A 56414-nucleotide genomic window follows, 5' to 3' on the forward strand; every position below is an offset into this window, starting at 1 on the left:
AAGACCTGATTGTCTAACGGGGGACTTTTTCCCTCCTATTGCTATTTTGGGCTGTGAAACAACCATTTTCTTACTTGTGTGTCACACGTTTGTACAAATTTAGCTTGTGGGGTTTGGCTGCTCTGCGGGTGATTTTCTCAGCAACGTCCGCTTCCGTTTTGAACCTCAGCAACCCTCCCTGAAGAAGCCATTCACCCTGGAAACTGCTCAGGGTGGGCATCAATTTAGATGGGGGACGTGGGAGGGTGACTTTATCTTTCTTGGCATGGAGGAGACCTGAGCGAGTGGAGCCAGGGGGCAAAGTGGGGAGGAGGCCGTGGCACACACCAGCAGCCACGGTTGGGAGGGGGGTCTCTGAGACCTTCAGTGAAATGGGGGCCCTGGTGTCGTTTTGTAGCCAGGCGAAGCCTGCTTTTGGACTTACACAATGGCAGGAAGTTATGCTACTATTTTTCAGCAGTTGTACCATCAGAGGATGACAACACTTTAGTGCTGCACAGTGTAGAGGTTCTGAAACTATTTGGGGGACCGCCCATCCCCAATTACATCTGCCCACCCACCAGGTCCAGCAAAGAGGGCGTGTTGCAGGTCCCGTCGGCTAGAGAGCTATGCTTGGCAGGTCCTAGGCAGCGGGTCTTTTCTGCTGTGGCCCCCACTTTATGGAACGTTCTTCCCCCCGAAGTGAGGCTGGCTTCATCCCTTCTCACTTTCTGGACGCCCCTCAAGACCTGGTTGTGCCGTCAGGCCTGGGGTCCCCGGGAGACTGGTGAAATATCGAGATGGCTCTGGTGTAATTAACACCTGCTCTTTGCCTAACATTTAACGTTCTTTATTTTTCTCTTTGGCTTATGCCTTTTATGACCTTAGAGGGTTTTTTTTTAATAATAATAACAATGTTAATAATTGTTTGTATATATTTATCATTTTTAGCTTTGTGGTTCCTGCCCCAAGTCACTTGTTTGTGAGATGAACATGAGGAATCAATCAATCAACCAGCTGAGCCTTTCAGGCTCTCTCGATGAACCTTTGGCGTTCTGCAGCGGGGTGTGCTCCCGGAGAGGTTTCTTTCGACGTGAGACAAGCTGCGTATCCCAAAGCCGACTGCAAATGTCTTCCTCTGGCACCTCGCTAGAGCTCCTTCGATCTGGGGCACCGTCCCGGGCTCCGGTGTGCTCAAAGCGTCCCCTTTCCGCCTGGACCCAGCTGGGAACTGCAACGCAGGGATTCGGGATGGGCTGATCCTCCCGCCGCCTGGCCCTGCCCTTTTCCTGGATCCTCCCTTCCGTCCCCCCTCCCGGTTTTCTGCAGGCGCAGAGAATGCCCGGCCCTGGTCCGGTTGGGGCTTGTCCGCTCGCTCTCTTCCTCCTCTGCCAAGTCTCCAAATGCCCGGATGCCCCCCTCTGGTTCCTCAGGGAGCCCTTTTGGCAACTGGGACTTCAGCCCTGGTTCTGCCAAGAGATGCGGGGGCTGAGTTCTGCCTCCGGTTTTAGCTCCCCTGCCTGGGCGGGGCACCGGGGCTTGTCTGGCAGGCCTCAGCCTGGCTGGCATCCTGCACCCAGCAAAGAAGAGCCCCAGCCCACAGTTCTGCCTCCGGGTGAGGTGGCCTTTTCTAAAAATAAGACAACCCAGAGGCTGCGGAATAAGCAAGGTTTCGTTTTCTTCCTCTGCTCCTTGAAAAGGGAGCCGAGGCTTTTGACCCTCTTGCCCGCTGCCGCCCGCCGGCCCCCCTCTCGCTTTTCATCTGCCGGCGTTTGCTGGCTGCACGGCCTCCGTGTCAGATCTCCGAGCCAAACCAGCTTTCAACCCTCTCGGTGTCTGAGGGGGCCTAATGGAGATCTAATGGACTGAAAGCCGAGGGCATAAATAAACCAGGGGAAAGGCTCCGCTGGTGGCTGAAAGGAAAGCCTGCTTGTCCTCGGTGAATGCCGGCGCCTAGGAGTGATCTCCGAAAGGGGATTTGAAGAGTCAGGAGAAAGACTCAGCCGGCCAACCTCTGCCGGGGAGGAACGATGCGCTTTTAACTTTTGAGAGTTTTCCAGGCCAGGAATGTTAACTTTAGGGCACTTTGCTGGCTGAAGGATTAAGGGGTTAGGGTTAGGGTACAGCAGGGGGTGGGGGGAGAGGCAGGGCCTTCCCCTTCCTGATGTCTACCCCACATAAGAAAAGCCACGCCAAAACACGGAACCCGCGGCGGAAGGTGCATCTTCACACTTGGCTCCGTTTGCAGCCAAGGAATGCACCGGAATCTGGTCGGTTTTTGTGAAGACAAGGATGACTCCCAAATGTGCCGTTCCCAAGAGAGCAGGTGAAGAATTCCAGATGTGGGTTCCCACTTTGGAGTTGGGTGGCCGCTGCTCCCCCAGACCATGGCCAGGGCTTGGGGGAGATACCTGTTCAGAGGCCTCTTTGGCACTAAGCAAAGATCTCTTCATTTGCCAAGGCCTTTTCCATTTCTTAAATGGATTTTTTCCATTTCTGTATTTCAGTCCCATAATTTCTCATCTGGCTTCAGTGACAGGTTGCTGTTGGCACTGCCTTTTGTCTTCTAGCCCAGCCTTCTCTAACCAAGTATGTTCAAGACGCTTGAGGATGGTGACTCCCCACAGGAATCCAGGAACGGTGCCCCTCACGCCTCAGCAGGGCAGTGGGTTGGGAAAATATGCTCTGTTAGAATTGGACCCTTTTTCAGAGTCCATCCACACATCCCACTTACCGTGTGCCCAGAAGTCACTTGTGGAAAACATTCCCTTGCAACACAGACTCCATCTTGTTGCCAGTTTGCTCCTGAAACAGCCCCAAATCACCTTTCGGTATTCCAGTGTGGGAGTGGTGTTTTCCCTCTTATCCCAGTCCAAGATTCCCTTGTGGACAGTCCGGGGCACTTGACGGAAGCGCTTTGGAATAATGCAGTGAGCTGCTCATGTTCAGTGGGCCTGGCGGGCCTGCTGTGCAAATATGCCCTCCTGACCAGCTGCAGGGCCTGCACCCGTTCTGCAACCTTATTTTGGCGGTAAGGGAAAACAGACACCCAGTTTCCCATTAAAATACAGCAAATAAATTGGCTGATCTCGCCTGGATGGGGACGCTGCAGTCAGATCTGCTTAGTGTTTAGTTGGGACATCCCTGGGCTGGAAACCAGACTGAGAAATTTAAACTATCCTGGAGAGAAGGAGATGGCAAACCGCGTCCTCACGGCTGTGAAGGAATCTCCCGGGGGATGTCCATGAAGTCAGCAGGAGCTGAATGCAACTGGAAGGAGGCTTCAGGTGAAAACAGCTCCGGCTGAACGAAAAGCAAGTTAAAAAGAAAGTGGCAAAGCCAAGAACGAGGAATATGCTTCTCTGATGCTGCGAGATTTTAGTTTTTTAATTCTTCCTCTGAAGGATGCCCAGAGCAGGCCATATCATTCAGTAAGTGAGGCGTGCAAGCAAATGGAGTGCAAATAATCTCCATCTTGCAGCCAGATTAATGGGTTGAGCTCCAGAGCTGACAAGTGTCTGCAATTTATTTTGTTCTTGTACTCCTGGCTTAACTGTGTGCCAAGTAAACAATCAAGTAGATCAGCTCACCCAGTATTTTTACTTTCTTTTCGTGGGTAGCTGCTCTTAAAAAGTAAGAGGAAGGAAGAGGGCAAGAGATGGGATTTTAGGTAGCACAGGAGACTTTGTCTCTCGGGGTCTGCCGGGTGCTGGGCCCAAACATTGTTCTGCACAACTGGGTTGTGAGGCTGTAGCGGGGACGGGGGGCATAAGGGCTTGCCTAGGGGCATGGGAAGATGCTTTCCTTTGGGGCAGTTAGGATGCAGGGAAGGGAAGTAGACAGTGCAAAGTGCATCCGAGAAAATGGCCAGGGGACACCAAGGGTGGAGCTCTTCTGGAAGCAAGCTTTATTCTAAAACAGGCCAGGATTCCAGGGGAAAGAGAACGCTCAGCAGAACAGACACAAAAAGCGGGTTTAGCACAATGCCGGAAAGGGTGCCGTATCTGCAGATGCATCCGTGGGGCTGTGTGTGTTTGCCCAACGAAGTCAGCAGGGCAGCCATGGCTGTGCAATCAAAGCCCCCCCCTTTCCACGTGCCTCACGTGGCAGCATCTCGACCTTTTTGACACCCCCGGAGGACACCCTTGCGTATTCGGCCTCCGCCACTTTCCCTTGGCTTTGCTCTCCTCCTGCAATTACCGTGTCATTTTCCAAAGTGTGTCTTTTAAAAAATGTCCTAAAGGTAGCAGAGAGAATGCAGCGCTACCACTTCCTGCCCACAGGACTCTCGAAAAGCATCAGTTACCGAGAAGGAGGGAGGAAGAATATTTGTGACAATAAAGGAAGCACACCCTGGTTTCTAAAAGCAGACAAGCATGGCTGGTGAGTGGTGAACGAATGGCAGTTGTGAGTCTTGCTCTCAGAAAGAAAACACCAGGTGCTTGTTCATAAAGATGGAAGGAAAATGCAGGTAGGAACTGACAGCAAGAGGACTGTTCAAAGCAACTCTTTAGATCAAGGTGACTAAGTGAAGTCAAGCTGGTCTTCTCAATGGCTGCTGAAAATGCGCCCTCAACTGATGAGGGAGGGAGGGAGGAAACCTGAGATGAAGTCAAAGCCTTTTTAACAAATTAAGAATTAACAAATCATTCAGACAGATTCTTACATCTCGGTTGTTAAGATACTGTATTCAGTGTATGTTTTTTTCAGTTTAACATTAGAGAAGAACAGGTCTTGCTGAAGATGACCAACCTGGTTTCCACAAAGGGATGTCCTAGTTTATTGATTGTTAAGCCATGTGCCAATTGTGCCCATGAACATTCAAGGAGACGTTGGCAAGGCTTTCTGTAGAAAAGTAGCAATGACTGGGTGCTCCCAGAGAAAGAGGTAACACGTGGGGCCTTCCTAAAGAGGGGCAAGGGAAAGCAGCAAGATGCCCGCCCTTGGGGCAGACACCAAAGGTTTCAAGCTCGTAAAGAGACTCTGATGAGCTCCCAAAGAGTATCTCCCAAATGGGAGTTGGGCATCCACCAGTGGGGTCAAAAAAGTCCAGGTGGCGTCTGCAACTGCCCAAGCAAAGCCTTGCCCCTCGTTTACATGCGTTGTGCATGTGATGCACATTGGACAAGGATGAAGCTTTGATCTTGTGGTTGCAGCCATCATTGGTGGGTATAAGCAGTTGGTCCAGTTGAAGCAGTATCAACTGGGACACTTTGGGGCAAAAACCTACTTCCTTCATGGACACGCTGGGAATGCCTGAGCTGTCTGAGTGAGCAGAAAAGGAGTCAAGGGAGACACATAAATCCAGTGTTTGGCAGCTGTGGAAAGTGAGTCTCAATGAATAATTTTTTGGATGGCTGCATCTCTTCATGCAGAACATCAGCATGGAGCAGGAAAAGGTGCAGGAAAGGAGCAGGCCAGCTGAGAGAGGAGCCAGAGAAGTCCCCTTATGCAGAGCTTTTGAGTTAAAGAACAGACACATGAAGGAGAGAACCTGATCAAAGGGGTGTCAAGGGGGATCTTTCCATGACAGGCAGGAGGTACAAGAGAGGAGAAAGGAAGAGAATCTACCCGTAGTGCAGCGAAGTGTGGAATTGGGGGACAGAAGATGTAGTGACCACCATTTCCACACAGGACTGTAAAGGAGATCAGATAAATTCATGGTGGGTACAGCTCCTGGGGGATGGACCCAATTACACGGCGATGGGGCCATCATTGGAAGATCTGAAGGACGAGGTTAGAGATAGATCCTCCTGGAGAAAATCTATCTACGTGGTTGCTAGTAGTCAACACCAACTTGATGGCATATAATCAATCAATCAATCAATCAATCAATGGCTCCCAGTCACCAGAGTGGCTCCCCCCCCCCCAAGATCAGAGGAACAAGAGCAGGAGACAAGACCTCTGTCCTGCTTGGGGGGCTCCTGTGAAATGCAGGCTTTTGGTCTCTTCCCTTGTAACCCCCTAAAACCTCTGCTGTAAATAAATGTTTTTATATTCAGTTTGCCCCTTGATACTGTGGTCACCCCACAGAAAACAGTATTCCTAGCTGGGTTCATGCCGGGGGCTAAAGCCCTCCTCAGGTGGGTCACGTAGCCTGGGCTGTGCCCCCGGGGCTGGTTCCCTGCAGTGAAGGGCCAAGGGCAACGAGAGAACCCGCCTTGGGGGAGGCTGCTCCTTTGGGTGTCCTGGAAGTGGGCGATGTCTGATAAGAAGCAAAATCAGCTTGTTGGCCAAGTGGTTGGGGGGAGTGGCGCTTAAAAGTGTTGAGAAGATAAAACAGGTTTCTGCCAAGCAGCAAGAAATGACTTGAAGAACCCGAAGGCGGAATTGAGTCATTGCTAGAAACCAGCGTTGGAGGAACATGTGATGTCTGAAAACTTCCTTGGGCTTGGTATCCTTTTTCCCTGACAAGGGCACTGAGTTCTCCTAACTCCCACCAATTCCTTCGTGCACCCCCTGCCCCAAATTCCCCACCTGCACACGGAAGGCTGGACAGTTAATTCTGCAAACGTTCTGTGAACTCGAGAGAAGGGGAGAGGCCGGAAACCCGAAGGGAAGCCAGCGAGGGGGGGCGGCAGGGAAGTGGCTGCGATTCCCGTCGGGCTTCTGGTCCTTTCGAAGCAGAGGAGCTTCCTCTGATGGATGCTGGCAGAGGAGTGTTTTAGCTTCTTCCTCTCTCAGGGAGACGGACAGGACAAGCCTTGGCTATGCACTTTGGTTTGCTTGCCAGGCCCTTTGACAGATGGCAGCTCTCTGTGGCTGCCAGCCAAGCAAGCAACATCTTCATAAAATTCTCTCCTCAGCTCCTCCACCGGCTGGCTGCTTGGGAGGGACCCGTGCGAGGGGAGGCTGGCAAAGGAGACGCCCGGCCCTTCTTCCTGTCCACTGACCTGAGCAGCTGGGGAGGCAAAGGGCTGCTTGACACCCCCTCCTCACCAAAGAGGCATCAGAGGATCCCCAAAGAGCTGAGGCTTCTTTTAAAAAGGCATCAACAATTCACCGACGTTAAAATCTGAATGAGAATAGTAAATGCTAAAATGGAATACTGCAAGGATTGTTCAGAACGACTGCAGCGTTTTGGGGTTGCCAGAGAGCTGAGACATTCTCAAAATGGAAAAAGAATTTAAAGAAGGGCTTCTGAGCCTCCCATCAGCAGCCGGGCGGCCACCGTGGAGGGAAGCCTCTGCGCCGTGCCTGTGCCTGGCTTTCGGATCTGGCTGTTCCAGTCCCCATTGCAAACCACTTTATTTTCACGCTTCCTCTTAGTTTCTGTTGCTGCTTTTCACCTTGTTGTATCCCACCCGCAGCCCAGGAAAATTGGGGCGAGTTAGAAATATTGTCAATGAATGAATGAATGAATGAATGAATGAATGAATGAATGAATGAATGAACGTTCACATTAAAAATCTGTAAGTGAAGGAAGGACAGCCATGAGGGGCTGTATGAAATATGTGTATCTGTTTGAGTCTAGAAGGAAAAAAGGAAGAAGTAAATAGAGGCGTTTTGTTAATCAATAATTTAAGAACACCTCAGAATACTTTAAAAGTCCCACTTTTTATCGCCAGTGGAAGAACCTGGGAGAAAAATCCACCCCCCCCCCCCGCACCCGGTTGCAACATGTGCTGCATGTCATTGTGCGAAAGAGAAATGTGCTTTATTTATTTATGTATTTATTTTTTACTACTATTACTACTACTACTACTTTTCAAGTGGAAAAGCTTCTATCAGGAGAGAGCAGCTGGCAGGGAGGCAGGCAGGCATCAGGGCCGATGGCTGACAGCTGCTGCCCCCTGGCGGCGGCTGGGTTTCTCCAAAGACTCACCGGTCCAGATTCCCCTGAGCAAAGCTCCGGGCAGCGCTGCAATTGCCCCGGGTCGGTCCCTCACCGGGCGGCAATCTGGAAGGGACTGTCGTGAGACGTCCTGAGGAAGGCCTCCCATCCAAGCAGGACTGATCCCGCTTAGGGTTGGGCGGGAGGGCAGGCGGGCTGTCCCGGGCACGAAGGTGCCCTGACCCTTGAGACCAGCATAAGAAAAGAGCTAGAGGACTCAGCCTAATCAGAATGAAGAGAGGCAAGCTGGGTTATGATGAAAAGAAAGCAGAAATGGAAGGATCTGACAGGGGCCCTTGGGGGACTAGACACCCCGGCACTGGAGGAAGTCCTGGATGACGAGGATGGAGCCGTAAAGTGGCAATTCTGCGCGTGCCAGGAAAAGGCCCAGGCGAAGTGCAAGCAGTGCACCGGGCTCTGGGCCAGTCCCTCTCGCAGCCCGAGGGAGGAGAGGAGGGTAAACGCTGCTAAGGAAGCTGCAGGGACAACAGGTTAAACTCAGTCCAGCCCGAACACAGCCTCTGGACTTTAAAGCAAGCTGGCTAAGGGTGTGGTGCAAAGCAAGCCAGCTCGCTTTATGACGAGGCCCCTCAATTATGTTGCAAAGAATTACCCCGCTAGCTCATATTCTAAAGTAGCTTTATTCTGTTTGCTAGAGCTTGACACAATCCTCCAAATATACACATCTGGTAGACACAGTGATGAGGTCAGACATCATGACTTCACCACCCCACTGATGGGTGGCACAATTGGCATCATTTGCACAACAGTCACACGACAGTGGCGATGTCACCGCCCCACCCCAGTGGGTGTGGGTGCCTCAAAACGGGTCTGCAAAAGTGCTTTTCAGGCCAAACAAAAAAAATAAACAAGCAAAAGTGGGAATTCCAGGTTCAGGTGACCCACCATGGTGGCCCTGGTGGTAACGAAGGACTTACTCTTTCCTTCCCACCCACGTGAGGCAGTGAAGAGGCAGAGAGGCAGATACCAGATGCTGAGGACAAAGCCTTCTCCTGGGGAAGACCAAGAGCTGGAGATCTTCCTCAGCAGGCGCCTCCTGCGAGTGGCTTGGTAAGTCTAATGCTGAGACACGCTGGAGGTCACCGTCTCCACTGAAGAGGCTCCTCCCAAGCTTCAGTTGGTGAGACCTCCCCAGGCAGTCTCAGACAACTGGTGGCCTTCGAGGGCTGACCCCTTCCCAGCTTCGGCCTGGTTCCGCCCAAGGGAGAGGGTTACGGCAAAGTGACCGTCCGGCTTGTGCCGCGTCCTGCCACAAAACGGCGTTTGCGCCTCAGCCCAGAGAATCGCTCGTTCAGCGTCACGCTGGTCTAAAGGAGAGAGACAAAATAGATGCCAAGCTGCATTTCTAGAAAGAAGCTAAGAGGAAGCTCTCCTGAACAGGAGCCAGATGTCCCTCTGGGGGAACACATGTAGGATCCCTCCCTGAATGGGAATTAGCATCGTCCGGTCTTCCCCATCCTTCCTCTGGGACTTCGACTCCCAGAATCCTCAGCAAACACAGCCATGCCGGGGGAGGTCCGGGGGGAGAACCCTGGTTCACATTCTCAAGACTGGACAATCTGTCATATCGTTCCTTCTTCACAAAGCTGCACGGCCTGGGCTTTAGAAATCCTGGGGGAGAGGGCAACACCGTGCGGTTCCGGGGGGGAAAAGGACGCCAGAAATCCCAGTGAGTGGCCTGGAACTCTGCAAGGCTGTTCCTTCCTTCTGCTGACGGTCACGTCACCCATCCCCATGAAGCATAACGCGTCAGGACTGCCAGCCCACAGCGATGGGACCAATCCCACCCCCTGCCTGGTTACACCCAGAAACACCTGATTTGGATGTTAATCTTAGCTGAAAAAATATTTAGGGGCATCTAACCCTCTCCTTTCATTGCAGGGTCCAGCTCCGCAGATGCCTTGAGGGGTCCCAAGGCCACATTCCTGGCCTGGGAGAATTCTCTACCTGGTTAGCCATAGCACGGAAGTTGAACTGGAGGGGCACTCCTCTCGGCTGGCGGTGGGGGTACGGGGCCCCGCTGTTTCTCCTTCTCGGGAAGGGGCGCATGGGTCCTGGCCTGTGAAACACCCCCCAAATGGAAAAACTCCAGGAGGGAAGCGGACGTAGCCCATGTCCCCCCCTGCTCCGGCCTGCCAAGAGGTCACCTAAATCTTTCTTGTAGGTCTGACACGGGTTTCCCAGCTACAACACACACAAAAGGCCTTTCTCGTACCATTTTTTTCAAAATGCCAGAAGCACATCTGGAAACCTTGCCAAAGCGGCGGGGGCATTTGCTTCCATGCCAGGGGCTGTGACCTTGAAGTCCTACATGTCAAGCGCAGCCCCTGGAAAAGGGAGACTGATCCCAGCTTCTGGCCAGGTCAAGCTGTTAACAGGCTACAGGGAAGTGAAAGCGCAGGCTGGCCCATCTTTCAAAAGCCAAGCCACCCGCCTGGCTCTCTTTCTCCCGCCAACACGCCGAGGGTTGCCCACTGGCGCCGAAGCAGAGGAACATTTTCAGAGGTCCAAAACCGCGGTCCGCACGCGTGGCAGAACACCTTTCGCATCACCCTCGCCTCCAAATGAAAATTCCCTCCTGCCGATCTCAGAGGCAAGGCTGCTGTAAAAGGGCAACCGGTCCAGGACCTCACAGTCCTGGTGCCCAGAAGTCCGAGTGCCCCAGGGGGAAAGTGATGCTGGGCCACTTACCCCGTGGAGTGGCCTGCCTGGGGGTTAGACACAGAGATGGTCAGGACGGCCCCAGAACTGGGCTGCGTTCGCCACCTGCCAGAACAGCAAAGCCAGTCGCTTTTCAGTTAAGACAATCCATGTTGTTCTCTCTTTTTTCCAGAAGAAAAAAGTATCTACCTTCCCTGGTATTTACCTTCTCATCCTTGAAAGTTTCCCCTCCATTCTCGACTTGATTTGCTGTTGGAAGAACAGGGACGACAGGCGTAAAAGTGAAAACAAAATGTTTACAGGACATCATTGGTTACCATCAAGGAGGCTAAAGCGGGAAGATGCCTTGGCCCCTTAGGAGTCAATGTTTTCCAGAACTTATATTCCTTTAAAAGAATTAGGCAAATGTATGGAAAAATACATTGATGAATGGGGCCTCCATGTTCAAAGGCAGTCTACCATGAAGCAGCAACTGTTGACGACAAAGAGCAGGCAATTGCCCCTGTTGTGCCACATTTCCACAACTGTCTGCATGTTCCCAGCCAAGGAGAAAAAAATTATTTAATACATAACTACAGGCAGACCACCATGTTTCAGCTCCTCATCTTTAAAATGGGTCGGCAATGATGATCGGCTTTTCAGGATTATTGCAAGGAGTAGAGGAAAAGGAAACAGGCCAGTGGAAAAATACTAAATGGGGGTAATTGTACACTGTTTAACTCATTATGGATTTTTAGGCTGACTGAAACCAGAGAGAGAGGCTAGTAAATTCTTCTTCATCTGGTGAAACTGCCACCCAGAGCAGAAAAGGAGGCAAAGGCGGGACTGGGGGGGTGGAGAGAGAAAACTGACCCCTTTGCTGAAGTTGAACTTGAATTGCCTCTGGAGGAAAGCTGGTCTTCGGTTTAATCGGAAGGGCCTGTTATTGGCAGAAAGAAGAGGGCCTCCAATTAACTCAGTGTTTCTCAACCTTGGGAACTTTAAGACGGGTGGACTTTGATTCCCAGAATTCCCCAGGCAGCATGGGGAATTCTGGGAGTTGAAGTCCACCCATCTTAAAGTTCCCAAGGTTGAGAAACACTGAGTTAATAAATATAGCTGTAGTTGCTGTTATTCGAGGTTGCAAAATGTCAGAGTTCCCAAGCTTTGCAGGTAAACCAACACCCTCCTTCGGTCTTCAACCGGGACCTCGAATTCACCCTCTCCCCGCCACCTCGCCTGGACGCTGAAGCCTCGTTGGAAAAGCCGACATGGACCCTCAGCACCGCGTTTAAACCCACCCACCTCCGAAACAGCGGAGACGTCCCTGCAGGTTTGAAGGCTTTGGCTCTCGCAGGCGCTTCTGGCTGAGAGTCCGCGGGGGCTCCGTCACTGGCCCTGCCCGGGGGGGCTTTCCCCGCCTTGTCCTGGAAAAGAGGCGCAGCAACTCACCACACCCGCTGGTCTGGTCTCTGCGGGGCGGGCTGCGTCCACCCAGAGCCCCTTGGAGGGGGGAAGAGGGCCCTGCTCCTACCTGCGGGCCAAAGGCTGCCCGATTGAGGGGGCTCCTGCCTTGCATCTGCCCAGCTGGACTTGGCCCTGGGCCACTCATCCTACTCCAGAACGGCTTCCTGGTCCATGGCGGCTTCCTGAATCCTCTGGGGAATCGGCTAGACCCTAAAGGAACGCCACCTTTTGATTTGGGTCCCTGCGGTCAATACCAATTCTCTGCCGCCAGCCCGGAGTTGTATTAATCCACAGGGCTTGGCCCCTGACCCCTCATCCCTCCCCTTTGGCAGAAATTGCTCCAGGCCCCCCAGGCTTTGTCCTCTTTTTAACACGAGGGGCTTCCATCTGCAGGCCAGTTTTTCAAATGAGATGGTTTTTCCCAATCGGAGACCTTCTAAGGGCATTAATATTTATTTATTTATTTATGAAATTTGTATGCCGCCTGTCTCCCCCAATGGGTGTCTCTAGGTGGCTCACAGTTAAAACCAAAACGCCATGAACAATTAAAAGTAAAACCTTATAGATAATTAAAATTAATTAATCAATTAAGAGTCAGACTGTAAAACAAACCCTGTACATAAATACTAAAACATTCAAGATGACGGGGGAGGGGGGGCAAAATCAATTACTCCACAAGCCGCTTCCAGTGATGCAAGCCCCCATCAGGCCCCCAGGCCTTCTGGCATGGCCAGGATTTCACGCTTTTCCTGAAGGCCGTGGGATTTTTATGAGATTTTTAAAATATTTACTTATATTATTTTCTATGATTTATAATTATATAATAATTTATAACAAATAATAATTTATATTATTTTATATGGTATAATATAATTTATATATATAAATTAAATTATATATAATTTATACCATTTTTATGATATTAATATGAGCAAAGCCAACCAGAGCGTCACTGAATCCAGTCTTCACATCCGCCAAGGGGGCCCCTTAAGCGAGCCTGGGCACAGTGGCATGCTCCTGGGGTGCTACCCAACACCCGCTCGGCTCCAGAGGGGGACACCCATTGCCAGCGATTCAGTAGGAGGTTTTCTGTTTTGCTAAAGCAAGGCGACCTGGACTGACATGAGGGCACCAGATTGGGGAGCCCCCCCGCCCCGCTCTCCGAAGGGCCCTCTTGGCTGGCCCTCTCCCTCGCCAGTCCCTTTGGCCCACCTGGCAGGGCTGGTGGGACCCAGCTCTGGAACCGCGGCCGCCCGCTCCTGGAGGCAGGGGGTCTGCTCTTCAGCGGCCGCCTCCACGGGTTGCCCCTCTTCGGCTGGGCTCGCCCCTTCTGGTTCCGCCTGATGATGTCATCTGCAGAGGGCACAGACGCAGCCCTTGCAGCCCTGGCAGCCCTGGCAGCCCGGCGCCGCGCTCTCCAGGGCAGGTCAAGGCAGCCCAGCCAACAGCCGGGCAAACGCCAGCCCGAGGGCGGCGGCAGCTGCCAGGGGCCACATACCGGACCGGCTGCGTGGAAGACACAACGCCGCCGGCTGCAGCGGGCAGGGCGCTCGCCGGAAGCACGACCGGACCCCCGGCACCCGCACCCACGAATTCCAGAGCTTCGGCGAAGGGGCCGGTGGCACTCCTCGCCCGCTTCAACCAGCAGCAGCGCGCGCCGTTAACCCTGCCCAGGCCACGCTCCGGGGGCGGGGCGGGGCGGGGCGGCTCTGCCACGGCCTCGTTGCCTGACCGCCCGAGCCAGCTGGGGCAGCCGCGGGGCGGGGGAGATCATTCCGGCCGGCTGGCTTCGCGCAGCCGGCAGACCCCGTGCCAGGGAAATGCTTGGCAGCGCCGTCATGCCCTAAAGAGAGGCGCTGGCAGGGCGCCGGCTCTATTTCTGGCCGTTGGCGCTGGAAGGCCGAGGGGGAGGAGGGGTCCGCGACACCCGTTTGCGGGGCGGGGGGCGAGACCGAAGCGCTGGACAGGCCGGGGGGTCTAGGAGGAGAAGAGGCGAAAGTGAAGGGGAGGGCAGCCGATGAGGGGTGGCGGTGACTGTTTTGGGGGCCTTCGGCCGGGGTCGACAGCGCGGGAAGGGGACGGAGTTTGGGGGTCCGAAGCGCTTAGAGAACGAACTTTCCTTGACCGCCCCCCGCGCTGGCGGCTACCGGGCGGCTGAAGGGCAGCCGGAGGGCTTCTCAGCTGCGGCTGCCCCCCGCCCTCCTTATCCCGTCCCCAAGCGAGCGGGGCAGTCGGCGCCCCCAAACGCAGCTCCGACCCTCCCCGGGCGCGGAAATCCTCACCCAGGGACAGATCGATCTCCTCGCGGGGGGCGCCGGCGCCCGGCTCTTGCTCCGCGGCGCCCGGCACCTCCATGGCTCTGGGGACGGTCGGGGAAGGAGGGCAGGCCCAGGCCGCCGTCGGGCATCCCAGCCCAGCCCAGCCCAGCCCAGCCCCCGCCCCGCGCGCCCCGCCCCCGTGGGTCGCCAGCGGCCGGGCGGCCGGGACTGCGCGCGGCTCGGGCCGCCCCATCCCGGGCCGGAGACGCCCCGCCGCCGCGGACAGAGGGGCCCTCCTCCGCCCGCCCCCGCAGCCCTTCTGAAGCCGCCCCGGAGAAGCAAGTGCCGCCCCCTCATTAACCTCCCTTTAGCGAAGGAAGCGGCCCCGAGAGCCCGGCCACGCCGCCTCCCCTCGGGGCGAGGGCTGGGCCGCTGAGCTTCTGGGTCTTGCCACTGAGAGTCCTCGGGGCTTCCTGCCAGTCGTCCCGAGGAGCAGAGCCCGGACGGACGGCGAAGCCGGGAAAAACCAGCAAGCCCCTCGCGGGGGGCGCGGGATTCACCCGCCGAGGCAGCAAGCGCAGCCGCTGCTGGAACTGGGGCTCCCCGTTGGAGGAGGAGCAGCAGCAGCAGCCCCCCCGTGGCCCCCCACCTCCTTCGCTTGGTCGCTCCCCCGCCCCAGGACGCAAAGCAAGCACTGCCCAGATCCAGAGAAAGACAAGACCACCTCTTTATTACTTGCGCCCTCCAAAGTGCCACCACCTCCCCCCAAGCAGGCAGAGAAGAAGTGCCTCTTTCCACCGTGCCCCCTCAGGACCCCCACCCTGCTGTGGGAGACCCGGTGCCACCCCGCGCCCTTGGCCTCTGAGCAAGAGCACTGGTGCTGCCAGCGCCCCGGCAGGGAGGGAGCCGGCTGCGCCTGGCCCTCAGGGCACCACCCGCATCTGGGTGTTGGGCTCCCCCAGCATGAAGAAAGGGAAGACCCGCTCGCCAAGGAAGACGGCGTAGGACCGGAGCGCCACGAGCTCCCGTGAATCCACCTCAAAGAAGCAGATGGTGCCGCCCTCGTAATCCAGGTAGAGGCGGAAGCGGCTGGTGCCCGCTTTGCGGTAGGCAGGCGGCAGGAGTTCAGGCACCAGAGCCCAGATGCCTTCCTGCACAGAAATCGCGAGCGGCCCCTTCCTCTCCACAGACTCCTTCATCACCCCCACGGCCCAGCCGTGGCCCCCCGAGGTCACCTCCACCTGCCAGCAGTGCCGCCCCGAAGTGAAGCCCTCCTCCGCCAGGATGCAGGGCATCATGTCGAAGGCCCGGGGGCTGCTGACCAGGCTGTTGAAGGTGGAGTCGTGGGTCACGATCTTTCTGGAGGCAGAGAGCAGCAGGCGGGGATAGGCCGTCACAGGATCCAGGCTCACGCTGGCTTGGGGAGGAGGAAAGAGAAACCCTTTCAGAAAGGGAAGGGGCGGCAGGCAAGCTGACCACCCCCCACTCCTCCACAGGCTAAATCCCAATCTCTGGCTTTACTCAGAACAGCTGGGGCTGCTAGGAGTTGTAGTTCAGGCATCCCTGGAGAGCCACAGGCCCCTGCCCCACAAGACTCAGTTAGGTCTTGGCCCACGGGGGCAACCCCGATTCCCCACCTGGAAGCCAGTGGGCTGGGCCCCCTCTCTACACCTGGGGGCTGCTGCAAGTGCAGCAAGGGGCAGCCATGCCAGGACTGCTCTGGCCCACCCCCAGGAATGACCCAGGAGCTCCGCAGAAGCAGCCAGGGCCAGCCAGCCCCCCCTCCTTGGAGGGCTGGTCGCAAGAGTTGGGAAGCCCCTCTGGGTCTCTTACAGCAAGGCCGCCTGTCGGGCAGGACTAAAAAGCTCGGAGGCACCAAGAGCTTCCTCTCACGAGCAGCATTGCTCCCCACTTTTTAGCTCCCTGCAAGGTGTCCCTGGAACTTCCAAGCTACCCACGAGCTCCCTGCTTTTTGGTCAAGGGACGTGCCTGCTCCCACTTGGCTGCAGGCTAGTCTCCCCAGCTGAACTAGTGGGGTGAAATCATGCCACCTGCCCTACCCCCCCCATGACCCAATCATGCAGAGCTCAGCCCAGCCAGAAAGGCAGGCTGTGCCAGGAGGGCTGCATTGGGCAGGGGCTGCAGAACAACTGCCATCAAGGGGGGGCACTCCCCTCTGCTTTTCAGCCCCTGAAACCCAGCCTGCCTCCCAGTTTGGAGAGCTGGGGAGGGACTTCTGAAGGGACTCCATTTAGGCAAGTGTTTCTCAACCTTGGCTGTTTGAAGATGGATGGACTTCAACTCCCAGAATTCCCCAGCCAGCCATGCTGGCTGGGGAATTCTGGGAGTTGAAGTCCACCCATCTTCAAACGGCCAAGGTTGAGAAACACTGATTTAGGCAATTAAATGGCAATCATTCCCCTTTCCCTTCTCCATCCCCTCTCTCATCCCTCCAAGGACTTACCTCTTTGCACATCCGACTCCACTGGCATAGCTCCTGGAGAGAAAAACGAGAGAAACAGTGGGAAGTTATTTTGAAAAAGGTAAGAAACAGAATTGTCCTTCCCTCTGGTTAGTACGGAGGAGAGAGGAAGACACTCTTTCCAACAGAAGTTTGCATCCTATTACTTGTAGCTAATAATCCGTCTGGCAGGATGGTGCCATCCTACCCAGAAGACCCCCTTTTTGCCTTTTTTTTCTTGCGCAGCTCAAAGGCACCACCCTCTGTCTGTCTGTCTGTCTGTCTGGCCAAAGGCTCTTCAACCTCATGGAGTAATTCTTTGGACTCCGACAAAAGAGTGGCCATCTTCACACACATGAAACACGTCCTACAAGTGTGCTTGGTCCTGTTCCTCTAGCCATTTGCCGCCTGGTTTATCACAATTCAAGCAATCATGGCTTATTTATCCAACAGGATAACTTAGCAAAACCCTTGGATCGGCTTCCTCTCCACAACCCACTTCCTCACGTGGCTTGTTTGATCCAAATGTTGGGGTTGCTTTTATAGCACTTGCCCCCAAACTGCTGGGGGCAGAGCAAAGCAACCCAAGTTGCCATTTGCCCAACATTAGAGCCAGCCCTTCAATAAACCCCACCGTCCTATTCACACCTGCTTTGCAGCCTGCTTCATCCCATTGCTTAGCAGGGTGTCCTGTGACCTTTTGGATAAGGACAGCTCTCCAAACTCCTCTACCTTTGGCCCATTCCAGGGCAAACCCTTACCTTTGCACCTCTTCAGTGTATTACATATAAAAAGGTTTCTGAGAGAGAGATCCCATATTTTCTCTTTGAAGGCAGGAAAGTTTCCTTCTGGAGGCTGAGTCATTACTTCTCGGTACCTAGAGACACCAGGCAGACAAAGGATTATCCACCTGCGAGACTCAGCAGGAAATCTTCAAGGTTTTATGAGCAGCAGGCAGGTTCTAGAGTAGTTTTTCTCAACCTTAGCAACTTTAAGATGTGTGGACTTCAGCTCCCAGAATTCCCCAGCCAGCATGGGAATTGAAGTCCAGCTATCTTAGAGTTAGTTAAAATAAAGCCTTTTTACCAAATGGCCACCTACAGCATGTGCAATATGCCGGTTACCTCATCACTCCCTGTGATGGAGCGATAGCGATGGCAGCCTGCTACCCACGTCCGCCCCAAGGACTAATTGGTTATCGATTTCACATACACACACAGTGTTTCAAAAAGCAGCCCAACTGAGCTCCAGCAGGAAATAAAGACCCTAAACTCGAATCAGGGATTAGCCATCATCAACAATTACTGGATGCAGCCCACATCCTTTTAACGTGCTTTGGTCCAACTCAATGAGTCCGTTTCCTCCTATTTAAGTTCAGTGCGTAGCATAGGCACCTAATATGGCAATGAAGGGAAAAGCGTTACGTACCTGGCCATGACCGCTTTGATATCCTGGAATGAAAGAAAGGAAGAGAAAGGTGTGGATTGTAAGACAAGCTTAGCAGCAAACACCAAAAGCAAGCATTAAAGGCTCAGTCCTGCCCTTCTCGTCCAGATACGTTGTTTAATTTAGACTTGAAATGGAATAGTCTCTCAATACAGAGGAGCAAAAAGGGTTGACAAAGTTGGAGGCCAGGCCCAGCTCTCTCCCTTTATCAACCCAGGCAGATAATTGCTCATTCCTGAACCTCCTTAATTTGGACCCCAGAAATGGGGCACTTTTTTCAGCACTTAAGGAGAAAGCATCTTACTAGGTGAACTTTCTAATGCAGGGGAGGCTTATGTTACTCAAATGCAGTGAGCAGAGATGCAGGAAAAGTCCATTTTCATTGGGAACCCCCCCCCCCACTGCTCTGCACCACCCTCCAGGGAAAAGCCAGTTGAGTCAAAAAGCTTTTGCATAGGGAATATGGCCAAATCTTCACTGCCTTCAAACACCTCCTCTTAGAAGTAGGCTGCATCTGTTGAACGACCACCCCTCCATTTCACTGCCAAGGCCACCTTCACATTTTGGACCGCTCCCACTTCCTGGAGGCTCCTGACCAGCCTACCTGTAGGAATTCATAAGCAGGTTCTTCTTCATTCTTTTTGGCCAGCTCCCTCTTTAATGCCCTCACTTCGTTGTACTTCCTGACCAGCTCAGACAGCTCTTGCTCGATGTCTTCGCTGATTGACCGGGCCAGGGTCAGCTGCTCCGTCTGCACTTTCTGCACTGTCTCGTACAGCTCCTTGTATTCTGAGACAAACCTCTGACTGCCATGTTCCATAATTTTCTAAGGGGGGGGAGAAAGGAAGAAGAGCACCAGGAACAAAAGCCAAGCTTTTGTAGAAGCCCAAGTCGGACCACCAAGTCAAACCATGAAATCACGTTCAGCTTGAGAACATGCTAACCAAGAATGCCAATGGGATTGCACAGGACTGTAATCTGCAGCACCTCCAATTCAGAAGGCATTCCTTGCTAGCACAGCTGGAAGAACCTCTACCTGGGCTTTCAAGACCCTGTTGGGTGAGTCAGTGGTCTTATTCCAATAAGGCAAGTCTCTTGAGATTATGAACAAACTGTGGATGTGTTGCACAGATTAGCCATTGGACCACAGTTGATGATTAAGGAAAAGGTCTGTTAGGAGATACCTGTAATTCATAGCAGTGCCAAATAATGTGCAGTCTTGGTATGTTGGGGAGATGAACCCCCCTCTCATCAAGACACATGATGCAACGATCATTGCTGCTTCCCCCATCTAATTCCTTCCAGATGAGTTGGGCTGTAAGATGCTGGCAGGGGGGTTCTACCTCCAAAACATCTGGAGGATGCCAGGCTAGGAAAAGACTGGGCTGGTGAGCCACACCCACATTACCTGGCTTTAAAACTTTACTCAGGAATGAAGCTTTGTCAATGCAAATATGTGGAAAAAGAACAGGCAGCAGGGCAGCCACGGTCCAGCAGAGGAAGCTAAGATACCGTCAACATCTGTTGCCTCAACTTCCCCAATGGAACTGAGCAGAGTACCAGAGCGCATTCACGTCCCCCTCAGCAGAGAGCCTTCCAATGTGATACACTCCCTCCCCCCCCAATTTAATTCATACACCGCTCATCTCACTGTATAGTGACTCTAGGCAGCTCACAAGTTAAAAAAAAAGTATAAAGCTGCATATCTAACTGTGCACCGTAGGAGGGAGAGAACTACAACTCTCTCCAGTACGAGCTCAAGCCTGACATTTTTGCTTTCAAGCTACTCATAGGATAGGATACATTTATTTATATTTCAAATTTGTCACTGCCCATCTCACCACAGAGCGACTCTCTTCCCCAAAGAGAAGCAGACCAAGGACCTTACCTCCAGGTTTTGTCTTTCTGTTAGCACATCTGAAAAGCTGGCTCGGACGTGTCCCTCCCGAAGCTTCAGAAGTTCCAAAAGCACATTGATTTCACGCTGGAAGAGAGAGGCCATTACTCTAAACAGAGACCACACGCTGTGTTTGATTGTGGAGGGACCCAGGTCAAGGGTCCTCCCAGCCCTGAATGTTTTGGGCAGCCTTGGCCAAGCTATGGTCAGAGGAAGGAAGTTGGTTGGTTGCAGCCTGAACTTCAGTTTGCAGACAAGCTAGTTCCTCAGCTAATGCCTGCACATAGGTACGAATTAACTTTCTTCTACACAGGGCAAAGTTCGGGGATATATGTTCATCCTATAAAGTTGCTGCTGCACTCTGAGCAAAAATTTGAGCTACTTCAGTGTAGCTGGAGCAGGACCACAGAACATCCCAAAGCATAACATAGTTTGCTTGTTTTTGACTTAATGGTTCCATGAACTCAACCCATGTGGCTTATTAAACTCACCATGGTTACGCAAATCATATCTTAATACGATATATGCTCCCAGACAGACTATCAGTTTTTGCTGGAGTCACAGGGGCAAGACAGGCCAACCGCTTGGCAACTCTGCCCAACAACCAGGTCAACCTCCCTCACCACCCGGTCTACCGCAAGTAGGAAGCCAGTCCCTTTGAGGGAGATTCCTTCACTTCACCTGAATCCAAGAGTAACCCATCCATACCTTGAAGTTATGGGCTGCCTCTTCCATAGAAGCAAACACGTGGCCCACGTGAGCCTGGGACTTCTCACACTCGAAGCAGAGGAGAACTTGGTCATCCTGGCAGAAAAGTTTCACAGGCTGCTGGTGAGCCTCACAAAGCCTTTTCTTCAGGACGCCTTTTTCCTGCAGCTGCTTGATAAGCCACGAGACGCTTTCCAGTTGCCCATTTGGCCTCAAGGCCACGCTAGCAAAACTCTGCTGGCACTGAGGACAACGAACATTGCTCTGAGCACCTGCCCAGCTCTTTTGGATGCAAGCGCTGCAGAAGTTATGGCTACAGCTTAGAGTCACCGGCTCACTGAACACATTCAGACATAAAGCGCATGTAACCGCTTCCAGAAGGTATTCTGAGATCTTCCCAACATCCATCGTAGTTTCACAAAACTCCCTCTCAGAAATACCTCAAGCTACTTTCTTATAGCTTTCCCCACGTAAATAGGACCCTTTCGTGCTTCTCTCTCTGCCAATGAGCTCCTAATTATTTGCTTAACCCCTTCCTGAATCTCTGCTGGTCCTGCTGGGAGAAGGGTTGCTCTGCGGCCTCATGCTTGTGTTCTCTGGGGACAGTTGAGTTTTCCTGAGCACCGTGTTACTCACGACAGGGAAGACACTCATCTCAGCCCCCCGGGCTTCTCCAGGACAGACGGTCTGTCTGTCTGGACTTCTGCGGCCGAGTCTCTCCAGAGTTCCTCGCAGCCTCTTTCGAGTTCTGCTTTTGGAGCTGGCCCTGCTCCTGGGCCTTTAACTGCAGCAAAGAAGCAGGGGAGGCGACTCGGCCGGAGGAGCGTAAGAGAAACGGCTCACCTGCTTCAGGTGCTGGGCCACACGCTCTTAACGGCACAGAGACGTGCAAGGAGGGAGAGCTGGAGCCGGTCCCTCCAATCTGCCGCCACCCGACATAATTCGCCCTACGGGATTCCTCAGCCGCTGCGGCCGTCGGGTTTTAGTCCCAGTTCAGTCTGGAGGGCCAAAAGTTGATTGGGGCCCCCGGAGCTGATCCAGTGAACTCCATTTCACTTAGCTTTTGATGGAGTTTCAAGCATATGTCCCAGTTCATGTATTTAAATAAAACTTTATTCTGTGTTTTATTTTGCTTTTTATGTTTTTCTCGTATTTACTGGCTGTTTTTAGCTTTGCTGTACACCGCCCAGGGTCACCCGGGGGGAGAAGGGCGGCTACGTAGACTGGTTTAATAAACAATACGCGGTCTGCCCTACGGATGATCTTCGCTCATTACACAACGGTGGCGGTTCAGCCTCCGGCTGCTCTGCGTGTGTCACCCGCGGTGGCCAAGCATCCGGCACCCGGACCTGCCCTGCAAAGGTCTGGAAAACCACGAGAGGGCGGCCGAGGGCGGATCGTCTCCCCCGCTGGGCTGCTCTCCGGGGCTGCCTGGATCCCGGCAGCCGCGCGGGTCTCCAGGGCGGGGACGCCGCAGCCGCTGCCCGGCGCTACCCAGGCCAGGTGCGACGCGGGCGCCTTTGCTCCGAGCGCCCTGGGCGGGGCCGAGAGGGCGGGGCGGGGCGGGGCGACCCCCCTGCGGGCAGCGCCGCCGCCCCCCGCCGGCTCACCTGCAGCACCGCCAGGGCCCCGCCTCGGCCGCGGGGAGGGGCCTGGCACGCGCCTGCGCGCGAGGCGCGGCCGCCGCCGCCGCCGCCGCCGCCGCGCCTGCGCAGAGCCGGCGCCGCGAGCATTGTGGCGGGGCGGCGGCGGCGATGGCGGCCGGGCAAGGCGGCGGTCCCACGGCCAGCAGCGGCGACGGCGGCGGGGGAGGCGGCAGCGGCAGCGGCGGCGGGGGGGCGGCGGGGGCGGCCCCGCGTCCTCCTCGTCGCTGCCGCCGCCCGGCCCCCGCCCGCCCCGCCCGCCGCCGCCGCCCCCCCCGCCGCCGCCGCCGCCCTGCGCCGAGCCCGGCCCGGCCTTCCTGGGCCCCGGCCTGGGGCTGCCGGCGCACCTGACGCTGCCCTACCCGGCCTGGGGCGCGGGCGGCAGCGGGGGGGGCGCGGGGCTCTCCACCGGCGGCGCCGCGGCCTCCGCCGCCGCCGCCGCCGCCGCCCCCTCGCCGGGCCGCAGCCTGGAGAAGACGCTGGAGGAGGCGGGCAGCTCCGGCCTGCTCTGCCTCAGCGGCAGGAAGCTGCGCGAGTTCTCGGCCGCCGCCGCCTACGACCTCAGCGACACCACGCAGGCCGGTGAGCGCGGGCCCATGGTGCGCGGCGCCCCGCGGCCCATCGCGCTCGGCCCGGCCCTCCTCGGCGCCGCCCGCCGCCTCGCCTGGCCCTGCTGCCCGGGCCCCCCCGCTCTCAGGAGGGTCGCGGCGGCACCCATCATCCCCAGTCCGACCCCTTAGGCCTTGTTTCGAGGTCCCATCATCCTCGCCTGCTGACTGAGGCTGTGCCCTCCAGCATCCCCAGTCTGACCCCTGCGCCCTGCTCGGCAGGCCCCTCACCCCCGGACTCCCCTTTCCTGCCCCCCGGAAGGGTCGCGCCAGGATCCATCATCAACTTGCTGCGTAACTCTGCTCTCTAGCCCGCATCATCCCCACCCCGACTCCTTAGGCCCTGCTCTCCAGGTCCCATCATCCCCTGCCTGACAGTCTGTTACTGCGTAGGCCGTGTCTCTGCTGTGACTGGGTTGGGGGTGTCTTGATGGCCCCTTGCTTTGCTTGGTTTGGTTGACCTCGGGTGCAGAATGGGGCCCCGCCGTGTGGGGAGAAGAGGGGCTGGTTAGGGATTGCTGCGGGACGGGAGCAAAGGGGGCAGGGGCTGCGGGGGGCACAAGGCAGGGGCTTGGCTTCATTTGCTGGGCAGTTAATAAGGTGCTTCTTGTAGGGTGATACAGAGAGGCTGAATGGAGGGCAGGGGTGGGATGGGGTGGCCTGGAAGGTGTGTGCTAGAACCGGTGGGGACAGGGGAAGAAGGAGGGGCAACCAGAGCAGAAGGGCTGGCTCAGCAGTGGGGAGAGTTTCACTGTGCTGCTGGGTGCAGATGAGGAGGGGGGTGGGGCGGGATTACGTGCCCGGGTTGTAGGGAGAAGATGGTAAAGATGCCAAGGGTGGGCTGTTGGCGTGGTCAGCAGCTGGAAGTGAAGTTCTTGGTGCAGTTTGGGATACAAAGGGGCATGGAGGCAGGTCTTGGCAGAAGAGCATGGGAACGGCAGGCTGGTGTCATTATAGCGGATAATAGCAGATTAGTCTGAAGACACGAGTAACTGCAGATGGAGGAAGCTGCCATCAATGGCAATTTCCTCTAATGTAGATGAATATTATGGCTGGATGTAGACTGGGGGCTGAAGATTGAAATGCAGCAATCGGTAAAGTGTGTCTTCGAGCTCAGGGAGGGAGGGTTGAGAAACAGTGTGCTACACAAATCTGCACTTTTAATATTCAAAAATATTATTTATTATACTGTTATATTATGCAAGCCTAGGTTTTAGCAAAATCGTAGCTTTATGTAAGTTGGATCAGGCTATCCTTCAGAAATGTAAATTATGTTAAATCTATCCTCTTGCTTTTCTGTTCTGTTCCTCGAAAGTGACTTTACAAGATTGAAAAAAAACTTAGTCGGTAGCTTTATCATTCTAAACGCAGGGGTGGAGCAGCTCTTCTGTCAGTGAGAGCTCAGTGCTGTGGCAGTTTCTGTTGAGTACTAATTTGCTGTTTAACATCAGAAAAATTTGCTCTGAAAACATCAGAATGTCAGATGAAAAATTAGATTATGGTTTGCATAGTTACTGGCAGGTTTGCTTACCTGTTATGAGCATAGACATCTTCAGCCTCAGCAATTGCAGCACCGGGCTGATCTGTTCTGGTCTTGTGAACTAAGTGAAGTTGGGCCTCCTTGACTCCCTGAAGTCCCCAGGAGTCAAGCTTGACCTGAAACCATGTATCATCCGGCCTTGCTTAACTTGAAGTCAAATTCATTCCTGAATTTCTTCTAACTGTAAATCTAAGACATAATTAATAATAAGCAGAGAAGCTTGGATGACAGGAGGCACATAGATGGATTTCCGTTCTGTTCCCAAGCTATGAAATGTGCTTCCTTGGTTTTGGTTCTTCAGTCTGTTTCGTTTCTAATCGAACCTATTTTCTAATTTCTAATTCTAACCTACTTTCAGAAAAAGTGCCAGTACACATCTTTGGCATGCTCATCTGAATTAATAATAACTTCATTACTAAAGTATGTATTTTTAAAGTTTACTTATTATTTCTGTTCACCACCTTGAGAGTTCTGTCAGATGGAAAGGTGGAATATAAATTTAATAATAATAAATGTTGAGAAGGGCTTACGTGGACCAGCTGTCCATGAAGAAGCCCTCAGAGAGCTCATCCAAGGCGTTCCTGAATGTATTTTTTTAAAATAAAATTTTAAACACGTTATCCAGCAGAATGCAAAAGCTTTAGCTGCCAGTTATTATGTGGGCAGAGTTATTGTCGAGGGAGGTTCCTGTTCTGTGTGTTCATTTGTTTAACAGGAATAGAATGTGGCTTCCTGAACGCTCCTTGTTTTAAAAGGAATTCTAATGCTGATAATTACAGAGAGGAGAAATTAAATGTTGCAGGTAGTGTCTCCTTAAGGCACAAAGAGGAAAACATAGCCACTGCCTGTGGTTAGAGATTTGCTGGAAAAACGTGGTGAAATAGAGTTGAATGATGTAGCTGCATGGTTTGGATATAAAACTTGGGAGGTTTTTCATTTGCTTTTTGTTGGGAGAAATGCCAGGCCCAAGTGCTGTGCCAGACGAATAGCATTCAGACAGATCTCTTCTCTGAGCCTTGTATGGCAGTTGCGAGGCTGAGAGTCTTCGTTCTTCTGTTGTGCAGATGTTGAAGTACTCTAGTTGAATGTGCATAAGCAATTGTTAAATCAATAATCATACATGTTGCCTTTGCCATCCAGACCAGGTACACCTTGATTTCTGTCCTTAGGAGTACTGCAGAGCAAAAGAGTCCCACCAAAAGATCCGTAGAAGGACCTCTAAAGAGAACATTAAAGAAATGCCTTGGGCTGTGGTTCCAGGCCATTGAGTCAGATTCTGAGTACTTCTTCCTGATTAGTAGCCTAGTGTTCGCATTTAGTGCTAACTATAATAACTTCTCGGCCATGGAAGAGTGGCCCCACTTACGGTATGCTGTAGTATTCAGGATGGGAATAACTGTGATTAGAGGACCTTTGTATAGAAGATGCTTTAGCTCAGTGTTTCTCAACCCTGGCAATTTTAAGGTGCGTAGAATTCAACTTCCAGAATTCCCCGGTCCCCATTGAAACTGGTGGTAGGCGCTTGATGTCACGGAAGATGCTGTGGATAACTGAAATTACAAATGTGATCTTTAAGGGGCATGCAGGCTTGTTGAGAACAACTGTTACAGCATCTCAGCTTAGACAACGTGCCTATCAACAACATTATATAGCCTTGGGGATATAAGGTAAGAGGCCATAGTCTGAAGCTAAGAGACTGAATTCCTGCAAAAGAGTGTCTCCTGTCTTCCACTGGGTAGGTAATCCAAAAAGATCGCATAGTTGATGCTGGCAAAAAGGTTGCAAGGTGCCCTGGAGATTTAAGAAGGTCACATTTCCCTTGACCCATTTCCAGAATATAAGTTCAGAGCGACAGATGCAATTTCCTAAATGATTCTGTTACGTAGACAGAGATCGGGTCATCTCTGCTTGCTGTCCTTCCACTGTATCAACCTTTTGCATAACCCTTCAGGCTATTTTACACATCACAGTAAGCCAAGATAGTGGCTTACGGTGATAGAGCCAAGATGCATTGGGACATGCTACCTCACCTTTTTACAATAAAGAAATAGAGAAGCTTCTCTTTAGGTGCCCTGCCCTAGTTTGCGCTGGGGTTCTTGGCCTACATGTGCCAAAAACAAATCCTGACTTGAACCTTCGCAACCAGGAAAGATCTATTCCTTCTTGTAAATGAATTAATACACACGTTCAGCTTCACAGCTGAGCAGTGTGAAAATGACAAGTCAACAGTGCAGCTTGTTAGGCTGCTGTTTTGATTGCAAGCAGTATATCCTTATTGAAGATCTTGCTGCTTTTGCCCATGGCAGATAACCAGGAAGGAAAGAAATTAATGCTGAAGATTCAATGGATTTTCTACAACATCTGTGATGAATATATGTATTAAAAAGTAGCAATGTCTTAAAGGCTAATAAATGCTTTATGGCATACGATTCCTGCAGTGCCACAAGACTCTTTGTTTTTTGCTACAGCAGACTAACAGAGCTTCTCTGGATATTGATTAAAAATGTTTCTCTTCCCTCCATCCCTCCCCCTTTGTGTTAACTGAAAGTGATAGAGTTCAGTTGAAACACAGGGAAAATCCAGTCTAAATTTACAGTTTCCTCAATCAGAAAGAGGCAACCTTGAACTTAATGCACAAAGCTGTAATTTAGCTGTTTAAGCTCCTTTCACACCCCAGAAGCTTTCCAGCATTATCTGCACTCAGAACAATTACACTTTATAATTAAAATGTCAGATTTTGGAAATGACATCTGCCTCTTCACCCATGGTGGACAAATTCAGCCTCTTGTACAGAGATAGGTGGGATATTTTTGTCTTCAAACTAATCTGCTGGGCTGTTAGCTGAAAGTTTACTTTTAAGTAGTATTTAAAAAAAATGATGAAATTGACCATCAGTGCTTGTCATTGGTGTTCCCCTGCCTCCACTCTAGGATCTGAACTGGAAGAAAATGCATTGGCGACTTTGGAAAGTGCAGAATTATACTTCCTTTCCCATGTCTTCCTGCAGGGAACAGGATTTCTCTGAGATTGTAACTCTCAGTTTGCCAGCATGTCAGTGCTAAGCCCGGCAAAGGAATGTGATAGCAGAGCTGTTATTAACATGAGATTTGGTCAAGGCTTTCTTGGAACAAAGGGAAGGGTTGAAAGATGGGATGGCTTCTCAGGAATGGAATTCCATCCGATCTGGGTAGCACCTTGAAAACGGGCACCTTTTATGACTTCAGTTGGCACACTTTAAAGGTGTAAACGTAGAATTAGGGTCTTAGAGCTGCACTGATGATCGGTGTGTGCAGGTTCTGATAGATGGGAGCAGTGTGGGCGGAAAGCTCTCTGTGCCATAGAGGTGAGCCAGGGCATGAAAATATGCATTTGAAAGAGAAATGGAGTGCACTTCTGGAAGGGGTTGGTTTGGTGACTTGAAGGACTGGCATCTGGCCAGTTGACTGCCAGTTAGCCTGTGGTGAAGAACATGCTCTCTTTGTAACTTCAGAGCTTGCTTCTTTTAATTTAACTACAATCTAGTGAGGGCAGCCCTGCAGCTAGTAGGGCAGCCAGTGGGAGATGCTCTGCTGTGCTGTTCAACCACAAACACTGAATTGTCATGGTAGGGGTCGCTGGCTGCTGAACAGAGTCTTGACTAGGCTCGGGGAGGAGGTACAACTGGTCGAACTCTCAGACTCATCCTGCCTAACCCTAAACTGTTGTGGCTGTTTCCCACTAGGTAGCTTTTATTCAGCTGCTTAACAAGATAATACAAGTGTCATTAATGCTAGGAGTTGTGTTGATCGGGACTTAGATTGCAGAAATTGCTGTGTGTTGAACGTCTGTTGTAATGCAAAGCAAGCAGAACTTCTTCTATTCCAGACTAAACCTTTCCTGATTAACCTCAGTAATGTGCATGTTACTTTTCAGAAGTAAGCCAGATCATTTTAAATAGAATCTACAAACAAATTTGCATGTGAAAGGTGCAATTTTATACACACTTTGTAGGAAGTAATCCAACTGAATTCAGTGTGACTTTCTCCTGAGTTTACATGCACATAGGATAAATTTGCAAAAAAAATTTTTTTTTCCATTAAACATATGCACTTAATTATATTATTGCTGCTGGTTTATTTCTTACTGCTCATCACTTCTCGAATACTAAGATTAAATGAATTTCCAATTCTAATCCTGGTGGCAAGTAGTTTTGGCACCATGCAAAGAAATAAATCTGAACTTAATTGTTTGAATGAAAACCCAATCAAGCTAATTAGGCTTGAGAATTGACAAAGAAGTATTCAGGTGTGCAGAAGCCGCAAGGCTGTCTCTGTAGTGAAAAATGCACAGTATTATGTGCTGAAGGTTTTTGTAGAGTTAATAGATCTGGAGCGCAAAGATCCAGATGATCATTTGAAAGCAGTAGCAAGATACACAAGGCATTTATTCTTGGCACCCTTTCATGTCTAGAATTTTGTACCCCTGATCTCTAGCTATAACTTTGGTGGCAATATGCAGAATTTCAAGGATTAAAAGAAGTTTTTTCCTATTCTGCTTCCAGGGATGCTCCATTACAGATTAGATCCTTGGGGTGCCTTCTTCAGCTGAGAAGATGACCAGATTAAGAACTTTAAGGAGTTTTAAGCAAGTGAATAGGGTTGGATGTAATCTCTCCATCCCTAGAATTTTTTTTTTCAAATGATACATGTTTGGAATTGCTCATTCATTTCTAGATTAGTAGCTGTTGCCAGTTAAATAAACAAACAAGCATTCTTTGTTCACCTGCAGTACTTTTGGGAATTGTGGGATGTCCAGCAGGAGAACCAAAGCTTCAGTCCCTGAAGAACTCTCAGTCGTCATTCAAACAAAGTGGGAGATGCTGATTGTCTTGTTTGTTCTGTACTTCTGCTTATCAGTCTCCGTGAACTAGGAAGTTCTTAGAGTAGAGTGTTTGACTAGACATGTGGACATTACTTAGCAACACTTTTTCTACAGCTAGGTTCCCCCTTCCCCAAATTTAATAGTTTTTCCTGGCCACTCAAGGGTACTCACAATAGTTGCATACAGTTGAATAGATACAACTCCCCCCCCCCAAGATGGAAGGAATTCAACAGAAGAAAGTAACATGTCCATGCAGCAATGTTTGGGTCCCGCAGGACCCTCTGCTAGGTCCCTGAAGGTGTCCTGTCTTCCACATGACAGACCATAATCGGAGAGATTATCCCAGTCTCTCTGGTGTGTGGAAGTTCTGTCTGCTGCTGGAAGTTCTCTTCTTGGTGTCATTTGAAGGCCTTATTCTACTTGGCATTTTAAAGTATTTAGATTTGAAGTTAATATATTCTAAAAATGGTTTTTGCCCGTTCTTAGAAATTATATATTCTAACTAGAGCAGCTAGAGTCAAGTACGGCCAATAAATCTTTCTCATAAAAATATCCTAAGGTTTAACATTTCTCAAATTTGATGGCATCTCAATAGGAGGATTTTTAAATGGTATTTTTTGTTGCATGGAGTTTTGTAAGTGATATTTCCAACACCATACAAGGCCCTGGTTCTTAATAAGTGAAACAGAAGAGTGTTCTGACGGCTTCCCTTTTTTCCTGGCCGAATGAAGAATTAGCAAAGGTCTGCAGACAAGGAAGGGGAAGCTGTGACTTTGGGAAGGATTAATCAGCCTTCTGTGCTTGCTGTTCATGTGGCAACAAAGAGCACAAAGGGATGAGGGCAAAGATACCCTGTTCAGTGTCTTGTATCTGCGTCATGTTTGCATTGATCTGGGCTTCTTTCCGCTGGTTCTTCTTTGCTTTTTACCTTTGTTTGGGAAAGCTTACTGAGTCACTAGGCTGATGGTGGAAATATTTGCGCATTGAAAAGAATCCGCATTGAGTTTCTCCAAAGACAATATGGCTATTTCACAGGCTTGTTTTATTGGACTAGATCGCTGGGAGAGGATGTTGTAGGGCAGCAGCAGCAGCAGCAGCAGCAGCAGATTTTCGTAATACCGTGCGCCATTCATGCACACTGTATTTAAAGGGTTGTGTAAAAATGGTGAGAGGTCCCTGCCTCAGCTGCAGGGGGACTGATGAGGTTAAGCAGAAATGGGGTGGCCAAATGAAGTGGTTGGGCTCCATTCAGTTTGAAGGAAGATTCAAGGGCTGAGATGGCCTTTGCTGGTCAGGAGGAATCGGCTTCTACTGGAGGAGAATGGATTGTTGGGGGAAAGCGCTGCAGTGAATTCTTTACTTCCTCTCTTAGAAGGGCAGGTCATGGTAAGCTTCCAGATGTGCCTGTATGTTGGGTTCTGCATTCTAGCAGAAAATAACCCCTTCCCAGCTTATAGCCTCGGATTCCAACTGTAGAATTGTTTTATAAAATCAGATTACTAGTTGGTTATCCACACATCCTCTTGATCTCATTCAGGAATAGGACACTTGATTGGTAATCAGAAGATGAGCCTTGGAAATGTATTCTCCTGCTTTCCTTTTTTAGATCTTTCCAAGAACAGATTTACTGAAATCCCTCCAGATGTGTGGCAGTTTGCACCGCTTGAGACATTGAACTTGTATCACAATTGCATCAAATCTATCCCTGAAGCCATTAAAAACCTACAGATGTTAACATATCTCAATATCAGGTAGGTCCATTTTTCTTCTCATCGTTTCACATCAGAGGGAGCCTTCTTGCTCAAGATGACTAGAAAAGCATTCGCCACTCCATGCTGTGTACAGCTCAGAGGTTGCCAAAATGTAAAATTGTACAAGGGAGGCTACCTTTGTTCTTGATGTTTCTCTTTCACAGTGTGGTGTTTGAGATGCAAAAGTTACCACTTGATATTTCAGGTTGCGGTTTCTAGGAATTAAGTGAAGGCTGAAAGAACATTGCTGATCTTGCCTTCTTGTGGGAAAACAGCTGAACTGACCACAGTACTAGAGAACTCCTTTTTTTCTCAGTGAAAGGAATGTTGTTCTGTATGTTGTGGCTGCTACTTTCAAATATACTGTATTCTATTTTGGGTTTAGAGTGTGCACAATCCCCACTTTCCCATGTGAGCTTAAAGGAGATACAGAAAGTAAAATGCATGAATTCCTCTCATGCTATGTACATCTACAGAGCAATGGAAGGATGATAAATTAGCATGAAAGGAGGAAAAACTAAGGCAGCTGGGCAGGAGAAAAGATCAGAAAAGAGAAGCTGCCCCGGAGCTTCACAAAAAGAGTACAGAGAGGAGAGAGAAATGGAGGAAGACTTCACAAAGACCTGTTCTCCCTCTGCACCCACCCCCGATTTATGCTATTGTAGGTGTTGAATGTTTTGCTCCTACATGTGCTCGTGAGATGAAACAGCATTGCCGAGAAGGCTTTTTATATATTGTGATCTACCAGCGGGGCTTGTACTGAAGTACTAAACACTGAGTCAATTTAAATGGAGCACATAGTGATTTTAATTGCTTCTGCATCTCAAAACACGAACAATTAGTAGCTGCCAGATGTTAACCCCAAATGTCTTTGTTTCTCTCTAGCCGGAATCTCTTATCTACATTGCCAAAATACCTATTTGATCTGCCACTGAAAGTTCTGGTTGTCAGCAATAATAAGCTCGTGTCCATTCCTGAAGAAATTGGAAAATTGAAAGATTTAATGGAATTGGTATATATAATTGCTTTACCCTTCTTTATCCTTAAACCATCTGGTCCTTACCCTTTGGCTTCACCCTTGTTCGTCAACAAACTGGACTGCAACCTGTAGAAAAATTAATTGTCTAGAGCAGTAATGGGCAAGCTTCAGGCTTCCCGGTCTTGTGGCCCCAAGTTCATAAAAGTCTCATCTGCTTGATTTATTTGTTTACTTACATTGCGTCATTGACTGTTGATTTACACAATAGAGTGCAAGCTTTTGAGTTTCCAAGAATGCTTTATCTTGCAAGTTAGGTGGTTCGTTCTTTTGGTGTGTGCGTGAGAGGGATACCATTGAGTTAGTCTTGACCCCTAGGGAATGCCTGGACAGGTCCTTACAATTTTTTGGCAAGATTTCTGGAAGTGGTTTGCCCTTGCCTTCTTCCTAGGGCTGAGAGAGAGGGACTGGCCCAGGGTCTCCCAGCTGGCTTTGTACCCAAGGCGGAACTAAAGCTCACATCTCTTGGTTTCTAGCCTGGTGCCTTAACCCACTACACCAAACTGGCTCTCTGTTATTGCATGATAGTTACTATAATGTTGAACTCTTTAAATTTGGCGATGAAATTTTTTCTGTAGCTTTGGACTTTTTGCCTCACATTCTGCCCCTTCTGTCTGCTTTCTTCTCTCCTATTGATATAGTTCAGGGTTAATAATATTCAGAGGACTTCATTTTGCATCATAAAAGCTTTATTTGTGAGGCAGGAATAAAATATGTGGATCAGTAGTTCTACAAGAATTCTCATTGCCTGGTTCTGTGCCCCACAAGTTCAGAGAAAGGTCTGGAGACAAGAAGTTAATCCAAATCTCAAGAGAGGTTGAAGGAGTTAGGTGCGTTTAGCCTTGCAAAGAAATTCCTAAGAGTAAGACCAGTTTGATTGTTGAACCAAGAAGATGGTGGGCTCCCGTTCACTGGATGTGTTAAGCAGAGTCTGAATAGTCACCTGTAGGAATTGCTTTCATTCGGGTTCATGGGGTGGAACTCTGTGGCCCTTTGGACTCTAAGACTCTATGGCAGTGTTTCTCAACCTTAGCAACTTTAAGGGGTGTGGACTTCAACTCCCAGAATTCCCCAGCATGGCTGTTTGGGGAATTCTGAGAGTTGAAGTCCACACATTTTAAAGTTGCTAAGGTTAAGAAACACTGCTCTATGGTTTATTTGACTATTTCAGAGAGATGCCTTCTTTGAAGGCAAAGCCAAAAACATCTGTTTTAAGAGAATCCTCCCCCTTCCCTTTCTAGCAAAACTGAAGCATTTCCTTGCCTCTTTTAAAAAACAGGTGTCTCTCTTCAAGAAGCATATTCCCTTGATTAAGTCATTTGTGTCAGAAACTGCTTGTTAAATTTTTGGACATTCTGATTCTCTGTTCCTTAACTTAGGATATTAGCTGCAATGAGATCCAGGTCCTTCCCCAACAAATAGGAAAACTGCACTCGTTAAAAGAATTAAATTTAAGAAGAAACAATCTCCACATGTTACCTGATGGTAAGCAATATTCCATCTTCTCCCAGCATTCTTTTTGATTCATGGAGACGTGTGTCTTATAATGTCTGAATCTCACCTTTTTCTTCCTTTATAATTAACAGAATTAGGAGAGCTTCCTTTGGTCAAGCTGGACTTTTCTTGTAATAAAATCACAGAGATCCCTGTGTGCTACCGGAAGTTACGTCATTTGCAAGTCATCGTTCTGGATAATAATCCAATGCAGATACCACCAGCCCAGGTTTGTTAATCTCCCTTTTTTTTCAGTTCAGAAGTGTGGTGGGGTCATGGGTGGCATTCAGCTTCATTCTTCCTTCAGCTGCTCTGTGGAGAAAGGGCATAGGCTCTGTTTGGCCACATCATCAGATGGAAGCCCCTTTTCTGCCTGAGCGCTTCTCAGTGCTCCATCCAATATAGCTGGAGGGGGGCAGGTCTCTGAACCTTTGGTTCTGGAAGGTCTCTCCTGCAATCACCAAAGCTGTGGGGAAAATGAGCTAGTGTTCTGCTTCATCATCTCAGCACGTAGAGTTGATGAAAAAGTTGGGCGTAGCCAGCTGCCCCAGAAGCAGCTCAGTAGCTTAGGGTGATTTACAGTATGCCCCCCTCCCACACACACACATCTGGGAAAGGCTGTCAGAAATGGAAAGGGTTCTAACCCATCAGACTCAAATTCTGTTTTGGTTCCCCCCCCCCCCCATTTGCTTCTTAACAGATATGCTTAAAGGGCAAAGTACACATTTTTAAGTTCCTCAGTGTTCAGGCATGCCTCAGAATGGATAAGAAGCCAGACTCTCTGGATCTCCCTTCCCTGGGAAGAAGAATCCCTTCTCAGCCGCTCACAGACAGGTAAAGCTGTCTTTCCTTCTTGAAAGGTAAAAAATGAGCATTTGCAAATGCTTAGGGCCTGTTCTGAATCCCATGTCATGCCAGGAACTTCATCACTCCTAGGCTAAGGTTATTCTAGTCGTCCCATTCCTGGCACTGCCTCTCTCGGTGTTTCAGTTTTCTCTCCCTTCCCCTGTCATCTCTTTTCCCCTTGCGTGTCAATCATCACTGCTAAGGTATAGCTAAGTTAGCTTGTTGGGCCCAGGGAGCAAGAGCAGCGTCCCTGTTCTTCAGTGTGGATGAGATTAGACACATACACTTCCTGGTTTAAGCCAACTGCAGCTTACCATTGTGTCCAAGCCAGTTCAGGGTGTTCAGTCCTGGCCCATGTCATCAGCATCTCTCATTACTGCCTATGCTGCTGGGCATTCTTTGGGAAGGCCACAGGTCCAGTCCCTTCTTCAGGGCTGTACAGGAGCAAGGGAGTGGTGTCTGAACTGACTTACTCATGTGTGCTAAACCAGTTTAGTGTTGGGTCTGCATTGGGTTCCTTGGTAATACAATTACATACATGATATCAACATCTGGATAAGGAAGAATGGGCATATAACAGGAGAATGGAGGCCCAGTTGGAGGTCAGCCATAGACTGTAGGGCAAGTCTTTTCTCACCTCACAGTTGAGCAAGGAATTAGGTAAGATTAACATTAAGTGTCACTTTCCCCACTTCCACAAGACTTAAATGGACTCCTGAAATTTTTCTTCCACTTTCTTCTACTTGCATCCAGAACAGTTTTACTAAAGGAGAAGTCTGCCATCTACTGCCAAAACAACTTCATTATATCTTTAGTTAGAAGAGGAGGAAAATCAGAGTACTCCTCCTCTTCAGTTGAGAACTTTTGTGGTGGTTTTTTTCACAAAATTATTTGCAAATATGCAGTCAGAATCATGATCAGCTGTCCCTCTTTTTTTTTTTTGATCCTGGACTTTGGATCTCTTCATCTGTGTAATCTGTTGAAAAATATTTCAAGTAGATTCTTAACCGGAGTGCTAAAAAACAACAACGCCAGTGTGTTTCTGCAATTGGATCAGGGTCCTCCTTCTGCTGAGGCTTTGATCAGTACACATAGAAAGTAAGGGAGATGGCCTTGGCAGAACCGTGCAGGAACCATTACATAAGCAAAAAGGGCTGAAACAGTCTTTACGTCCTGGGAAGGAAGATATTATCTGGAAATGGCTTAGGCAGGCCCCTTCCTGATTCACCGGGGTATATGAGGGAGGGGAGATGAAACACAGTCAGGCTTCCAGGTTTCTGGGATATAGCCAGCTCAATGAAGTATAGTTCTAGTCTTTCAGAGTCGATTTTCTGGCCTGGTCTGCTTAGTGGGGCTGACAGTGCAAGCCCAGCCTAGAGGTAGTTTGGCATCGTGGTAATTTCAGAGGTTAATTGAAAGGATGCACCACGGAGTTAAGTGCAAAGGCAGGTGGAAAGGAATGATGGGCAGCATACAGGACAGGAAATCCTCACGTCTATGGCGTATATAAAGGAAGTTTTAAGTATTTACTTAGGGTGACAATGGCAACAAAGGCTTCTCAAAACATTCATAGCACAGAAGTTCTTTTTCTTACTAAGCTCAGCTTCTAGCCTGTGACCTGACCCTGGTAAATACGTCCATATATGTCGGATTCTATGGTGTTCTGAGCATGAAGTTGTTACCCAGCACAAAGACCTAGTAAAATCTTGGGAACTGGGAAGTCAGGCCCTTTAACTGCTGTGGACATCAGGCCTCACATCTGCTGCTTCAAGTCTTTGTAGACAATCTATCTTCAGGACATTGTTTGCAGTTCTTTGGAGAACTGAAAATAACTTCCCAGTGTTAGTAACAGATGGTTCTTCTCTATTACAGTATAGAAGACTTCTACCCCAATAAAAATCACGGCCCAGACTCTGGAATTGGTAGCGATAATGGCGATAAAAGATTATCCACAACAGAAGTAAGTCTGCTCGTTTCTATATGGTTGAAAAGGAGAGAACTAGGTCTTTTCCCCCCTTTTCCATCAGTTTTGGGAAGGATCTCTTTTTTTTCCCTCGAAGTACGTGATATTGTCTGATAAATCTTTGCAGTCCATTTGATTTCACTACATGTGTTAGAAGTTGCTCTGTAGTGCAATGAAGTAGTATACATCAGCCTCCCCATATCTGGTGTCTCCAAGTGTGTTGCAACTTCACAATTCTCACAGTTGTATGGCCAACTTGCACAGGAATCGCTTCACAGCACAACTGGTGAGCAAGCTGCTAGGAAATGCATTAACTTTGGGTTACGGATTTGATAGCAAAAAAAAAAATCAAATTTCCCTGAAATGTTGCTTTTTTATTGGTTAGGTACATGAAACTAGAGGCAACTGAAGCATTTCTGGATGTGCTTTTGACAACCATTTACTCGCTGAATGAATGTCTGAATTGGATGATCCATAAAAGAAGCAAGTGTGCCTTCTGCTTTTTCAGGAATGCTGTAGTTGTGATCCTATCATCACACTGGCCTCTTTAGAAGATGGTTTAATAATGAGCGTTCATCAGAAAAACAAATGCAATACATTTGTGATGTTCTTAATTGTATTTCTACCCCCCCCCCCCAGCCATCTGATGATGACACAGTCAGCCTTCACTCTCAGGTGTCGGAATCAACAAGGGAACAGACGCTCCGAAATGACAATCAGTTGCTAGGGAACAAACCTGAGTTGCACAAAGGTAAGATCCTACATCCCTGGTGGTCGAGCAGATGTTTAGGTTTTGGGGACTCCCAGGGTTCTTTCGGGAGGCTCTACCCTGCTTCAAATGGAAGTCAGAGCATAACACAGCTGTATGCCCTCCAGATGTGCTAAGGCTGCAACTCCCAGCATTCCCCAGCCGATCCTGACATATTTAGGGGTGGCTTAGCAATATGGGAACAGGCCTCAGAGAGCCTCAGATGTATACATCCAATGCAGCCCTGTTCAGAAATTAAAGAGAAATGAAACTTATAATTGAGTTATAGTGTAGCCAGCTGTCCCCATCACAGTTGCTTGAACCCTCCTTTTTCTTCTCTGAAAAAGCCCTTTGCACACTTAACCTAACAGTCGTTCTTTGTTAAAGCGTGCCTAATTTAAAAGCAAAAAGGAATGGTTTGATCTTCTTATGGCTGTTCAAGGGGAAGAAAGAGTTGGACAAAACGTGTTATTGTAGTGCAAATTTACAGCGCTTTGGTATCTGAACTGAAACTGGTAAACTAGGTATCTCTGAGGCTCCCAAGCCATTGCGCAGATGATTTGAGTCGAACCTTTAAGAGTTCACGCTGTGGCGTATAAGCAGTGAGTAGAGGGCTTGTCTCTACTCATGTTGGGTTTGTCTTTGGGGTTTTATAGCAGTCCCAAGTTGGGCTGTTACACATGGAGGCAGTTGGAAGATGAATGAAATATGTCTGTATTTGCCTAGAGCCTTAGAGATAGACGCGTTTATACATTCAGTCTAACAAGATCTATCCCCTCTCCTGCCTGTTCCCGTCTTTCCTTTTTACCTAATCATTAGACCCTGATGTGTGTGATTACCTGGATCCCAGCTCAGAGGATGTGGCAGCTTGTGACCAAGGAGATCCCCAAACTGGACCATCCATCTGTTACATTAAGGTAGCCGTAGCTTAAAAGTATATGAAGCGAATGAGCAGTGGAGGCTTTCTGGCTCTAAAAGTTACATAATGTGACTTTTGCACCCCTTTTTTCCCTTCCTCTACCCCCAATATATGTGTAAGGAACGAGGGAAGCCGGCTGAGAAGCCTCAGAAGAGCGAACCCCGTGAAGACTGGCGAGATGAGAAGAGGTGGGTCCCTCACAGTGCCCCATCGGGGTTTGGGGATGAGAAACGGGAAGTACTGGTGGTGACCGTTCGCGCTGGGGATCTGTTTGGCAGAAGTACCTAATCCAAAGAGAAACATTTGTTCCTTTTTCCTTTTTTTTAGCATCCAGAAAGAAAAGGCGTTGGCTGAAGAAGAAGATGAGCTGAAGGACGTGACCGACCTGCGGAAAATTGCGGCCCAGCTCTTGCAGCAGGAGCAGAAGAACAGGTATGAAGCTTCTGGGTCCCACCAGGAGCAGGGAGCTCGGCGAGAGCCAGCCCTGGCTGCTGCTCGTATAGCCTGTAAAAACTAGACCAGTCGAAGCTGAGAGAGAGGATTTGAAAGAAAAAAAGTTAGTTTATGGCTAACCTGACTGCTATCTTTTAAAATACATACCTCGGTCTTTTAAAGCAACTGCTAAAAGTCATACCGAAAGCCCGTCCTCAAAATTCTCCTGTTCTTGCATCTTGAAAGGGTTATACTTCACAGCCTGGCTGTGAAACCTTTTGCCTTCTCTGACTTAACCGTGTTACAGCTCTCCTCTTTCTCTTTTCTACTGACTTTACTAACGGCTCTCCTGTCAATCTTCATGGCTTCCTTCCTCCACCTTGGGGTACATGGCATGCGAATTCAGACGGAGGCCTTTAAGCTATAGAACTTCATTCAGTGAAAAGCTTTTCCAGAGGACGAGGGTGGCAGGACGCGCATCCAGGTACTTGGGACCCTGGCCTGGGGGTGTCACACGATAGTGCGGGAGACCAGCCACAGCAACCTCACCAGCCTCCTCCAGCGTTTGTGTCCTCATGGCGAAGACACGTTTGAGGAGGGGAATTGAAGAAAAACTTAGCCAGGATGTTGGGTGCTGTAAGCTTCCCTAAGAAGCTTGATGGCCGTCTTATTTATTTATTTGTTTGTTTGTTTGTTTGTTTATTTAATTTATCTGCCTCCTTCATAGAAATGGGATTTCGGGGCAGGGGGGTCCTCAGGGTATGGTGAAAAAAGAAGTCAAGATGGCAGCCACGATGGTGGGGTCGAAGCTCTGCCCGTTTTTTATGTGCGTCAGGTGGGGCTTCCATTGCCCCATCGCAGCCGCCATCTTGCCTTTCTGGACCCCACCTGCAGACATCCCTGCTTCAGGGAGTCCCCAGTTACACTGTGCTTGGAAAAATACCCACTGCTGAGAATGTATTAAGGGATCTGCAACCCAAATTGCAAAGCAAGTTTCTCTCGAGCTGTTACCTGGAAACTCAGTTCCAGACTCTGAAGATGCTGTTTCAGGGATAAATTAATGCGGTTCCCGTGCTTTGGCAGTACTTAAAGAAAAAGGAACTATTCCTGTACAGACATGGGGGTCAGCAAACCTCCCCTGGGCCTGTTCATCAGCTGGGGAACACCCTGCCCTTTGTCCCTTGAGACCCGGGGAAGCTAAGACAGCCCCGGTCCCCCCTTCTCCCCTTAAGAGGGTGGGATTCTGTTCAGACGACCCTAGTTGAGGGCGCTATGGCCTGCTTGCTATTCCTCTCCGCCTTTCCTGTCACGCTCCTTATTCCACGCTGTTTTTCCTTGCTATTCCTTCCGCTCACGGCTTCGCCCTCCCTCCTCCTCCGGCGCCTTGCCCAAACGGACTCCTCCAGGGACTGTCCCCTGCCGCCTCCCCTCAGAGCAACAGGTGTCCGTGGGGTTCAAAGCCAGGCAGGGGAGTGGCAGGACTGCCTGCCTGGGCTTCTCGAGGCTCTCCAGAGAGAGGGGACAGGAGCAGTCGACAGACAGATGAGGCTGTCGATGCTGAGCTTGGAAGAGGCAGAATAAGACCAGAGCGGACACAGCACGTGCTGCTGACGGGAGCCTGCCGGTCACTCAGGCGCGTTTCTGTTGCTTTTAGGCTTCTGAATCACGCCACCCCAGCAAGCACAAGAAACCGGCCAAAACAGACTGTGGACTCAGAAAAAAGGTACAGGGCTTTGCGGGGTGGGAAGAGGCGGGTTGAAATAATTGGTGTGACCCCACTGTGTGAAAAGATTTGGCAGAGGGGCAGGCAGAAACAAAGGGTCTCTGAAGAGGACACCGTTGTTCTTCGAAAACTGCACATTACCCTCCAATATCCCTGATATAAAATACCCTTTTACACCGTGGGGGTCACCCAAATTATTTTAACCCATCTCTTTGGAAAATATCCGTGGAAAAAATGTCAGTGGCATGAAGTGCTCTTGAGGATCACTGTTCTCGAAATAGCTTTGGGGGACGTTGCAACAGATTCTGAAGACTCTGCTTTGGAGGAGCTGTTTGCCAACGCCGTAGATTCCACGCTGCTGAAGCAAAGCAGATTTTTACAGTCTCTGGAGCTGACAGGAAAGGGTTAGGTCCTCTTTAGGTGGGAAGTGGGGCCCCAGTGGAATTTCTTTCCTGCTTCTCCCCCTCCTTTGAGAGCCCACCCTTTTTGTCTTTGGCTCTGCCTTCTCCAGAGCAAAGCATTTACTTAAAAATAATTAATTAAAAATTCCTGTCACATTTCAAACACCTTTTCCTGCTTCTCACTACTTGAGAAAACAATTAGTCTTGCTGTTAAGTTTTCAGAGCTCCCCAGTGCGGATTATACATCAAGAGGAACACACCTGGGTTCCACCGAGAATACGTTTCCAGATCTCTTGATGTCCCAAAGACAAATAATGATGTGAAAATAATCCTGCTTCAGTGGTATTTTTCTGTAGCCGAACATTTCCTATGAGCTGTAATAGAAAGTTTGGCTGACTGCAGCTTGCAGTCAGCATTTTCTGGCCATGGAGCAAACAACGTAGGCCTCAGTGCCACAAGCGCCCCTCCGCTCCCCTCCATTTCACATAGCCCTTGAAAGGGAGGAGAAAAGGGACGGCTTCCCACCCAGAGGTCCCCTCCAAAGAAATGTGGACCTCTAAAAAAAAAAAAAATCCTCCTTTTATTGCAAATGTCTGAAATGTTTTAATTTCTCACATTGTTCTTATTCTTTAGTTTTCTTTTTTTTCAGTCCTAAAGTTCATAAGTCATCTGGTTATAAATAAATATTCATGCTTATTTCATGTATATCATGTCAGATTAGAAATTGGCTGCCTTGGTCCTAGCAGTGTGAAGAGTCACGTGCTGAGTGGGCAGCCTTATACATTTAAGAAAGAAAGAAAGAGAGAGAGAGAGAGAGAGAGAGAGAGAGAGAGAGAGAGAGAGAGGAAAGAAGGAAGGAAGGAAGGAAGGAAGGAAGGAAGGAAGGAAGGAAGGAAGGAAGGAAGGAAGGAAGGAAGGAAGGAAGGAAGGAAAAGAAAGGGGTGTCTTTTGAAGCTAACAACGTGTGTATTTATTGTGCAGCCTTTCTGCAGATGAAGCACATTCTCCGTCTTCCCCTTGCGGCTGGCAGGTAATGCAGAGATGCATAAGCATCGAGCGTCTCTCCCTGGACAGCTGTAATTGTTTTGCTCGTTCGTTACAAATGTTTCTCCGCTCCCATATTTGATCGCTCTTTATCGCTTTGGTTGCGGTGAGCTGCCTCGTTCATTGAAAGTGCGCCTGGCACCGGGTAATTGGGTGGGATTCCTTCGCACCATCTGCAGCCCTTGTGACCGACTGTGCAGGGCTCTGTCGTTATGAAGCATCTGATAACTGCCCCAAATACCGATCAGGCTGCTGTGAGGGGAGCTTGGGAATTCTAGAAACGTTCAGTAATGCTGGATGAAGACATGCGACCCCAAGGCTTCCCTGGGCTTATTTATTTATTACATGTGTATATTGCCCATCTCCCCCAGACGGTGACTCTGGGCGGCTCAAATTAAAATCAAAGTTCAAAAACAGTTAAAAATATAAATATCCACGTTAATTTAGTTAAAGAATCAAACTATATAGAAAGACTCTATGCATAAAAAGTATAAAACATTCAAGATGACCGGGGGGGCGGTAGAATCAACTACCCCACGAGTCAGTTACAATGGTGCGAGCCCCCATCCGGCCCCCAGGCCGTCTGGCGTAGCCAGGACTTCACGCTCTTCCCGAAGGCCGTGAGAGTGGGGGCGCACCACACCTCGCGTGGTAGGTGGTTCCACAGAGCGGGGGCCACGGCAGAAAAGGACCCCTCCTAGACCCCGCCAGTCGAAATTCCCTGACTGGTGGGGTCCGCAGCGTGCCCCCTCTGCCGGACCGAGCGGGGAGGGTGGATGTAACGGGCGAGACGGCTCCTCGGGTAACCTGGACCTGCGCCATGAAGGCCTTTAAAGGTGATCACCAACACCTTGAACTGGACCCGGAAGCAAACGGGCAGTTGATGCAGCTCGCGTAACAGAGAGGTTATATGGGACCCTTAGGGGCATTCAGAACTGTCCGCGCCGCAATTTATTCACAATTTGCTTTGTTTTCTTGGACATGTTTATGCATTTTCCCTTCAGTCACTAATGCTCAAGGTGAAAACAATGGCTGGCGCTGCCCTGTCGCAGCATTGTAAGATCTGCATTGTAACCCTGCCGATTGCCTCAAGATTCATACTGCTTGTGGCATTTCTTGATTTTTAATCCAAACCAATTGCACCTTGCTAGGTTTGGTAGGTGGGTGAATTAGTGAACTGCATCCATATTTATTTATCAGTGAATAAATCAGTAGATCAATCTGTGTATCAATAGATCAGCTGGTCAGCTAGTTTTTCCTGTAAGTATGCAATGAATGTATGACTTGGATTTAATAAGAAAATGAAGCAGAATTAACCATCGCCAATTATATAACATAGTCTCAGTGGAAATGCTAATTGCTTTGCTCACCTGTTTTTGTTCTGTTTTCAACCTTTGCAAAGGCAATCCATGTCCTTGGTTGGAAGTGGAAGCTCTTAGTAGCTCTAGGCAGTCAATTTACTGCACCCTAAACATGAAGCCAGGGAGCATGAGTGAGGGCCCTGCGTGCAAGATATTAGTGGCCTTCAGAGCTTTCGTTACGATCGCTTTTCCCAGCCGGATGAAGGCTGGCGATTGCCCACCTGGAGCCAAATGCTTGAGGAAGGCTAGTTCAGGAAAAACGTCACTCATTTTCATCAGAGATTTGGGGGGGATCCCAGTAAGCTTAACAGATACAAAGCCGTTGTCGAGGCCTACAGGCTGTTTTCTCTCCGTAGTCTCTGGAAGGCCAGAAGGGCCACCCGGATGATCCGCACTGGCCGGAGGTGCAGCCGGTAATCTGGCAGAATGAGGAAAGGCGGCGAAGCAAGCAGATCAGGAGGGAGTACTTCAAGGTAGGCCCCCGCTTTACGCACTTGAGTGCATGTCAGCTAACGTGATAGCAGTCTAAGCAAAGAAACCCGTTTCTGTCCTGAGAAAATTTCAGAAACCCTAAGAGCAGCCTGGCTTTTGTTTTTTATTGTCTAATTAATTTTATTGAAAAAACTTTAACAGAATAAAAACAGTTAAAAGAAAAAGAAAATAAAAGTGGTGAGAAAAGAATATAGAAGTGAAAGAGAAAGGAGAGAAATAGAAAACAAGGAAAAAGAAAAAAATCAGTATAAAGAAATGGCTTCCAATCTTCTTCGCAACAATTAAAAATGCATTTGAATTTTATCCTCTCTCGAAGTTACACCCTAACTCCCTTCTTTCCATAATCTACCCTTTCTGACCATCAAACCCATAAATCACCAGTTCGTTTTTTCCCCACTTTCAGTCCATAAAGGGTTTCCAGTCACTGACCAAAGAGTAGCCTGGCTTTTAAAATGCTCGGAAGCAAAGTAGATTTTCTGCCCTCTACAGCAAGCTCACTTACTCCTGAGAGCTGAAGCTGAAGCAGGTTAGAAAGTCTGTCTGGCAGTTTTTCCACGTAAGCTGAGCCTTGACTGCTTTGAAGGCGGGTTGCTCTAAAGCAGGAAGCGCCTCGAATATTTTAAGGGTGCTATTTACCTTGAAGGATCAGCTTACCATGTAATAAACCAAATACAGTGGAACGGGGAGGTTAGGGAAAAGCGGTTGGTGAAACAGCAGCTCTTTTGGTCAGAAGCTCTGTGTCCAGATAGCTGATTGCTGTATATTTCTGACATTCATGAGATCTTTTCCAGAAAACATCTCATACTCTTCTTCTGACTTACTCAAATTCCTGTCTACCTCCCACTCTTGGTTGGTCTGACTTGGTGTAAACATAATCTGGATTTCCCCGGGTGATTCAGTCATTTAGCCGCCCTTGCAATGTGAGTGAACAACCTTGACCCAGCCTTCCCCAACCCGGTGCCCCGCTGCATTGGGGCTGCCCCGGAATTCCCAGCTCGTCAAGAGCATCCGTTAGGGGAGGCTGTCGAGACTTTGTTCTGTCTAACTCGAGAAAGGCAAACCAGTTGAAACCCAAAAGGAAAAACTTACCATGAGGGGGCAGTCCTGTCTTCTCTGTGCACGAAGCCCGACTCGTTTGTCTGTCCCTGGCTGAATACAGTTGTTGCGTATGTGATAAGCTTCAACGTGAATGGAAGAATAGCAGATCCTGCCTTGTGAAACTAGCGTTGTCATTGAGCTGGTGACAGTTAGCAGGGAGGATGTCTGGGAGATGCAATAAGGCTGTGTTCAAAGCAAAGTGATTGCTCTGAATTGCATCGAAACCATTTTTGGGCAAAATGGTTCCGCGGTCCTTGTTTTGGTCCTCAGATCGTTTCTCCCATGAAATTCTCAAGTTCGGTCACCAGGGCAAAGTCTGCTTTGGGTAAAAAGGCAGGAGAAGAATTCACCTGACATCTGGCTCAGGACCTTCCTTGAACCCATCAGAGAAGGGCTGGGGCTTTATTGCAGAAATTTTTTAGAGCAGTAAGAGTAGGAAAAATATGGACTGTTTAGCCAGGCCAGCTTGGGAATTCTGGAACTGGCAGCCCCAACGCATCCAGAGGACGACGGGTTGGGGAGGCCTGGTTGAAGCCTCCTGCTTCAGAAGCTCCTTTGCACAAGGAGCAAGTAGCTTGGTATCTTGGAATCTGCCAATGCTTGAGATACAGGCCTACTTTAATAGGTGTACAGTGTCATCTTAGAATGCCTGCTAGGGAATAAATCACTTGGAGGGCAGTAGAGTTTATTCTTAAGGAAACACACGTAGGATTATTATGGGAATATGTGCTGATGAACATTTCTCTATGGAGAGCTGGTCAGTCATGCAATTCTGCATCTGCTGAGCCAGTCCAGTTCATTGTCTCTGTCACTGAGCCTAAACATTATATATGGTTTCTTGACCAGCACTTTAAGCCCCAAAGAGAGCATCCTGAGACTCTGCTGCCCTGCCAGAATAGCCCTGGGTCTCCGTCCTGTCCTCAGGACGGACTGACAACGTGGTCAGAGTGATGAAGCAGAGAATCAGAAGTGATTTAAAAAAAAAAAACACGGGCTTCAAAAACCACGTAATATAAAACCTGACTGTTTTTCAGTACAAGTCTTCGCGGAAGAGTTCCAGTGGAAATGAAAATGATGAGGTAAGTTAGGAGTGTAATAGAAAATGAAACTTAATGGTGGAAACCCAGGATTTGGTTAATATCGTTCTTACTTTAAATTCTTGTTCTGTAGAATCTTCCTGTATTTCCCTCCCCCCCGCAAAGAAATGGTGTTTAAGAATAATTTACACTGACAGCCCGCTAGTTTGATATGGCTTAAAGCAACGTGATATTCTCATAAGTCTGTTGAGACTGCCACTCCTGAAAATCTCAGTTGGCCTGGCCAGGAACTGGTCTTACATTCTAAGCTGATTTTACAGTGTTCTGCCATTTTTTAAACATAGGTTTCTATTAATTCTATGCAGCCCTGGAATTTGCAGAAGGATAGATTCTACACACTTTAATAAATCACCAAACATAAAAATAGGGAAGAATTTATCTGCCATAATCTGGTAAAAATTTAGGGTGATCGAGGGGAACAGATCTCACATTTTAAAAAGGCTTAAAAAGAGAAGTTATTTGTAATGTTTAGTTTTATTTATTTATTTATAAATCAAATTTATATCACTAATGCTTTAAGGGCAGCAGTAGCTTTGTAGATACTGGTCCAGCAAAGTTCCTTAGCTGATGATGTAGAAGGAGAAGCATCTTAAAAACCAGGGATATCTGATAGCACCTTTTCTGACTAGCCGGTTTTATTAAAAGGCAGAAGCTCCTTTTGATTTTTAGATGATAGTGGAATCCCATTTGCCCAACAGGCGACTTTGCCGCGCTACTCTGGGCCCTTGGCCGACGGTGTTATCCTTTTGCAAGGGAGCCACGCTCAGATGTTACTGTTATGGCGTCTCCAAGCCTGGCATCTTCATGCGTTTAGCAGTTTGTCTCTGTTTGGGAAAATATGTTTTTGTACGCATGCACATTTATATATTGTCTTGCCAAACTTTTCTTTTTAAAACATTTCATCATATAATTTCCATCTTCTTGGTTTTGTTCTTTTTTAGCAAGACAGTGATCATACTAATGTGTCTCCACAGTCCCCCGTGTCATCTGAGGTACAAGTCTCTGTCTGTCTGTCTCTGTATATGTGTGTTAATGTCACACAGCGGATTTTGACCGAAACATGCAATTTTTGTGTAATTGGAGATGCCTACAGAATAGAAGTTCACTTGAAGAATGACCTGAACTATATCACGCGTTGGCCACAATGTATGTTTGAAAGAAGCAGAAAAGTTATTTAAGGTTTCTAAGTTTTTGAACACTTTCCTTTCCATTTTTAAGAAGCATGTTACCAAATGGATTTTCGGAGAACCTTTTGAAAGAATGTCTCCCTTCCCACTTCCATGAAGCTCTGTGTACTGGCACTGCACTGGCCTGGCCTGTCATTTTATAAGCAGTTAATGCACCTTTCTCAGGAAGCCTCCGTGCTATGGCCCCCAAGGCAGCGGGCCCCCAGCTTCTTATTGCCAGACAAGAAGAGGGAAATGGGAGATGGCAAGCGCTGTTCATCTTCTCTGTATGGTAATTTTCCAGCCAAGTGAGAAGACTAAAGCACCTTGATGTCAGATGCTTGCATGCCTTTGAGTTCCCTCCGTGGCCCTCTAACAGCTTTGCTTCTCTTCTCCTCCCTGCCCCCTTCCAGGATTATGAACGGACAGACGGGAATTCTCATGGCCCTTTTGGACTAAAGCCCCGATCAGGTGAGGGCTGCAACTGGTGGGTGCCAGAAGACAGGTTGTGTAGAAGATGCTGGTGTTGGGGGTTTGAGGACAGAGGGGTTGAGTTTAGAACAAGGGGTGGACAGTTAAGGGCCAGGCAGGGCGGGAGAAGACCAGGCAGCTGTGTTGCCAAAGGCATCACGGAGGAGGTGAACGGAGCCAAACGCAAGGGGAAACTTCACCGTTTTCTTTTTAAAAGAACGGTGACAATAGGAAACTCTTCCAGGGCACTCCGGCAGAAAGGCTGACACGGAGGGTCAGTTCCTTGGTGGCAGAAGCCCTGCCTTGCAGCCCCCACAGGGACGCAGTGGGATCTTGGGTTGCCACTACTAAGTCGAGGGGCTTGTGCTAGTAAAGGGCAAGTGGCCTGTCTCTCATCTAGCTGGACATTTCTCTCCCACATCGATCAAGAGCCCTTTATTTTAACACAAACAGAATTAGTTGACAACTAGCACTCCCGGTTTCTGTTCCTTTGCACAAATTCTCCGTGGTCTCTGTATGCGGCATCCATTTCTGAAACACACCCCCCCCCCTACTGATGCTTGTTTGACTAACGCAGTTGTCATACGTAGAAACAGTTTTAATTTATTGAATTTGAGATGAACAGAAATAATGGTGGAGGGGGGAGGTGCTGCCAGTGCACTGTGCGAGCTGTTCTCTAAAACAACCTTGTTTTACATGTTCTGCTTCCATTTTTAGCGTTTGGGCGTTCTCGTCAAGACTACAGCACTGTAGACCCTGGATTCACCATGAGAAGGAAAATGGAGCATCTGCGGGAAGAAAGGGAACAGATTAAGCAGCTGCGCAATGTAATTTTCCTTTAATAGGACAGATGCTGGGGCTGCTTGCTTTCCTGGATCAGTAATGCTTGTACCCAGTGGCCCGCTGGAGTGCAAAACTTAATATCTTGCAAAACTGCCTGAGAACCGTGATCTTTTATCTTCAGTGTGCCTCCTTCTTTGCCACAGAATCTCGAGTCGCGGTTGAAAGTCAGCTTGCCCGAAGATATTGGAGCTGCGCTCATGGATGGGGTGGTTCTGTGCCACCTGGCCAACCATATAAGACCACGGTCTGTTGCCAGCATTCATGTCCCGTCACCAGCTGTGGTGAGTAAGCTGTGTACCTGTTCTCATAATTGAAGACTAGTTCCAGACTCGTATTTTGGACCTTTTCGGAGCCTTAAGTAAATCCCCTTTAATCTTGTGAATAAAGTTGACAGACATATTTTGCCCCTTCTGCTCCTCCGGGTGCATTCTTGGTTGAACATTTCTCTTGATGGTTCTCCTTCTCTCTCTTAACAGCCTAAGCTCAGTATGGCAAAATGCCGAAGAAATGTTGAAAATTTCCTGGATGCTTGTAAAAAACTGGGTGTGCCGCAGGTAAATTGCCGAGGTGCTTAATGACTCCAGTTGTTGTGGACATTATTCTCTAATAATGTCCCTCTCCAGGTACGGGTTTAGTAATCAGGGTAGACAGAGAATGAATTTGTTCAGAAGAGATGCGTTTGGGGGTGCTGTTTTGAGCTTGGATCCCCACTACACCCGGTAGACTAGTGTTTCTCAACGTCTGGCTGGGGAAGTCTGGGAGTTGAAGTCCACACAACTTAAAGTTGCCAATGTTGAGAAACCCTGCTGTAGAGTATTAAGAAGGTAGACGCTTCTGTGCATCTCAAAGAGAAAAACGTACGGTCGCATGGGGAAAGGCAGAGGGCATTTTGATTTCCTATGGTGGTGAGACCCGTTTGAACTGCAGCCGTCCCCTGAATGAAACCTGCCCTTCCCGCCATCCCATTCTCTTGCAGAGAAAGAGGATTTGTGTGGCAGAATTTCCCATGAGAGGCTGAAAGCAAATGATGCCTTGAAAGCTGGGGCTGGCCAAAAGTGGCTTGTGGGAAATCTGACAGTCTCTTGCACCGTGGCATTAGGAAGCCCAGGCACCCAGGCTGAGCTTCAGTTTGCACCTTCTCTTCCTCCTTCCAGTTCCACCAGGACAGCAAGGCTGTTCCTCAAGCCATGCAGAGGTTGAGAAGCAACTTGTAATTTCGCTTCGGGGGGACTCAGAAATAAACATTCCAGCTAGGGTGCTTTGGGTCCTTTGAAGTAAGGCCTCCTTTGACACCTTGGTCTTTGAATAACATGTTTGAAGGAAGTGCGTTTCCTAATTAGCTTGACTTTTTATCTGTTTTGGAGAAAAATATTAAAAGAGGCTTCTCTTCCTTTTCCAGGAAAGACTTTGCTTGCCCCATCACATTTTGGAAGAAAGAGGGCTAGTTAAAGTTGGACTCACAGTTCAGGCTCTTCTTGAAATACCTTCCTCTAAAGCATCACAGCTCTCCTGCCTGTAATCAGGCTCTTGCAGAATGAACTGACTGCCGTGACGTGTGTTGGATCAATCCCAAATATCTTCACTTCCTCCAGAGGAACTTCCCAAGCCATTAAACGTCAGTGCTGGCCAGGTGTTCTGGATGTGTGTTTGGAACCTGGATGTCAGCTGACAATTCCCTGGCAGCGTAAAAAAAAACACCTCCTTTCTTTTTTACTGAGAGCCATAAGAGATTTCGAGGCCATCCGGTTCTCTTTCCAGGTAGAACGCATTCGGAGTTCTCCCCTTCGTTTGTCATATCTTTTGCATTCTTCTTTTTTAATTGACTTTATAAAAAAATTATTAAATTGTATTAGTGTTCCTCTTAGGTCTTGCAGCACACATTTAACAAGGAAAGACAAGCGCATCGCTTTTAGAAATGCTTATGGTGGGAAATCCTAACCAGTTGCTGGCTTTTTGGTGACATTTTGAGAAACATGCATTTTTCTGTCTGGGACATTATGGAGTAAAGCAGCTCTTAAAATGGCATTTACCTTAAAAGTTTAGACATATATTATTTTCATGTACATTTGCCAAAAAAAAAAAAAAAAATCACTATAGCATAGTAGAAAATCTGGATGAGCAATCACAGAACCAGTTTGACCAGTTTTGAGAAGATTTGCATCCTTCATTTCTTGCACTTCTTACTATTGTACCATTTCCAATATTTTAGTTGGGTGTATGCTGGCGATGACAGAATAGTATACAATATAAAGGACAAATTGTGTGGTTATTTTCAGTATTCTAGATTGGTGCCAAAATATTTTTCAGTTGTACTGTAGATTGTTTACATGTGAAGTGCCTGTGTAATAACTCTTTTACTAGTCTTAAACATTTTTGCAGTTTCTTTATGTCTCAATAGATGCAATGCGTATTTTTAAATATTAGGTTTTTGTAAGATTGGTAATACGTGAAGTTTAAAGGACTAACATCTGAATGTTGGATGTTCTTCAGTTTGCACACTTTGAATTTATTAAGTTTGGTTTTTAGGAAAAAAATGTAAATATGCTTTTATTTATCATATTTAATTTGATATGTAATCATTTTTAATGTATTTGTTGGTCAGTGGATGTTTCAAAAGTTATTTTCCTTGTCTGGGATAAATAATGACATGTAGTGATTTTAATTGAGAATCCTACAGAAGCGTATTAGTTAAAAGCATTTCAGTAAAACTGCCAAAAAAAAATTTTTTTTAAAAGAATAATCTCAGGTTTATATTGTGATAGTCAGGTTTTCACAGTTTGCTCCCAACTTCATACAACCTTTTGTTGTTGTTTTTAAATGGGGAAGGTCATAAAATAGTGAAAACGTTTTAGTGGCGTTTATCAAATCTTTGTCCCCCTGGCTGGTTTTAGGGCATTGAGCTGTTACTTCTGTGCATTGTGGACAGTGACCCCCTAACTGCAAATCAGTTTGCCTTGCTCCTTTCTGCCCCTCCAGACCCACTCCAGTGGGGTTGCAAGGGGAGTGTGTGTGTGGAAAGGAGCTACAGCTGGGGGAATGAGAAGGAGGAATGGTATGTCTCTGCATGACAGCTCATTCTGAGGTGTCATCTGTGGTGGCCTCGTCCTTTGCCACCTTTCAGGAGAACAGCCAGTATTGCAAGCCGCCCCGCTCCCCCCGTTCTTTCAGTGTTGCTCTTCATTTGGGGGACTGTTTTATGCTCTGCCTGTTGGAGCAGTTGGGGGCTTGAGAGATGGTCCCCAACCCTGAGTTCTGTTACGAGTCCCCCCCTTCTCTGCAGAGGACTTCCCCTTCCCAGGGTCCATGAGATGTCTGAGAGGGAAGCATCTCGAGGGAGACCTGCCCCATAGCATTTTGAGATGCCTAGAAAAAGATTTGCATTGCTCTGTTTTTAAAATTAGTATTTCCATTGTTCCACATCCTAGTTATTAAGGTTCAGCTTTTACCTGTAGAGTAATTTGGTTAGACTAATTTATCTTCTTGTTGAAATAATTAAGAAATTAATTTCTTTGCACTTTTTTTGTATCCCAAAGAATTCCAGTGTTAGTAGAAGAAGGATGTTGCTATTGTTGGGTGAAGTTGGGGCTGCGGTTCAACTGTAGAGGTAGCTCGTACGGTGATCTCTCTCCCCCCATGTGCCAAGCGAGGGTTGACATGACCTTCCCCCATTCCTGCATAGTATTACCTGAGGTAGTGGGAGCCCTTTGATCAAATGGAAAATGTATTGAATATAATGAAGCTTTTAAGGATGTTTTTAAATTAAATTCTTATTTATTTCCATTTCAGGAAAAATGCTCAGATGAATTCTGCCTTTGGGTAGCTTTGGGATAGAGAGTTATTTGCCAGGGCAGTTTGGTGTCCTTCTCCCAGTGAAGACAAATCTTAGTCTAATTCAGTATAAAAAATTTGGGGAGAGATAAGAATAGGTGGGTGCAGATGAGCTCAGCCCAATCTGAAGAGTCAAGGTGGGTGTCATTCATATATATGATACTTGCATAGAGGTGGATTTTGAAGAGGCAGGAAGTCCTTGTTCATGTCTGTTACCCTTGTCTTCCTCTTCTCTCCTGGGGGCAGTTACTCTGGGACACGCGTGCCAAGTAAGAATTAGGATCCAAAATTGATTTTGGGTGGCTTCTGTGCCAATGATATTTAGAGATGTGTTCCTCCGGACGATGACAGCCCTGTTGAGACTTGGACTGCCTTGTTGGAGGCAGGGAGAAGAGAGCCGTTGTTCTTCAAAAAGATGCCTGCTTGTTTCTGCGCTCTGTCTAAATTGGGTTTGGATTCCAGCCTAGAATTTCTTTTACCGTAGTCCGTCCTTCTAAGAGCAAAGCACCACAGCTGAACTCACGCAGGACAGTTTGCTGTCCTCTACAGTATAGATTGTGAGGCACTAAAAAGGGTTCTTTGCAAGAGGAGGGTTCTTCTCCTTTCTCCACGTAGATTGCTTCCAGTACCAGCAACTGTCCACCTCTGAAGACACAATTCTCCAGAGGGCTCTGGAAAGTCTTGTTGGGAGGTCCCTGAGGAGACGTCTCTTCTGCCCCACAGATCCTCAAGCCTCCCAAGGAATGCCCTGGCACGAGATGGGGTTTGTGGCAAAGGCATGTTGGAAGTGGCTCTCGCTGGGCGTGAGACCGATTTCTGCCTGCCTGTTCTAATGCTCAATAAAAGTGAACCCAGAAGTGTTTATGTAAGGCTTCTCCTCTAATTTGCAAATGTCCTTGGGGACCTGAGTCTTTCGAATTCTTGAAGTCTCATTTCTCCATTTGTTCTGCATTAAGATGCAATTGTGAGCTCATGTTAAATTAAAATGCATGAAATTATTTGTTTATATTTAGATCAGCCTTCCCCAGTCGGTTGTTCTCTGTATATATTGGAGTTCAGTTGCCCTAACCTCCAGCCAGTATGGGCATGGTGTCAGGGTGCCTTACTGGGAAAATTGGGTCTTTAGCAATTCATTGGTTTTGTTATTTGTTGATTTAGATGCTTTTAAGGTTATAAGTGGTAAGATTTTAGCTCCCTTTAAATTAAGAGGAAAGCATCCTGTCTTAAGGATAAACAAATGGAAAAATAGAGGTAAATGAAATTCTTAGTTCTCCCCCTCCCCCCCAGGCATTGGGTAAATAAAGCAAACTCGTATTGTTTTATGGGTGTGTGTGCGGGTGTGGGTGTGTCTAGTTCTTCCATGTATTAATCACTTTTATTTTGTTTTTTCATGAATCTGATTTTTCTGCCCCGTCCCCTTATAAATTTCCCCTTCTCACAATCTGGCCTCTGTATGATTCATCTGCAGACTTGTTTGTGCAGAGAATATCTGGGTTGTCCAGGGGTTTCTAAGTCAGATAATTAATCCATGGATGCAACAAAGAAGTAAATAATTAGCTCATAAAAATGGTTGATTATGGAACAGGCACTGTCCTCCACAACATCCAGTCCATAGTAGGCTTCATTCTTGTGACCCACATCCTTCCATTTCTTTGAAATTTTGGTAGCGATCCAAGCACAGTGAGAGTGCCGCAATGTGAGTTTGGATGCCTGCCAAGCCACGTTGATGCTTAATTGTGATGGGGTCAAACAGAGAGTTGTGCAAACTGTTGAATGATCTGTGGGACCTCCATGGACCAAAAGGGTTCAGGTGATTCATTCTGTGTTTGTGGGGGTCTTTTTTTTTTTTTAAACCTCCTCCTCGATTGGTGTCCATTCCTTTTGTATCGCCTTCCTTTAATTCACCAGTTATGGCCAAATTCACACAGTTGCTCTTTTTATATGCATAAATGCAAATCAGTTTGGAAGTGGCCAGGGACTCCGTCTTTTCCTTCGTGTGGTCGCCATGTCTGTTGGGCCCTGCCTTTTAAGTCCGTTCTCCTTTCCTGTTCTCCCTTGTGTCATGTTGTATATGACTCTCTGACACTTTCCGGACTATCTTCTTGCTGGAGCTTCCAACATACACGTTTCCTGGAACAGTCCTGTTTTGTTTTCTTTTGTACAGAGTTTTCTATTGGAATCTGCATGGATAACCCTGATGTACATACTCTGTGTATAAAATGAAAAGTCTTTCGTAATTCTCCCCTTGCGTTGTGTGTTCTGTAGCTTTAGGGTTCACAGCCATCTGGATGGTCGCAGCAAGGCTGCGCACGGGGAGCACAATGGCTTCGGGGGGGGGGGTCCAGCTGGAGGCCAGCCTCCCTCACCTGCTTCCCATAGAGGTCTCTTAACTCACCTGCCGAGAAGCCGACCTTCCGCCCTGCCAGGCGGCCTTTGAGTAGCGCAGCCTCAGAGGGTGGTTCCTCGGGGAGCCTGGCAGGCCCCGTCACACCTGGATCAACTAACTGAATGAGATGGGTTCTGTTTGCCCCGTGCACACGGGCCCCTTGTAAGCAGAAGCCGTGTCGGCATCAAGTGACCGGATATTGTCATAGCTGCTGCTGCTGCTGCTGCTGCTGTCCCCGAGGTAACATGCGTGTCTCTCTTGGGCAGGCTTTTAAACTCTTAGGCTGGGAACACGCAGAAAGGTGGCTTGGGTTGACATGCTGGCTGATTTGCCTTCTCAGTCCACACTAGTTTCTGCTGGCCTAGGTAGGTGGGTCAGGATCTGGGGAGAGAGTTTCAGCAAAATGAACATTTTTTCAAACGCTTCCACCAACTAAGACACAGAGGCCAGAAGGAGGGAGGCAGGCAAGATCGCCCACTGGTCTCCTGAAATGCTGCTGCACTGGAGAAGGTAGGACGTCTGCCTTGCTTGCAAGAGAGGCCCGTTCAGTGCCCCAAGACCTGATCGGGCCGAAGGTTTGGAGAGCAACTGCTGGTCTGGATCCCAAGGAGTCAGGAAGATCCCCGTGTCCCTGTGGAAATGGCCCCTTTGCTCAGAATCCAGCGACAGGAGGTGTGCTTTAGTTTTAGGGGGAAGAGCAGTGCTGCCTTGTGCCAAGTGCTCGCGAGTGCCCCCTCTGCCAGGCGGGTGTGGCAGTGAAAAGGGTGGGTCTGAAACCCACCCTGCCCATTGCAGGAGGTTGTGCTCAAATTGACTTGGCTTGAATTCTGCGGGGAACGGTTCAAGGCACCTGGGTCTTTCAGCCCTTGTCCTTCACGGGGTGCAGCTGCCTTAGGGGTCCCGCCAGCACGAAGGCCAATGTGTGGGGCTGAACCGTGAGATGGTGCTTGAAGGCCAGCCTTTCCCGAGATCGAATCTGAACCGAAAGGCGCCCGATCCTCGGCGTCTCGATTCCTGATGCGTCTAATAGTTCCAGTATTTCTGCTTGGGATGCTGTAAGCCAGCCTTGCTTCTCTGATTGATCCGATCCAGGCCTTAAGGGGACAGTAGAGGTAGGCTTGGGCTCCTTGTGTTCCACCCCCGGGGCGCGCCCCCTCCCCATCGCCCCCGCTTTTTCACAACAACCAGCTCGTGAAAAGCCAGCGGGAGGGACCGCAGCGCAGCAAGGAGCCATCTCGGCTCTGTACCTGAGCGCTGCTTTCCCTTCTTCGGTGTTTAATGAGGCGTGGAGGCCCAGACCCAGCTGTCTTCCGTGAGCATATCTGGCTCTTCTCTGTCCGGGACACGGAAGCTGGAAACAGCTGTTGTTTGTCCCTGTCCAGTTTCACTGGTGGCTGCGTATGTGGCGCTGCAGTGCTGGCGGCAGACTCCCAGGCCGGCAGTTGGTTGAGGGAGGCCCCCAGCCCAGGGGAAAAGGGGGGCAAGGAGAGCCACGTAGAGCACAGAAGGAGACTTCTAAAGTGCACTTAACATCCATCCCTTGTCCTCTCTGCTGTCAGAAGAGGGAAGGCTTTGAAGGCCCCCCTTCAGCAGCAGAGCTCCGGGGGATTCCTGGCAGCAGAGGTCCCCCCCCGGGTCAAAAATGCCCGGGTGGCCTGCTTGACAGGCCCAGTGAGCCCCTGGGTGTTTCACTGCAGACCCCAGGGTTCAGGAGTAGCCAAGGGGGATAAAGGGAGCTGAAGAAGCAACTTCTTCAGAGAAGTTGGGAGCTTTTCATCTCAGGTTTTGGATTATCCTGGGAACACCTTTCCAAAATACACTTGGCTTCTCATATGAAACCTCTCTCACCTTTTGCAAAATGGGAAGCGCTGGTTTGCAGAGATCAAGGCATCCGTTCCCCGGGCATGGGGCCACCGATGCAGAGGGGGCATTCCTGCCTTGACCCAAACCTAA

At 49.0% G+C, this 56414-nt stretch overlaps 3 protein-coding genes across 4 annotated transcripts; 1 reads left to right on the forward strand and 2 right to left on the reverse strand.

Moving 5' to 3' along the window:
• Positions 1-8435: 8435 nt before the first annotated feature.
• LOC103060509 (uncharacterized) lies at positions 8436-14382 on the reverse strand. The gene is made up of 9 exons (XM_088151655.1): positions 14224-14382; positions 13154-13294; positions 12009-12151; positions 11780-11901; positions 11348-11414; positions 10701-10744; positions 10526-10600; positions 9782-9893; positions 8436-9141 (listed from the first exon to the last, which is right to left on the reverse strand). The coding sequence occupies exons 1-9, from the start codon at positions 14294-14296 to the stop codon at positions 9046-9048; spliced, it is 873 nt and encodes a 290-aa protein (XP_088007781.1). The 5' UTR covers positions 14297-14382; the 3' UTR covers positions 8436-9045.
• A 623-nt stretch (positions 14383-15005) lies between these two features.
• LOC112541450 (zinc finger protein RFP-like) lies at positions 15006-21558 on the reverse strand. Its single transcript, XM_025170955.2, has 7 exons — positions 20712-21558; positions 19995-20090; positions 18711-18932; positions 18089-18111; positions 17422-17537; positions 16664-16696; positions 15006-15616 (listed from the first exon to the last, which is right to left on the reverse strand). Exons 1-7 carry the CDS (start codon positions 21117-21119, stop codon positions 15123-15125), a joined length of 1392 nt encoding a protein of 463 aa, XP_025026723.1. The 5' UTR covers positions 21120-21558; the 3' UTR covers positions 15006-15122.
• Positions 21559-22604: 1046 nt separating this feature from the next.
• Positions 22605-54312, forward strand: LRCH2 (leucine rich repeats and calponin homology domain containing 2). 2 transcript variants are annotated; one of them, XM_088151481.1, is made up of 22 exons: positions 22605-22936; positions 30969-31113; positions 31999-32125; positions 33529-33634; positions 33736-33872; positions 34344-34477; positions 36362-36449; positions 37092-37203; positions 38020-38117; positions 38240-38307; positions 38447-38551; positions 38958-39035; positions 40206-40274; positions 41657-41705; positions 43437-43553; positions 45705-45749; positions 46709-46759; positions 47347-47404; positions 48122-48231; positions 48391-48528; positions 48724-48801; positions 49647-54312. In XM_088151481.1, the coding sequence occupies exons 2-22, from the start codon at positions 31091-31093 to the stop codon at positions 49764-49766; spliced, it is 1911 nt and encodes a 636-aa protein (XP_088007607.1). In that variant the 5' UTR covers positions 22605-22936; positions 30969-31090; the 3' UTR covers positions 49767-54312. The 2 variants fall into 2 exon arrangements, with proteins under 2 accessions (XP_088007607.1, XP_088007608.1); XM_088151482.1 differs by lacking the exon at positions 38958-39035 and having other exon boundaries at positions 22804-22936.
• Positions 54313-56414: the final 2102 nt, after the last annotated feature.

Source organism: Python bivittatus, unplaced genomic scaffold (assembly GCF_059951505.1).
Source record: "Python bivittatus isolate LINGU-HERP-01145 unplaced genomic scaffold, Pbiv_v1 ctg000670_np1212, whole genome shotgun sequence".
NCBI classification, from domain to species: Eukaryota; Metazoa; Chordata; class Lepidosauria; order Squamata; family Pythonidae; genus Python; species Python bivittatus.

Coding starts and splice junctions, on each gene's coding strand:
- LOC103060509 (XM_088151655.1), bottom strand. CDS start 14,296: ATGGAGGTGCCGGGCGCCGCGGAGCAAGAGCCGGGCGCCGGCGCCCCC. Junction 12,152..13,153: donor GGTCCCACCAGCCCTGCCAG/GTGGGCCAAAGG, acceptor GCGTTCCTTTAG/GGTCTAGCCGATTCCCCAGA. Junction 10,601..10,700: donor AAACTTTCAAGGATGAGAAG/GTAAATACCAGG, acceptor CTGTTCTGGCAG/GTGGCGAACGCAGCCCAGTT.
- LOC112541450 (XM_025170955.2), bottom strand. CDS start 21,119: ATGGATGTTGGGAAGATCTCAGAATACCTTCTGGAAGCGGTTACATGC. Junction 18,933..19,994: donor CAGAAAGACAAAACCTGGAG/GTAAGGTCCTTG, acceptor CCCCCCCCTTAG/AAAATTATGGAACATGGCAG. Junction 15,617..16,663: donor GGAGTCGGATGTGCAAAGAG/GTAAGTCCTTGG, acceptor CTCCTCCCCAAG/CCAGCGTGAGCCTGGATCCT.
- LRCH2 (XM_088151481.1), top strand. CDS start 31,091: ATGTTAACATATCTCAATATCAG. Junction 31,114..31,998: donor TTAACATATCTCAATATCAG/GTAGGTCCATTT, acceptor GTTTCTCTCTAG/CCGGAATCTCTTATCTACAT. Junction 48,232..48,390: donor AGATTAAGCAGCTGCGCAAT/GTAATTTTCCTT, acceptor TCTTTGCCACAG/AATCTCGAGTCGCGGTTGAA.